The following is a 71,717-nucleotide window of genomic DNA, read 5'->3' on the forward strand; positions in this document are numbered from 1 at the left end:
AACGCCTCAGTCCTATTGCAGTAGCCTGGTCCATCCCCCAGGAGTTGGAGATCTCAGTGGGGCTGCCCCTCTAAGTGAATGGACTGGGTTAGATCAGCCTGTTAGAACAGCCAGGGCTTGGGCCGACCCCTCTCACCATGGGTCTCAGAGTAAGTTCCAATGTCATACAATGGGAAGATGGAATCAAAAGACCTAAGACTGAATCTCAAAACATTTTCTGAGTTTTAGTTCCTTATGGTAAAAAGAAAATGCCATCTGCATCCAGAGAGAAAAAACTATGGAGACTGAATATAAATCAACACAGGCTATGTTCACTTTTTTTTCTTTTCCTTAGTTTTTTTTTTTTCCTTCATGATTTTTCCCTTTTGTTCTGATTCCCAAGAAATATGCATTAAAAAATTAATGTACATGTATAACCAGAAAAAAAAAAAAGGAGAATTGAATTATATAGCCTCTGAGATCCAGCTCTGAATCTGTGATCCAACAATTCAAAAATGGAGATGTTCCTACCCTCTTCCATATTTCATTCTGGGACACTCCCTGGCTGGGTATAAAAGGAGAAGGCATATGGTTAAACCACCCTATATCCATCTTCCCCTAAAAATGTAAATAGCAATTGTGTGTGTGTGTGTGTGTGTGTGTGTGTGTGTGTGTGTGTGTGTGTGTGTATTAGGTAAAAGTAGCCATTCTTTGTCTCATTTTTTCCTAGCCCTAATCACTGAATGAGCATTGCCTCAGTCAAACTGAGACCTAGGAAACAACTTTAAAGGGCCAAGATCTCCCACTATGTCCAAGGCTATCTCCAGGAATATTAATCTACATCTTGCTACTGGACCCAGATGGCTCTGAAGGAGAAAATGAGGTTGGTGACTTTGGGTGACTTTGCAAGTCCTCTCTCACTTATGAAGGATATTACCTTCATGCTGTCATGGTCCTCTTCAAGGAAAACAACAACACATTCCATAGGACTTTGAAGTTGGAATATTTAACCACTCACATGTACAGAGTGCTTTGTACTTTCCAAAATGTTCTCATGTCTGAGCTTCCAAACACTCTGGGGCTTCTTTCCTTCTCTATATAAAATGGAAGCATTAGGTTTAGATGATCTTTAAAGATTCCTAGCTGGAATATACTAAAGAGATACCCACATTCAAGTCTACAAATTCTTAAGTACCGAAATATGCAACTCAATTCTGCCACTTGGTGGTTGTGTTCTGTAATCAACCACAGATGGAACAGATTGAAAAGGGCCCTGAGAGTTGGAAGGAAAGAAGGGAGGAAGGGAGGAAGGGAGGGAGGGAAAGAAGAAAGGAAGGAAAAAAGGGAGGGAGGGAGGAAGGAAGGGAGGGAGGAAGGAAGGGAGGGAGGGAAAGAAGAAAGGAAGGAAAAAAGGGAGGGAGGGAGGAAGGAAGGAGGGAGGAAGGGAGGGAGGGAGGGAGGGAGGGAGGGAGGGAGAGAGGGAGGGAGGGAGGGAAAGAAGAAAGGAAGGAAAAAAGGGAGGGAGGGAGGAAGGAAGGAAGGAAGGAAGGAAGGAAGGAAGGAAGGAAGGGAGGGAGGAAGGGAGGAAGGGAGGAAGGGAGGAAGGGAGGAAGGGAGGAAGGGAGGAAGGGAGGGAGGAAGGGAGGAAGGGAGGAAGGGAGGAAGGGAGGAAGGAAGGAAGGAAGGAAGGAAGGAAGGAAGGAAGGAAGGAAGGAAGGAAGGAAGGAAGGAAGGAAGGAAGGAAGGAAGGAAGGAAGGAAGGAAGGAAGGAAGGAAGGAAGGAAGGAAGGAAGGAAGGAAGGGAGGAAGGAAGGAAGGGAGGAAGGGAGGAAGGGAGGGAGGGAAGGAGGGAGATGTAATATCCTTGGTGGGTTTCTGGGAGCAGCTTTTGTTTCAGTTCAGTAATCACCACAAGGACAGTCAGGTGTTAAAATCCCAAAGTCTTTATTGTCTCCTTGCCTGATGCTGGGCAGCTTTCTGGAGAGCCTTTCAGACAGGCCTTGATCTTAGTGGGGGAAGTGCAGAAGGACAGGCCAGCCACCAGGAGCCTGATTGAAGATCAAATGAATTTCTGTCTCCTTGTCCTCTGTGGCCCTCAGTCCCTGCTTATATGTTCCATACTGAGTATAAACAATCATTATATCACTAGGAAATCATTATTTTTGTAAGATTAAATCAATCATGCTGAACCATTATCTCATCAATTCCACTTAGTACCTTGTAAGCATCCTTGTTTCAAGTTCAGAGTTCTGGCCCATAACAGGGAGAGAAGGAGGAAAAGATCTGAGGAGGGATGGATATCCCACCAGCAAATCCTAGTTTCAGGACTTAACTCAAGGTGAGTCAAACTGAAAAGGTAGGACTTCCGTGAGCTCATCCAAAGTCACCCCTCCAATATCATCAACAACTCCCCAGTTCAGCCACCCTGATTTCCTCAGTTTCCTGAATATCACTATGTATAAAGCACTTAATACTTCTGTGATCTTGGACAAGCAACAATCTCACGGGGTCTATTTCTTCATCCATAGAATAAGGACATTTGTCCCTTCCATATATCTCTATGATTCCCTCTAGGACCATGCCTTTGATCACACACCAGGACCAAATCTAAAAACCATCCAAGGTCAGCCAGCGTTCTACCCTCCTCTGTGAAACCTTTGACCACTCAGCCCAGTAATCTTTCCTCTCTCTCGTGGGATTTCTCATAGAAAATGAATCTCTAAAGCAAGTTGGCCCTCTTCATAAATCACCCTGTAAATTGTTGTATATGAATGTTATGGAATATTATTGCTCTGTAAGAAATGACCAGCAGGATGAATACAAAGAGGCTTGGAGAGACTTACATCAACTGATGCTGAGTGAAATGAGCAGAACCAGGAGATCACTATACACTTCAACAACAATACTATATGAGGATGTATTCTGATGGAAGTGGATATCTTTCAGTCCATATTCTAATTCTATTAGGAGTAATAGTAGCTAACATTTATACAATACTTTGAGGTTTAAAACTATATTGGGTACTATATGATGATCAATTCTGATGGACGAGGCCCTCTTCAACAATGAGATGAACCAAACCAGTTCCAATAGAGCAGTAATGAACTGAACCAGCTACATCCAGCAAAAGAACTCTGGGAGTTGACTATGAACTACTACATAGAATTCCCAATCCCTCCATTTTTGTCCGCCTGCATTTTTTATTTCCTTCACAGGCTAATTGTACACTATTTCAAAGTCCGATTCTTTTAGTACAACAAAATAACTGTATGGACATGTTTACATATATTGTATTTAACTTATACTTTAACATATTTAACATAAATTGGTCAATCTGCCATCTTAGGGGAAGGAGGGGACAAAAGGTTTTGCAATTGTCAATGCTGAAAAATTACCTATGCATAAAATTTTTGTAAAAATTAATTTAATTAATTAAAATTAAAAAAAAAAAAAAAGATAGTCATTGCTGTCCAGGATATTTTAGTCTAATTGGGTTTCCAGTAATTGAACTATTAAATATTTATAGCAGTATTTTTTGTGTTGTCAAAGAATTGAAAATTAAAAAGATGTCCATCACTTAGGGAATGGCTTAATAGGTTGTGGTAGATGATTGGGTGGAATACTATTGTACTGTTAAAAATACTACTACTAATGAAGGGGATGGTTTCAGAAAAACCTGGGAAGACTTATATGAATAGATGCAAAGTAAAGTTCTGCTGAACCAGGAGACCATTGTATACAGTAACAGTAATATGTTAATAGTCAACTGTGAAAGACTTAGCTATTTTGATAAATACACAATTCCAAAAGACTCCTGATGAAAAATGCTATTCCACCTCTAAAGAGTTGATGAATTGAGAATATAGAGAATCATATTCACTTTTTTTAAAACAGCTAATATTTTAATGTTTTCTATATAACTTCACATGATATGTATCATATTGCTTCCCTTCTCAATGGGAAGGGAAAGAGTTTAAGAGAATTTGGAACTCAAAATTTTTTTTAAAAATGAATATTAATACACATAATTTTAAAAACAAACCTGCCTAGCCTTAAGGACTGGGCTTTTTCCCTACACCGTGAATGAATCAGAATATAGCTGTCCAAGAAATATAAAAGTTTTATTTCCTTTCACTTTGTGGCATATTGTTGCATATGCGTGTGCATTACAGGCACTCCGGAACATGCATATACAATAGCTTTGGCCAGGGCACACTACACAGTCCCAGGTTTCATATATCTGTGGGCGTAATAGCACAGGAAGAGAGAAGACATTGTCTTAATCACACAAGGGCCATGCACCAAGATAAGGGAAGATGATTGTGGAGGATCCTCCCCTAGAACCAGATCCCTTACCCTCCAGGAAGCTTTAGACACCATGAGCCCTCTAGTCTCCTCCAAGCAGAATATAAGCTCCTTGAGAGCAAGAATGGATTCATTTTTGTCTTTATGTCCCCAGCATCTAGGAGAATGCCTTACATATACTAAATCCCTTAATAGTTTGAATGACTGATAGGAGGTACTTTCACCTTCATTATTGTGATTTTTGCCCCAATTTCTTCAAGCTCCATGACCATTCAAGAGATCCAGAGAGGAAAAGGGAAGTGCTTACTCATCTTTCTCCACTGAACAGACCTTTCCATATTTCAGAACTTCAAAAAGTTCTATATATGTAAATATGAAGAAAGGATAATTTCACTAGGAGAAGTCAAGAATAAGAAGATACCAGCCCTGATTTCAGTTCAAATCTGGTCTCACACTTAACACCTAGCTGTATGACCCTGGGCAAGTCACTTAGCCCCAGCCTCAGGAAAAAAAAAAAGAATAAGAAGAAACTCCTATAGAGATCATTTCAACAATTGGGGAAAACCTATTCCTAATTCCAGTATCCTAAAAGTGTGCCTAACAATTCTCTAGATTAAGAGAAGACTTAACAGGTATTTTTTACTTCTTGTCAATTTGTTTTTACAGATTTCCAAACTTACAGAATTAAGTTGGGCACTAATTCATTTTACAAAACCTACAACCTCAAACTCAGATTTTTTCAGGCCAGTATATATAAATTATTAGTAGACAGCATCTGATGGACAAGTATGGTATTCTCTAGTAATTACATAACCCTAAATTACTCAACTCAAAAGAACAGAACTAAATTATAAGAACTAAGACCAGGATTGGGACCCCCAGGCACGGAAGAAATCATCACTTGATAAAAAGGCTGGAAGAAGTGATGCTAGAATTAGAAGCCACCATGATGTCATAAATCTTGACCATCATTTCATTACTCATGAAAAAGTATTTGATTCAGTCTATTATAGGAATATACCTCCAGTTCTATAATGAAAACCCATAGGAAAACTGAATTCTCTTCACAACCAGCTCTTGGTGTTCCATCAAGAGAAACCTGTATTAGGTGACCTACTCCTGTTGATTCAACAAATATTTTGACATGATCCATAAAGATTGCCTAGTGCTGACTGACCTGAGGTGTTACAGGTTCAGCAAGTTAACCCTGAAGGACTTTCTACATTATTTAGACCTGTTTCATATGAAAAATGAAAAAGTTGGCCTAAATGACCCCTTAGGTTCCTCTAGCTCTATATTCAGGATCCCATGAACAACTCATGCTCTTTAAAAACATCCTTTCCTTTCCCCTATGGACATGTAACTTTTCTGGACCTGTTTTTGAATCTATAAAATAAGGACAGAACACTCGGGCCTGAACCACATTAAAATGTCATTGGGAAATATTTAACAAAATAAAAATACAATGGAATGTAGATGTTAATATTTGTTTTCTAAGTCAATGTACATCCCTATGAGATCCTCATTTATGGTTTATTGACCCCATTTTTATTTAAATTTGATCCCAATGGATTAAATGACTCCTGATTTTAATCCTTTTTTAATATGACCCACAGAATTGAAAGTTCCATAAGGGCAGGAACTACAGAATTTGTTTCTTTCTCTCTCAGCACTTAGTAGCTACAGGGCTCTACATATAGTAGAGTTGGGTTGAATTTGCTGAATCCTACAATTCTTCCAAGGAGCTCAAGAAAGTGGAAAGTCTCCAAACTAAAAGAAAGCTTGACTCAGCATTCAAAAAAGAAGTCAACAATCATAATAAGGTACTAAGTACTAGGTGCTGTAGAGAAAAGCAAGATAATAGCAACTCATACTGCTATGGCACCCTAAAGTTTGCAAAGCACTTTTCCCCCCAACAATTCTGAGGTAAGTAGTACAAGTATGATTACAGATGGAGAACACCAATCCTGAAAAATAAAACACTGTCCTTGCCCTCAAGGAGTTTACCTGGGTACAACCAAAAATGGCCTCAATTTTAAAGAAATCTGGCTTCAAAAAATACAGGGTGTCCCAAAAGCCTTAGCCCAGTGTTCAGCCCAGATTAAAACTGCACTATGACTTTTGGGACACATTGTACAGTAGAACTGCTAGCAATGAGAGGGAAAAGAAGTAAGAATGGGCAGGCTAGGCCTGGAAAATGAAAATAAGGAACTAGCCCAGCTCATCTCTAAACATTCTGGGTGATAGAGTCTGAAATACTGTCACAGATGGCACTGGGTTTTGCTGCAACTATGGCAATAAACCAAAAAAACTGGGTATATAGACGGACTACTGGGCTAACTTTTCACCCACAGAGAGGATAACAAGTGGCCCTGGCTAATAGGGTAATGGCCATGAGGTATTGAGAGTAAGGAAGATGTCAGGACAGTCACTGGGCTTGAGCTACCATTCTATGCTGGGACAAAGTTTGAATGGCCTGTGTTTAAATATGTGTCACTTTACACACATTACACAGGACAAAGATTTTCTCTCAGTGCATTTACACAGAAAAGACTAGAAGAACATTTGTTAAATTTTCTAAAAATACATATATATTTCAATTATATCTAACTTTGGGAGAATATACTATTTTATTCTCATGTAGTTTCATGTTTTTATTAGGACCTACAGATACAAGTAGTCTGCAAGTCTCAGTTAATAGTGTGATTTTTTTTTTTTCAAATAAGGGCAGTTCAAGATATGAGGGCCTTGTTCAGAATTTCTTTAAGTGCATATAACAGACACTGTTAATTCAGAGGCTAAACCAGAGCAAGACTCCTCTAGAAGACAATCAGCAATCTGTCCAGTGGTATAAGTGATATTTGTACTTCTGTTTTAGCAGGTGAAGGAGCGGTGGTGATAACAGCACTCTTAGTCTAGAGTGTCCCTCAGTTGTATGAATTATGGTAAACTTCTTCAGTTCCAAGTCAGAATAAAGAAAGTTGGTATTTTCCAAATTCATCCAGTCCAAACTGTGATTAAGAAAGGTTAAGCAGCAACGTTGCAGAAATCGATATTGCTCAGTACAGAAATTCTTATTTCATTCCAACATTCCATTTTAGTCAATCCTAGCCTCCTCTCCCTGATTCAGAAATAAATCAGAACCTCTCAGGGAAAGTAAATAAGAGGAATGTCAGCATTGTGGCGTTTTGCTAGAAGATCCTTAGAGAGGTAGAGATTCTGGAGAGCCGCCAATCCCAGATCCTCTCTCTTCATCCAAGTTTATCAACCACAGTCTCTCTCCACTTCAAAGGGCTGTAGCATAAGAAGTCTAACTCCCCTCTCGTGGTACTCCAGCCCAAAGAAATACTAACGCACACTGCAGTCCCCGTCCTGCAGTTTCTCTTGCTCCATGTCAAGAACCAGGTCCTGAACAAACCTCATCTCTGACGCCACGAGTTTCGCCAGGGTCTCAAAGCGGTTCTCCAGGCGGCTGAAGCGGCGCTTCAGGCCATTTGCCCCCAGCAGGGCACCTTTCGCCTCTTCCTGGGCCTGCCGCTTCAGGGCCTCAGTCTTATGCAGCTCCTGGCGGAGCAGCCTCAGGTCTTGGCCAATGCTCTCGTTCTCCTCCTTGTACCAGGCCTCCTTCTCCTCATAGATGGAAGTCAGGACCTCGATGTCCTCACGGAAAAGCTTCTTGCTCCGCTCCAGCTCCCGCAGGCCCTCCTCAGCCGCCGCCACCTCCTCCAGCACTTTGGAAAAGCGCTCAAAATTGATGTAGGTGTTGTTGGGGGGCATGCTTGAGTGGGACTTGATGGTGTACTCCTTGAGGCGGGTTGTCTTCAGCCGCCGACGCTCGGGTTTCTTGCCGCTGTCCTCGTTCCGCACATTCCTCCTCTTAATCACCTGCATAGGGTAAAAGGGGAGGTAGGGAGGCGAGGACTTTAGAGCTAGGTAACCTGCTGGGGGGGCTGGGGAGGTGTTGTACTAATGAGAAGATCAGGCAGGGAGGGGAAAATGTGAGGGGGAAACTATTGGGGGGAAAAACTTCCAGCAAGTCTACCAGGGCTGTGTAGGGAAGCAGCAGGACTGCAGGACTTCCCCAAGTCACTCTGCAAGAAACTATGAGACAAACAATACTATTCCTGGACATGGTCAGTCTGTTATCTACTGACCCTGCCCAATGGTTATCCCTCAACAGCCTGCAGAGTGAAAAGTCCCTAAAACATTCTGAAATGGGAGGAGACCATTCTAATCCCACGAACAAAGCTTGAGTGGGACAACTCAAAAAGTCATGCTCAGTTCAAACTGAGACCACTGAATCAGTTAGGAAAATGTTCTAGCCCAGTGCTCTATGAACCCAAGGGCAGAATGGCCTAAAATCTACTCACCTTAATCCATGAATGCTCCAGGCTCTGCTCAATGGTCATTCGTTTCCTGGAATTAAAATATTATCTTATATTTATACCGTACTTTATGCTTTCAAAACACTTTTCAAACACAATCTGATTTCCAGCTCAAACTATGTTATGTAAGTATGATATGTATTATCCCCATGTGATAAGCCAAATAACTGAGTCACAAAAAGGTTAACTGAAGCAACAGGCCAGGGGGATGTGGGAATGGGAAGGAGAGTCTCCTATTTCAAGTTAACAGTTAAAAGAAAAGAGAACTTTGTCAATATCAGATTTAAACATCAAAATGTAATACAGAAAGATGACTGAATAGCTAAATCTGCTTTTTGAGAGAAACATTTGATTTTGATGTCCATTATCAAGTTGTGGGTTTTTTGGGTTGTTTTTTTTAATTGTACTTAGAATTCTTATTGGCTTGAAAATAATAAATAACATCCATTATACCCTTAGGCCAATAAATGGTTATATAAAGAATAAAATGGTTGATGGGACAAAATAGCACCTAAAAATGACAAAAGTAAAGTTGGGGGGAGAGGAATAGCACCTCTGTGTATACATTTAAAATTGAATTACCTCATTCTCCCTCATATTAAGTTCTCAGATTTGTAAGTTTTTATCATTTCATTTAATAAATATTTAATTAAATAAAAAAGGAATGAGAATTTAGACTTATCATGACTCTGCACTTGGAGAGAGGTAGAATGGATAGCCAAAGTCCTATTTAACTGATAAGCAGAAGATAAATGTCTTTGCCAAGGTAACACATTAGTGAACAGCAATGCTGGGTTCCACCAACCCTTCTTACTACCCAAACAAGGTATTCTCATTATGCCACAGGTACCACTTCCTCCCTCCCAAGTCCTTCCCCCCTCCCAAAGCCCCAGAACTTCATACTTGGGGTCTTTGACAAGCAGTCGACGGATAAAGTCCTTGGCCAGCTCACTGGTGTTACTAAAATACTCTTCATCAAAGTCATAGTTCACAGCTGAAATATTGGTGAGAGTCTCTTGCTTGGTTTCACCCAAAAATGGTGATGCTCCACTCAAACTGGAGAGAACATACACACATCTCATCAAAGAGGGCTCCCCAAACCCAAGGTCAAAGGTATCCCAATACCTGTATCATATAAACAAAGTCTAAAAGCCACAGGGACCAAAAATACAAGGAGGACAAAGTCCTCGTTCTTTCACCTGGCAGTATAGATAATAGGTCTGGATTTCAATCTTTCCCCCAAATACCATCCTGTACTGCCAAGTCTAGGAAGCACAAAGTATAGCCCAAGAATTATCTCTTCAATTCCCCAATATTTAACAACCACTTAGTTTCTCCCATTTTATAAGTGAGGGAAGTTATACTCACAGAATGTATGTGATCACTCCAATGCTCCTGAAAGAAGGGAAAGAGAAGAAATCTGATCACTATGGAACATTATTCTATAATTCCAGTGAATTACTAGCAAGAGATAAGGAAGTCTATAGATGGAGCAAAACCCATGCTTTTTCTTCAGCACATTGTACCCAGAGACTCTCTGGCAAGCACACTCTGGATTTGCCAATATCAAGGCAAAAGTTTAAAAGCAGAGCAGATTACAGAAAGGAGGCTTTTGAAAGTCACAAAGCTATAAGGTATATAAGACTCTCTAGAACTCCTAAGATTTCAGAAAGGTAATTGGGTATTAGGAGACATAGGCAAGTATGGCTCTGTACCATTTGGCCAAAAACCTTCCCTTTCATGGACCTCACTTTTCCCTCCTCGTAAAATTAGATAATTGGTCTATATCATCTCTATGATGCCTCTTTATTGCTAATACTGTAGATTGGTCCATATGCCAAGTTGCCTAAAAATCATCTTCACACACTGAGAACCAAAGCAGAGCTCAGGAGGCCAGGCAATGCCATGAAGCATCCACTAGTCACTAGCCACAGACAGTAATGGCCAAAAGACAGCTTCCCTTATAGTGGAATGAATGCAAGTTCCTTTTCTGAAACATAATGCAATCTAAGGCATCTTTAAATCAGAGAGACTAGCTAGGGAAAGGAAGGAGGAGGGAATAAAGGATAAAAGGCCACTGGCAAAGCCAAATCCCATCCTTACCACCAGGTTTTAATGTCTCAAGTCATAGGAATGAGTCAGTCTCAGTTTGCCTACTTTGGCCTTGAGCCTGCTAAGGCTGTTTAGAGGTAGGGATTGATCTGATCATCCCCATTCCTTTAAAAGATGTGCATCATGAGGAATGAGAGACACTGAATAAAAAAAAAAAAGTTGCCCTCACCTCTCTATATAAAGGGAAAATATAATTCCACATATATTTCCATTGGGAAACTGAATCCTGAAGCCAAACTGCTAAAGAAATGAAAGTTATCAAGGAAGCACAATACATCACTTCCTCTCCCTTACCACATATCTGCCTCCAGACCTAGTGGTTCATAGTTCACAATCTCAGGAGCTTTAGGAGAGATAAAAAAAGAAGTTGTATCAGTTCTACTTTGTAAAATATCAATTCTAGTATAAACTCCCTGACATACAACATTAGGTCAATTTGGGCACTAGCCTAACAAGACTCAACTTTGGCACTTGAGTTTCTATATGCCCAAAGGAGGGGATAATGTGAAAAAACAGGGAAATAGGTGGTTGCAATATTTGTAGTGAGGAAAGCCAAGCATCCCTGGGCTTTACAAGATGCTATAGCAGCCAGCACTCTTTGTCTCTCCCTCTGCCAGAAAAAGTAACTTAAATCATTTGGAAGTGCTTAAATGGTTCAACCTACCCTATTACCTCCACTACATAATATGGCCACTTACCTACAAACTCGGGGGTTCCAAAAATATTCTTGAACTCATTCCCTGCCTCAATTTTGTGGGCAATGCCAAAATCAATGAGCTTGATTCGAGGATTGGGCACATTCTTATCCAGAAGCATGATGTTCTCTGGCTGTAAGAAAGGGAATCTTCCTCAAATCAGGCTTCATAGGGTTTAAGAAATTTAGTGCAACAATTATTGTCAAATATGCTCTAAACTAGAAAGAAATATGAGCTTATGTTAGAATGCCATCTTATCCTCTCAGACTTAGACCAAGTACTGACGGTCTCTAAAAAGAAGAAACTGAATTTAAACATTCCTACAAAAACTAACAAATGAAAGAGGCCCAAAATCCAAGATGAAAGAAAAGTAGAATAACAGAACAACAAATAGGGTATTTAAACCCAAGCCCAAAAACCAAATTCCTTTCCATAAAAGTACATAAGGACGGGCCTGAAGAAACAACACTATCAAGCAAAGCATCCTTTCTATAACTGGCCAGAATTCTCAGGACCAGAAACAAGAGGATCATATGATTAGAGAATTAAGAATTTAGACATTAAAAGCAATCAAGTTCAACCCATTCCTTTTAAAAATGAGGAAACTAAGAATAAGAAAAGTTAAAGTGACTTGCCTAGGATCAATAGCTGGAAAGTTCAGAGGCTGTATTCAAGCCAAGGTCTTCCTTACACCAATTTTAAGAAAGAACAGACTAGCCAGAGGACATTGTTTTCTATCTCTTTAAAGGCTCAGGGAAAACTAAGGAGAGGAAACAGGGCTCACCTTTAAGTCAAAGTGGGCAATCCGTTTGGAGTGCAGATAATGGACGCCATCTAGGATCTGCTTAAGGAACTGGGTTGCTTCCTCTTCAGTTAGGGACTCCTTTTCAGCCAAGAAATCAAAGAGCTCACCTCCAGAAACCAATTCCAAGATGAGCACTACATCAGTCTTGTTCTCAAAGATGTCGTGGAGGGTAATGATGTTGGGGTGCTGGATCTCCCGGAGAATGTCCACCTCCCTCTCTATCTCCTCTCGGCTTACCCCCCGACGACTAGATGACAATCGACGCTTCTTGATAAACTTGGCTGCATATTCCATCCCATTGCTCTTCTGCCGGCATTTCCGAACAATTGCAAACTGACCACTGTACAGAGTTCAAGGAAGAGGCAAGATAAGGGGAAAAATGAAAGGAAAAAAGAGGGGAAAAAAGCTTTTACAAAAGTAAAGCCCCCTCTTCTTCATTCCTTCCATATGACCAGTGGGTTGGAAGCTTGTGTTCAAATTCCATAAATGTTTCTCCCAGAACTTGGGATGAAGCACTCAAGACACCTGCAGAGAGCTGGCATTCTTCCAGACATACACTCTCCACAATAAGGTGTGGAAGGCTACTCTACTCTAGGAAAGAGGAGGGCGGCAGCTGTCAGAACTAAGAATATAGTCCAACTCAGCTACGGAAAAAGGACTTGAGTAATAGCTCTGAAAATAGTGATCCTCTAGGATTAGGTCTAGATGTCCACATATTCATACACTGCCACAAGATTTCTTTGGGGTAATTTACATAAGGATGTTTTCCTTTTAACCTCTCCATGGGTGACTGTGAGACAATATGTCCAGAAAGTAGGAAGACTGGCAACTTGATGATTTTCAAGCCAAGAAAAGGTAATAAAACTCTATAAACATAGTTCAAAAGTCATACAAGGGTAGGAGGGCAAAGTACTCCTTATCAAACCTCTCCCTGCCTATCCACTCATTTCATTTCCCTGAAAAACCACCTCCCCAGCTTTACTGCTCTCCCACAGCAACTCCATACTCAGTTACGCTACCCTGAGAACGCTGCGATCATTCCAAACTCCAAGCCTCTCCTCAACCCCCACGTGGAATGGCCGCCCATTCTTCTACCTCTCCAAAGCCTACCCATTCTTTAAGGTCTCCATCAAATCCCACCTCCTCTAGTCTCTCCTAATCACTCTATTATTTTCCTTCTCTTCTCCAAACTTTTATTTTCCTGAGAGTTGGCACCACATAAATTCTCATTAATTTCTGTAACTTCATTTAGATTTTATCTTCCCAGCTACACTGTAAAAACAAATCGCACTTAGTCTGCCAGCAAGCTATATCAAGTATCAAGCTCCAGGACCAGAACCAGACCTTACAATTCTACTATATCCTCAACCAAAAAAGCATAAGACTGCATTCCCAGCAGGAGCTCAGTACATTAAATGGTTTCTCAGTTAGGTGAGAAATTCAAAACATCAGGTACTATGATATTAAGTATTAAGAATGGGGAACTCGGTCATGAAATTTGGGTTTAAATTCCACTTCTAAAAAAAATGTAACCACGTGCAAGTCACTTTATTTTTCTAAGCTTTAGTCTTCTCTACAAAATACAGACTGCACACTTCCTACTTTCCAAGGCTGTGGTAAGGAAGGTGTTTTGTAAACCTTGAGCCCCACTTAAATCTGTTATAAGTATCTTATTATATTCATCCTACATATTTTTTCCCTAACCTACAAGCCTCAACTTGCGGGAATTCCAAAACCCGGGTATGCTTTAATGGAACAAAGAGGCCCCTGTGCTCAGAAGAAACCTTTCAGCAGAAGCCATACACAAAACTCGGTTATTTACATTTTTATCCAGTGACATCATCCCGCTGGCCTATAGGCGGCACTAAGAGAAATGCCTGAACAAAACTCACCATATAAGGTTCGAGGCTCCGTGGGAGAGTGGAGCCCTAGGGACTAACGAGTCCACAGACTTACAGGAAATCAACTACACTGCGGGACCATGGGGTTTAAACTTTTCTGACAAAAAAAGTCAAAGCAGCAGGCCTGGGTGAGACCGGAGCAAGAACTCAAGTCCTTTTTTTTAAACTTTTCTAGAGGCTTCAGTGGAGCCCTTCCGGATCGCTTTCCTTCCATCTTTCTAAGCAAACGGATAAAAGGTAGCATTAGCCCGTTGGCGGAGTACCGCGCCACGGCTGTCCCCGCCCCCACCCCTGCCCCACCGCGGCTCTCACCTGCCCAGCTCCTCTCCCATCTCATAGTGGTCCTCCACGTCCTCCTGCCTGAAGGTGGACATGACTGCGGGCCGGCCCTGTCACGGGGTTCTCAGCCGCTGCTGGGGGACAGCGAGGTGCCAGGGAAGCCCTCCAACGCAGGCCTGGAAGAGACGGGCTGGTCAAGAGAAAGCGGCGGGGCTGCGGCACCGCACGTCTCCAGCGGAGAGGCTTTAGGGCCCCCCGTCGCCCACCTCCCTCCCCCGACCCGTCCAGACGCCCACGGCGATGCAAGCTCGACCTCTCTCTCTCTCTCTCACACACACACACACACACACACACACACAATCACACGCAGCCCTCTCCAAGATCAACCCCTCACCCCGTGTGGGCCCAAAGTGGGCTCCGTAACTCTCCACATCACCCCGAGGCCAAGGGTATCCTTCCCACCCTCCGGCCTTCCTTCCCGCCCCCCGCTCCGCTCCCAGGCCCACGCCGGCGCCCTCCCCTGCGCCCCGCCAGGGCCCCCGCAGGAACCTCCCCCACGCTGCACAACCGGTGCGCGGCCCGCGAGCTTTCCGCAGTCTCCTACCTCAGATCCGCGCCGCCGGCGTCCCAACGAGGGTCCAAGCAGGGGAAGAGCAGGCAGCCGGCCCCGCGCTTACCTCAGCACCGGGTCAGCGCCGCTGCAACATTCCGACATACTCTGTCGTCACCGCGTCGGGCCCCGAGTCAGCGCTCATTGGCCTATCTCTCGTAGACGTCATCACGCTCGAGCGTTTCCCCGCCCACACCCTGCTGTCATTCTCTACCCTTCCCTCCCCCTGCGGACCAAGTCAGAGAAACTTCTCCGGGAAAGCCCCGCCCCCGAGCACTGGGTTGAAGTTAGAGGGCTCCCTGTTGGTCCGAGTTGCCAGCCACTAGAGGGCGCAGGGGGAGGGCGGGGCAAGGACAGACAGGAAGAGAAGCTGACTGGCTGTTTTAGATGTATGTTAGCGTGGCGCGGAGGACTAGTTTCCGGTCCCTTACTCTCCCTTGGAGCGGGGTCCCAGGGATTTGGCTCAGGGCGCTGGGAAGAAGTCCAGAACCCCTCGTTCGTTCAGCGTTTGCACGCCTGCTCCGTACAGGCCCGCCGTGGTGGTTCCCAGGTATCCTGAGCCCCGAAATCTCCGGTCGTGGGATCCGGAGACGAGGACTTGCTCTGGCTTTGGGGGAGGAGGGGATCTCCAGGGCCGGAAAGTCCGCGGGGATTCGGCCTCGGTGAGACTACCAGACGAGAACTGGAAAGGACGCGAGGCCTTGGAACCAGCGCCCTCCGCAGGGAGCTCCTCGGCAGGATTGAAGCAGTCCTGGCGCCGTCAGAGCCGCGGGCAGTAATCCGGCACGATGGCCAGGGCGCTGGGCCCGAGTCGGGAGGGTCCGAGTTCAATTTGAACGGTCACTTCCTAGCTTTGTACCAGTTTGCCTCCGTTTCCTCATCCGAAAAATGAAGCAGTCAGACGGCTGCACACTGCAAGGAGCTAGCTCCCCTCCGTGGAGGAATAAGCTTCATGCTGCTGTAATAACAAAATCTACTCCTGGGAAGGCGCGTGCAGGGTGCTTAAGTGCTCAAGGCTTAAAATGGCCCCAGCCCGGGAGTCAGGTAGGGTCCCTAGCAGCTTCCAGGGGTCCCTTATGGCTTTGCGCACTTGATCTAAAGGGAGGCCGTTACTGGTGGTGTCCGGCCCGATGAGCAATGTATGGAGTTGGAAAGGTTGGTTGGGCACAGAGCTACGCGTCACAGTGACACGGTCTGAAGGAAGTCAGGCTATGATGCAGATAGGGTAGCGAGCAAGTGTCACGTAATGGTATTAAATTATCACGGAGATACCACAAGGCATCACTTACTCCCCTAATCTCAAGCACGGATTTCAGGTTGTTAATTACAGGCAAGTCTTCTAACTCTAAAAGCCACACCCACCTCCTCACCTCCGCCCCCATCCCCTCAGTAGATTGAAAGCACATACCAGACTCTCACAGCTAAACTATGGCCAGGATTAGAGATTGAGAGACAAAAATCCAGTACTTAGATTATTATTCCATAGTAGATGCTAACAATTAAATGTGATATTTAGGGCTTTTTGTTATCAAGTTAAAACAGATCTTGTTAGGTTCTTACTAGGTGCTAAGTAGTACTTAACAATTCTCTAGCTCAGGGTTCACACCCTTAGTTCACACCTTTAGACTTCTGAAAAGGAGTTTACACCTTTAAAAGGAGCAAGTTCATTGATTGTAGGAGTTCCCACAAGCCCCTGGGAGTACCCACAAGCACATTCTCTGGGAGGATAAAGGGAAGAAGGCAGTCTGGATTGGGTTAAGGACAAGACTTCCCAGAACTTCAGGGAAGCTGGAGTCAAGATTCAGGAAGAAGAGAATTAGAGATTCTACCTTCGCTCTGGCTGGAGGCTCCAGAAGCTTCCCAAGAAACCAGCTCACAGAGAAAAGGATTTACAGAAAACTGCCAGAGAAGGATTACAATTGAGAGACAACAGGACACTACAAGACCTGAAGCAAATCTAGAGTACAATGGTTATTTTAGCAAACCTTGCTATGAAAATTTGTTACAAAGTCATTCAGAAAAACAATGCCCAAAGTCTAAACTAGCTTCTTGAGGCTATCCCAGCTTTTCTTTTTCTTTTGCAACCAGGCCAATTTTTTTTTGCTACATACACTCCTTTTATAAGTACTATTCTACATCCAAATCATCCACACAAGTTCAGGAATGGCATGACTTATTTTAATTCCCCCTCCCAAAAAGACAAAAACAAACTTTAAAATCCATAATCACAAGCAGCATTGTGATATTTCTGCAACTTAGTAGGTCCTCAAAAAGCTCACTAACCAATTGAGCTTATATGGATGGATCAAGATCATTGCCCATGTACTGAAATCCAAAAGTTGCAAGAAAACAATTTTGGTCCCAAGTTAGTGTGCTTTAATAACTACATGAAGAATGACACCCCAAAAAATACAAATTTTTTTTAAATGGCACCCAGAAGTTTAAAAAAAGACCACACTTAGAATACACTTGGAATAAATCACTTCAACACTTATTGATATTCATCACCATATCAAATTTATTATTCCAATGGCACTAATACATCTGTAGATGTTCATGATGACAATTACACTGCACAAAATTTTCTTGCCTTCTAGTTTCTGGCCAACTAGAAAATATCTCCTTAACTTTCCCCTCACCATTCCTGAAGATCCACTACAGGCCATTTACCCGAGCAAAACCTCTTAATGCACTCATTTCCAATTTGGGGGGCACTATGTTTCCCTTTGAAAAATGAAGAAAAAATGTTTTTAGGTACCCATCCCAGCCCACCCCCCTGGCCAAATATACCCTACAAAGAGGATACTTTTTCTACCTCTTTGAAGACTTGAATAAATATGGAAACAGGCAACTCAAGTCGCATCAAGTGGAAATGTTTCAAGTTATGGCACCGAGTGGGCCCCAAATGTGTCATGTGCAACACAGAAACCTATAAGGCTGAATATCAATGTGTTTTGAAAGTCTCAAGTTGCTATGAACTGATTAAGTATATGCAAAGAGATGTCACTGCAGTTTTAACAATTTGCTGCATTGGTGTTATGCTAAGAGTCCAACAGGAGATTGAACTGATGTTGGAGAGCTTTTACAACTTGTCCAGGAAGTTGTCCAGGGCCGGGATACCCTCCTTCAGCCCTTTGCGTTTGCGGGTCTCTGCCACAACCTGGCAAGGGCGGCTAGTGTTGTCAAAGGGGTCTCCAGGCAGGATCTGCCAGTGGTCAAATACACACTGAGGAAAGGCTTGGCCACCTGTATTAGACCTCAAGTCAGCTGTGAAGCCTAAAAGAGAAGAGTAAGGATGAAAGGCAAAAGTTTAGAAACAAAACAGAAAAATAACCAATCTACAATATAGAAATGTCTCCCCCACCAAAAAAAGTTCTCAAAGTGAATTTTCATTACAATGACTATAAAATTTGTAAATTACTATATACTTCCTACAATCATCTTTGCCATCACCAAGTAGGAAGGGCTTATCTTTCACTTTCAGAGATGGAGGAAAATGTATCCAGGCTTTCAGTAGTGACAGAACTAAGGCCCCTAACACAAATTTCCCAAATAAGTTGTCATTACCACTAGTATGCCCACTTTATTTAAAGGTCATTTACAACAGAACTTAGTACTTACCAAAAGATTCATTGACAGGCAGATAGGCTTTCACAACAAACATGGGGGTGCCAGCAACCTGGGACTCCTCAAACACATGCCCTCGCTTCCTGTTCAGGACACCATAAATGCCCCCAACCACTTGTTCTGGACACTAAATAAAATTTTTAAAAAGTTAACTTAGAGACAGTGTGGGAAAGATGGGAATCAGACTTATATTAGCTTTTTTTGTTTCTTAAGGTCTCACATAGATTAGTACATGTCTTACCTGAATCTCCACAAGATAGATGGGTTCCATAAGACGGGGCTGAGCAGTCAACACACAGGCATACAGGCAGCGCCTGGCTGTGGGGATGATTTGGCCGCCACCACGGTGAATGGCATCAGCATGCAAAGTCACATCATGCACATCAAAACGGACTGCCCGCATGTTCTCTTCACATAGTGCTCCCTGCAGGGGGAAAAAAAAAACCATGGACCTTCCATATTTCTTCCTAATTTTATCACTTTAGAAACTCAGCTGCCCCAAATGAGTGCTTTTCCATTGAACCTTGAACTATAAAGGTAAATAACCAGCTTTTTATTTTTTAAGTCTACTTACCTCCTTGGTAGCCCACTGGAATCCAGCTACCACACTATCCTTGATTTCATTAAGGTACTGTACTCCCTTGGTGATATCTGTGAGAACATTGGGTCCAGTTCCATCAGGGCCAAAGCACCAGATCTTCCGGGCCTCGGTTACATCCCATTCATACTTCTCAGCCAGGTAACGAGCCCTTTGCTTGAGCTCCTGCCGGGCAGAAACTTCGCCTTTGTCAATATCTTCAGCCAGGCCATCAGGGAAGGGTCGAGCCTTCATGTACAGCCTGTTGTGCTTATTGGGGGATTTGGAAAGGCAGAGAACATTTGATTCCTCACTGACTGTCTCACGGTAGGAGACAACAGGGTCCGATTTCTGCACAGGAAAAAAAATATGGGTTAATTAAGTTAAAAGCAGACAAATGTATCTAACATTTTAAAAAAGTACAAGGCACTGAAAAATGTAACAAATATTTTCATACACAAGAGTTTAAAGAGACTGGAGAGCTGTGACCAAGTCTTAATATTCCTTTTATCTAACAGTGTTTGAGCATAAGCAACTATGGTTCCCATTATGCTCAAATTCTTTTGGGCCACTATAAACATAAGTTGCACTTTACACACCTTGCTTTCCTACTTTATGACTAAATAAAACTTGGGGTTTACCTTGATGGGAATGCATGCATGATCTTCTTCAAGATCTTTCAGGCAGATCTCCAGATGCAACTCTCCTGCACCAGCAATAATGTGCTCTCCAGATTCTTCAATGATACACTAAAAGAAAGATCCAATATATAACAAGAAATGTTATTTAGCATAAACGTCTTATTATCTTAAAATAAGACAAAAAATGCAGCATATCCCCCTTAACCTTGTATTCAGCAGGTAATTCAGATAAGCTACAAGATCTCAATCAAGCAGAGAAAACCAGTTGGAATTTCCCTTTGATTCCAAAGCAACTTACTTGGACCATAGGATCAGATTTGGCCAGACGCTTCAGTCCTTCCACTAGTTTGGGCAGGTCAGCTGGGTTCTTGGCTTCAACAGCTACTCTCACCACAGGGCTTACACTAAACTTCATTACTCTCATGTTGTGGGCATGCTCAAAGGTAGTAATGGTGCCTGTCTTCACAAGGAACTGATCCACACCAACCAGACCAACAATGTTACCACAAGGCACATCTTCAATGGGTTCAACGTAACGGCCCATCATCAGAATTGTCCTGAAGAAAAATTGTCAAGAACTAGTAAAATATAACAAGATCATCTACTAACATAAGCAAGGTCATTTCTAGTGGTAAATTTTAATTTACTCTAAAAAGGGGTTGGCTTGGCTGGTTTAAGAAGAATGGGTTTTCACATTTTAAATTTTGTTTTTTTTTTTTTAATATAAAAGCAAAAGGCAAGATTTCGCCAACCCCTATCCAGAGTTTTCAACTACTATGGCAAATAAAATTGTGGAAATTCTCATCTAAGGAACAGGGAAGGGAAACATCTACAGCTCATAGATCCACCTTGCTTAACTAGATATCTGAGTAGTTCATGAAAGGAAGGCGATTATCCTGTTTTATGCTGGTCCCTGGCAGCCAATATTTGGCTACAAATCTAAAGTGAATTTAGTAGAAGTCACAAGGATGGTTCCGCATCTAACAGTTTTAAGATCAAGTCAAAGCAGAATTTAACAAATGTGTTCTTCATGGGGAAAAAACATGCTCCAGGTGTATAAAGCAATACAGCTCTAAGGTGGGCAAACTGGCTCCAAGCCTAGCTTGTTTCACCACTAACCAGGTAAAACTTCACTAACACAATAAAGACATGGAACCAGCATAACCAATGTATGACACGTCAAAAAAAATCTTGATTTAAGTTACTAGAACTATTTCAAACACTTCGATTTCTTATTCCTCAGAGTAAAGAAGGGATAAATTTCTAACCTCTGAATTGGCTTCAGGTAGAGATCTTCCTTCTTTCCAGGGGTATAATTGGGTCCCATGATTCTGACCTTTAAGCCAGTGGAAACCAAACCAGAAAATACACGGCCAAAAGCATAAAATCTGCCTTTGTCGGAGGTTGGCACCATTTTAGAGATGTACATCATCAAAGGACCTTTGGGGTCACAGCTTTTAATACCTAAGAAGAAAAGTAACGAAAATAAGAAACTTAATTGGTTTCACACAAAGTTGGTGATGAATTTGTAATTTTGGCTGCTAGTCAGCAGTTGATCTTGCTTAGTCAGCATTTTTTAAAAGCTACATGCCAAGTCATTTAAAGTAATAGTACAGGTTGATACTTAGCTGGTCCAACAAAATGAAACAAGTCACTCAGCCAAGTTAATAGAATGACCAATCTAGTTGGGTTGACCTTTGTTGGAACAAGAACTGTTGTCTTGGGGTATCCAAGATTTCTATACCTGTGCCTAGATTTAAAAAAAAAACATACCCATAGCAGCCTCATCATCAGGGGGACCCTCATATAACAGTTCACATCGGTATTTCTGAGCAGTTACAGGTGAAGGCAGGTGGATGGTTATCATTTGGAGAAGTGCATCTCCAGCAGGCAGCCAACGTCTCATCACAGCCTTAACAGGACCAAAAAAACAAGTTGCAATTTCAACCAGAGAAACCTCTAAATTGTGGGTTCAAAGTTGTCATAAAATTCATCCCATTCACCTTCAAAAGTGGTTTTCCCTCTTTGTCTTTGTCCTCACTGTCCAATTTGATGTCAAGTTTTTCAATCAGTTTTGCAGTCTCCTCCTTCTTAAAGGTCATAATTGCATCAAATACCTAAGGCAAAGGAAACAATTCACTTAAGTAAAAGCAAGAAAACTTACTAGTTCAAAATTTAGTTTCAAGCTCCAGAGACATTCTAGGAGATATGTAAGTAATACATTTGGACAAAAATGTAGATTATAAAGCAGCAAAGTCACTACTTCCAGACATGCAAAGATAATTATTCCCTTAAATTTCTCAGGAAAATTTTTTATTTTCCCCAGAAAAAAATTCAAAGACTAACTGTACTACAGAAATAATTGACAAGTTATGATTACAATGAGTCTCAGAGGTTAGATTTCTTCATTAGACATCAGGTCAAAGTGAAGAAATATTCCATCATCATGAACACCTGAGTCAAGCTAAAAAAATGAAAATAAATCAGTATGCATTGTCATTTACCTTGAAGATTGGATCTAAAATGAGTTGGCAAAAGGTTCTAGGCAACTTCTTTCCATCAGGGCTGGTAGCAGACTTGCTGAATTTCCCATTGGCAGGATCAAAATACCTAGATGAAAAGAATAAAACAAAATATTTACCCTCCTGACGAAGGGACACTAAATACGAAAAAGTTTTCCTGTGCTTAAAAATAGCAATAGATCTGCAAAACAGATCAACTGCAGGCTATTTCTAAATTACTGACAGAAACTTTAATATTTCTAAGCCCACTCACCGGTCACCCCATAACTTTTTCATCATGTCTTCTACTTTCTTGGCCCGTTCGGCTGGTCCCAGCTGACCTTCACCCTTGGCAGCAAATTTTGCCACATACATCTCTGCAAACTGCTTTAGAGTAAAGGCCCAACCGTGAAGCCCAGAGCCAAACCCAACAGTACCAAGGACTGGATCAATCTGAAAGGTTAAAGAAAAGCAAATCAGACAGTTATATTAAGGTTTTGTGGTCCAAAGAACTCATACATACAATTTATCAATCTGAACTCAAATCGCAGTATGTGCACACTCCCTTAAAAGCACTATTCAAAAATGTCTCAAATGACAATCTTAAGGCAAGATTTATTCACAATTTAGGTGGCCAGCCTCGTGTAACTTTAATCTTAACAGCTTATCTCTAATCAATGTGATATATGCGTTATAAACACTCCAATATAATCAATGCAGCAAACTTGCAAAATTATTTAAGCTTCATAATCCCCAAATTAGTAGACTAATTAATGACAATCAAAAAATCTTTCCAAAAGTGAATTCATAGTCAAAAAAGGCCTATTTGACTATAGTATTTAAACATATATATGCCCAAAGAACATATCTTGTAAATCATTCATGTTAAGTATTTATTAAAGGCAAATCATACTGAGGGCAAAGGGCACAGTCCATACTTCCAAAGATACAAAAGATAAGTGTTAGTTTGAAAAAGAATCTTTCTAATACCTAGCACTTCTCTACAAAGAGTATGCTCACTTCCCTTATGTTCCTCCACTCCCCATATGCTGCCACAGGTGAAATGGTATTTTAGTGACAATTCTGTTCCACAGAAAACTCAATTTATCTTGTAGTCCCTTAAATATTCATACCATATCCCTCAAATAATGAATTTCACGATTAATCCTAATAATTGGTTATTAAATAACTAAATAAATTGGACAAACTACTCCCAAGCTATACAGTTGAAACGGTTGCCTTAAAAAATTTAGCAACTAAATTTTCAGATGTTATATGTTGGGACAAGATGACAAGAATAGTGATCTATTTTCAAGTCTTTTTAACAAATTCTAGAGTACTAGGGTCACCTAGAAATGGGTCAATCCCAATGAGAATTTATCTTTCAGGTTAACCTCCCTCAAATGACTGGTCTGACCATCTGAGAAATCTGTTCCTCAGACTCACCATGATGTTTCCCATTGGGCCACTCTCACCCTCTCCATAGGTGGAAATGATAACGTTCACGTTCTCTACAATTCGCTGAAATGTCTGATACAGTTCCTCTGGCTCCAGTTGCAGCTCAAGTAGGGCTCGGTCCATCTTGTTCATCATCAGGACAGGCTTGATTCTTTCAGCAATAGCCTGGCGAAGTACAGTCTCAGTCTGGACACACACACCTGAAGAAAGAAGTGCTATTGAGTAACCCAGCCTGACAGGCACTTTCCCAAGGCCAAGCGATCTTCAATGGAAAAGCACCCTTTTTCTACTCAGCTGCTGCTACTGAGTTGAAAGGCGAGCTTACCAGATACACAGTCAACTACAACCAAGGCACCATCAGTAACCCGGAGTGCAGCTGTTACTTCTGATGAGAAGTCAACGTGCCCAGGTGAGTCAATGAGGTTGATGAGGAAACCAGAACCGTCTTTGCTCTGCTTGATGAAGTTCAAATCATTTTCTGACAGCTCGTAGAAGAGAGAGATGGCACTGGAGAAAACACAAATTGAGAAATTCAGTTTTATGCATTCACAAACTTAAATTCAATAATATTTTACAGTTTAAGCAAACACATTTATCCCTTTTAGTGGAATGTAAGTTTCAGATGTTATCATTTATCTCTAAGGTTCTTCACATTCACAAGTCAAAATTCTGACATGGAACGATATTAAACTTCCAGGTCACTGGCCAAATGAATATTTTAGTACTTAATTTTTTTTGTCAAATACATATTTAATACTTTAGTATAAAAAAAACTGCCACTAAGCCCTAGTTTTTTTTCAGAAATCTGAATGATGCCTTTCCCTTTTCTCCTCCCCCTTCTGATGACAAATGAGTTAGTCACCTATGTGTTTTACTCTCTATTAGGTTAAGTATTATCCTTTTGTGGAGCAAAAGTTTTCCAACTTCTTGGTCTCAGAATTGTTTTATACTATTAAAAAAAAAAAAAATCGAGAATCTCTGAAGAGCTTTTGCTTGAGGATTACATTTAGTGTTTAGCCCCTTAACAAGGTCCCCCCCCTTTGGTTAAGGTCTCAACCAAGACAAAGTTTTGAAGTCTTATCTAATAAACTCAAAACCCCAATACCAAAGTCATACTTGACTTAGAGGAGAGCTGATAGTAAAGGGGGAATAGTGATGGAAGACGTCACATCAAAAGGTGGCGCAAAGGCAGCCCACGGATGCCCAGGTCTCACTTCCCGGCCCCTCTGGACCACAGGAGCCTTACGTTGACTTAATAGTGATGCACCGTTCCTGTTCATCTTTTCTCGTGTCGGTGAACCGGGTCTCACCAGCACGGGCTGAAGCGATGATGCCCGCCTTGCAAACCAGGGAATCCGTCAGGGTTGACTTGCCGTGATCCACGTGCGCTATTACGGACATGTTTCGGATGTTGGCCTTTTTGTCCATGATGGCCCGGATCTGGTCTACTGTGAAGTTCACCTAGAAGCCGAGCAAAGGCAGGTCAAGAGAGGGAGGGCTCGGCTCACTCCAGTCCACGCCGGGAGCACGGACACGTCATCGGCTGCGGGCCCCAGCGGACGCGGGCCTGACGCTCCCTCCCGGCCGCGCCAGGCGCCGCCAGCGGCCCCTTCTCCCTCGCCCACACACCGGGGCTGCCCCCGCTTTCTCGCAAAAGGACACATCTTCCTCTTTACCGACGTCCAAGGTCATCGGAAGGCCCGGGCGGAGGCTGCTGCCCCGCACCCAGCCCCGGGGGGTTAGTGAGTCCTCCCCTCCAGGGCTCTGCACCCCGCGGGGCGCGGCCCCAATGCAGTACCACCCGCGACCAGAGCGGACCCGGGGACCCGGGACCGAGGCCGGGCCCGATGCCTCCCTTTCTTACCCCCCCCCCCGTGACTTCCTCTCTCTCCCCCCTCCCCCGCTCTCGCTCTCGCTGCCACATCACCCGGCTCCAATCCAACCGCACTCCCCTTGGAAGCGCCCGCCCAAGCCGAGGAGACTGAGCCCCAGGTGCGGGTTAAGGAGTGGGGAGGGGACCGCGGGATAGGGGCTCCGCGCGCCCCCGCGCAAGGCCCAGGAGAGGAGGCTGGGCGGGGGCGCGCGCCCGGAACCGCCGGCTGCCGCATCTCCCCGAAATGGCGGCAGCGGAGGCAGCAGTGGCGGCCTCCCCTTTTTCTCCCCCATCTCCCTTCCTCTGGCTCCCCCAGCCCGCTTCGCCATTTCTTTCGGCCCAGGAGCGGGTCCCCTCGCCCCGCACGGATCCCAGCGCAGCCTCGATCCCAGAAGCGGGCGGCGGCCCTCACCATGGTGGCGGATGGCGGTGGATTCTCCGGCTCGCGATCCGACTGGGGTGAGTCGCGCCGAGAATGGCGGCGGCGACGACGGAAGAGGACGCTGACGTCAACGCTCCGTACTTTTATAGCCCGACGCCGGTTGCAAGGTCAGGTGACTCTTGCGAGGGAGGCGGGAAGAAACGACGTAATGCACATGCGCCAGAGGTCCCTTTAACCCTTGAGGTGCTAGCTCTGTTGCAATAGCATCTATTTAAATAGAGCAGTCTAGTTAATAAGCTTGGAGGGACAAATACCTGGTTCCTTATCACGCAGTAATATAAAAGATTAAGGTTTACACAGATCTTTCCCCTTTCAGCTTCACTGAGAGGAAAGTACTATCCCATCTCACAGATGAGATAACTGAACATCACTCCCAACAAGGCCTCTTGTATATTGCAAGCTGTCAATGTCAAAGAATTTTGATACATAAAGCAAAACTTTGCACCAAAGTCTTCGGTGTGCTACAGGGTGACCCTAGAGCTGTGCCAGAGGGGAGGGAGGAAGGGAAATGAGTAATTATAAACTGCCAAGCACTGTGTTATGTACTTTACAAAATATTATCTCATTAGGTAACATAGCAACCAAATAAGTTGAGAGGGCAGGAATATGTCCCTTTTGCATTTCAGAGGTTCTCAAAGTAACTGGAAACTCATCCGGGAAAGAAGGGGAAGTAAGGGTTGGTTCTCCATGCATCTTTAGGAGGAGTCTGACTATAAGGACCATAAATCATTATGAGGGTGGGAGAGGGAAGGGATGACTAGAATAGCAAAGGATCAGGAATCAGGACACAAGAATCAGAAAGAACGGACCTTTCTCCCACCAACTACCTAGTCCCCTCCTTGTCGGTGATGGGATCCCTTGGGTGGAAAGGTAAAAAAAGAATAATTTGATATTCAAAAGGCTCCTAGAAGGTCCTGTCCTAATTTAATACTGTTTCCCCTGTATGGAAAAGGAAATCACCTCCAGCTGACTAGGTTTTTTTCAGCCACATCAATTCTAGAAGACCTATACAAAGACACAGAGGGTTTGTGAATAATATATAAAATACTAAGAGGATAAAATGAAAAAAGAATTATTAGCTAATCTATTCTCCCATTTTAGAGAATGGGGAAACAGAGGGAGGTAAATTTGTGAAGGCCACAAGCACAGTAGAAGAATCAAGCCTATAGCCAGTTTGTAACCGTCTTCTCTATACAGGCAGCACAGTACAGTGGATAGACAGCTGACCTCAGAGCCAGTAAGGAGGATTCAAATGCCACCTGCAAGTCACTTAATCTGTCTAAATAGAGCAGCACCTAGAGACTGGACTAAAAGTTGCTTCTAGGATATTTACTTGGTAGGGAAAGCCCCTTCCCTAGGATTTTCCTATTCCAATGAAATCACGGGTATAGTCCTTACCTTTTTCTATATAGGGCTTAATCTATTCTGTTGCCAGAGTAGTGAAAAATACAATAATGAACATCCAGCAAAACATTTTGCTCAAAAGGAGCTCAGTCCTTATCACTGTGGACATCAAGAGGCAGACTAAATCATTCATGCCTTCCATCTTATGCCTAAAATAGTAGAGGTAGTTTCACATGATTTTTACTTGTATAACCTATATGTCAGATTGCTCGCTGTCTTGGGGATAGAAAAGGAATTCAAAATCTTATAAAAATGAATATTGAAAATTATTTTTACATGGAATAGGAAAACATTAAATACTATTAAGGAAAAAATGAATTAGTGGTAATTGTAGGAGTTATTCCTAAGAATTGATTGTATCATGAATCAGATGAGCTTTATATACTACATATCTCTATATCTAGATGGATGTGGGAGTGCTGATCTCTGAAACTATCTTAATAAGCCTGCTCAGCTCAGCTGCTATGACCATATAAACATTATGGGATTTCAAAGGTGGAAGAGACCAGAGAAGGCCAGGCACTATCTATATGACAAGGAATCTCCTCTATAAATTCCCTAACAAGTGGTCTTTATAAGGAAGAACTTCCTCATAACTAGCCTACATCCGCTCTACAGCTTTTAATCTGAGTATCACAGAAAAAAAACCTCTCCACTAAAATTCCCCATTAAAGAAACTTCGAAGTTTCCCAAAATGAGGTGGTGCCTCTCAGGCTACGGAAAGTGGATTCCCCAACCCAGAAGGCATCAGGAATATATGGATCTGTATGTAAAATTCAACATACTCATATTATTTAGTGCGGTGCACCAGACTACACTAGGCACAGAGAGAACTGCAAGGCTTAGATAAGATATAGTGTCCCCACAGGGCTTGTCCCTCCATTCAATGGTTAATAAACATTTATTAAGCACCTACTATGTTCCAGGCACTGTACTAAGCTAAGTGCTAGAGATACAAATTTTTTAAAAAGATAATAGCTGGATACAAACACGATGACTATAAAATACTATAGGCTATATTCCTTAGAGCCAAATTTTATGGAAGGTCCAAGGTGAGTACTTACTCTCTTGCCCTCCAATCCCTGTTTGTTGTTGTGTTATTTCAGTGGTGTCCAACTTTTTAAGACTCTTACAGAAATAATGATATAAGCTTAAAGCAAACCATACATCATACTCTTCACCCTGTCTTTGGGAGATGCTGTTCCCATTATTTCAGAGGAAAACCAGACTTCCTGCCTAAGATTTAAAAAAACAAAGTACAGAGACTGAGAATGTTTAGGAGGGAAAACTATAAATAAGGGAAACTATTTCAGGACCCTATCAATCAATCTCTAAACATTCATTAAGAGACTGCTATGCCCCTACCACTGTCGGGCATCTGGATATAAAAATGCAAAAATGAGAACATTCTGATCCTAAAGGAGCTGACGTTCTGCTACAAAGAAAAAGATGACTGTCCCCAAAGGGTAGAATCGGGAAGCAGATTTTAGTTCTATATTAAAAAAACAAACTATCAATGAAATGCTTCAGGGAAAGCAACAGTATTAGGTTCATACTATGTGCCAGGCCTAGTGTTAAACACTGGGAGCACAAAAACAGGCCAAAGATAAGCTCCTTGAGGAGCTCATAATCTAGTCAAAGAGATAACAAGTAGAATATAAAAAGCAAGATACATAGAGAATAGAAAACAAAAGGAGGCGCTGGAATTCAGGAAGGTTTGGAAAGGCTACTTAGAGGATACTGTGGCCAGGAATGGAAGGAAGTAGAGCTGGACATGAGGAGTAAGAAAACTCTGAAAATGGGAGAGAGCCGAAGAAAGCGCCCAAGGTGCAATGACTTGTTTAAGGAAAGGTGGGAAGGGCTTCGAATGCCAAGCACAGGATGTGTCCTAGGAATGATTGAGAGCCCTGGAGTTAGGGGGAAGAGGAGGTTAAAAAGAAAAGAACTTTAGGAAAAGCATTTTTATGTATGAATGAAAGATGGATTAGAGTGCAAAGAAACGAGGCAAGCAGACCTCCCAGCGGCGATGTGAAAGTTGGGCCATGGGGTGGAGGGCCTTCGGTAAAGGGAGGAGAGTGTCAGAGGAGAGACGCCAGGGAGACGCGGCGGAGGTGAAGTCGAGAAGCAAAACCGGGACTCTTGATGTGGATTCGGAGTCCCGGCCGGATCCATTAACTAAGTCTACCAGTTGATTGACTACTGAGAAGGTGAGGCAGCTTCCCACGGGGTGAAACGGTTAGAGCCCTGGGCTGCGTCTTCCTGAGCTCACACCTGGCTCAGCACCACCTGAGAGGCCCTCCCTGTGCAAGCCACTTAACTCCGTCGGCCTCAGTTTCAACATCTGTAAAGTGGGCTGGAGGAGGCCACCACCTTAGCCAGGAAACCCCCGAATGGGGCGCGGGGAGCAGCACGCTGCCGGCCCCGCAAACCGCGCAGGGCCCCCGACAGAGCTGTTCCCTCTCTGAAATGGAGAGGGCCAAGGCCAGGCGGGATGGGGCCCGGCAGGCTTCTCCCCGGGCTCTCCAGGTAGGGAGTTCCAGCTGCACGCCCAGCGGCGACCAGAGGTCTATCTGTCCAGAAATAATCAGAATCCAGATCGCCCCACCCCCGCCCCCGGGCTCTCAGCCTAGCCTCGGCTTTTCCGCCTCTATTCGGAGAAGGGACCTTAGGTCGGGGAATTAGCCGACCTTGACCAGGAAAAGAGAAGGGGGGAGGGGGCGGCCTGCCAGAAGAGAAGCGCAAAGCCTCTGCAGGGAGCCTCAGGTGCGCGTGCGCCCGATGCTGCGGAGCGGGAGGGCGCCCCGGGACGACCCCTATCGACGAGCCCGGTGCACTTCACTCGCCCGCTTGACACTCGGATGAGTCCTTTCCCTGCGCCCTCCCAGGTCCCGGACCGAGGCCGGGGGTGGGGGGCTCCTGGTGCTGCAAAGGGGAAACCCTGGCAGTAAAAACAGCTGACACTTTTCTCTCCGGAGACCCCGCCCTGGGAGGGAGCACCGTAGGAGCCACAGAGCCTGCTCTATGAGGCCGGCCCGAGTCCGAGTCCTAACGGACAGCGAGCTGAGGGCCGGTGTCCTCCACCTGTTAGTCAGCGGCCTTGAACTGTCGAAGCCTCGCCACCAGAAGCCCCTTTCCCAGTTGGGGAAACTGAGGCACAGTGGCCTGTCCACAGACCCACGGACAAAAGGTCCGCTGCGGTTCACCAGTGGTGCCGCGCCGAGCCCGGCTGCTGGCCCGCCCCGACCTCATTTAAAATACATAAATATAGAAAAGCCATGGGGAGGCAGGGAAGGCTCTCTGAAGTGGCCGCGCACAGCCCGTATCCGAAGCAGCTCCCCAAGCGCAGTCTCGCCGGCAGTATCCTCTGGTGCACTGCAGAGCTTGGAAGCGCGTTCTTAAAGGGATCGTGCTGTAGCTCTCTTTGGAGACTTGCGTTTGAGTGCGGCGGACCTCTGCCCTGGGGTCCGAGCTTCGGGCACTTTCCTTCTTTATCTCTGTAGTGAACAAATCATAGCCTAATACTTTACACATAGCAGTGCTTAACCATTTATTGTATTCAAGAAACAGATTATTTTTTTAAATATTAATATTAAAATATAATTAGTGTTTTTATCAACTTGAAATTACACACACACACATACACATATCTATTCCTTACACAAAGCCACCACCTATAGTACAAAATAAAGGGGGGGAGGGGCGACTTTTAAAAACTAACCACACCATAACCAATATGTAATATCCCATACCCCTCTCTTCAAAGAAAGAACTGTTTTCTCTCTTGTCTTTGGAGGTCGTTTCATTATTAAAATTATAGTTTTGTTGTTACCATTTACGTTTGTCCTCATTGTGAGTATTGTTCATTTAACATCGGTTCCTATGTCCTCCTGTTTCTCAGTACGCATTTGATAAGCTCTGTATACATTCCAATTTCACATTTGCTAAACAAATCATGTTTGTCCACAAAGAAGCGTCTCATTTTGTGCCAGGCCCCGTGCTGAGGGGGAACTCGGAAAACCTCAAAACAGCCCCTGCGCATAAGAGGCCCACATTCTAGTGACAACCTGTGCGTCTAGAGGTCTAGGTCCCCACGGTGAATGTCCACGAGAGGAGGGGGCCCAGAAAGCCCCCCTCCAGAAGGTGGCGCTTGAGCTGAATCTTGAAGAAAGCCAAGAATTCTTCCGGGCCAGGGGGAGAAGAGAATGTTCTAGGCACAGGGAACAGGCAGTGGAAAGGGCTGGAGACAGGAGATGGAGCCACCAGCAAGCACACCAATACGGTTAGTTGGAGCGTCCAATGTGTGGAGGGAAAGGATGAGCAAGAGGACAGGTGAAAAGGCAAAGTCCAGGCTATGCAAGAGAGGTGTTCGTTCTGGACATCACAGGGAGCCACCCGAGTGTGTTGAGTAGCAAAGGGACGGTCAGATCTGCAGTTTAGGAAAACCGGATACTCATCTGGGTGAAGGATGAATTGAGGTAAGGACAGCCGGGGAGACTGCGATAATCCAGTGAGAGTGATAAAGGCCTCTACGAAGGGGGCAGCTATGTGTGAGCCAGAACAAGAGCCCAAGGCAATCCCAACCAACTGAACAGAAAATGCCTTCCGCACCTCGGAAATAAACTACCGACATGTAGGGACGTCAGGAATGTATGAATGTAAATCAGCACGTGCTATATTTACTTTTTTTTCTGGTTTCTTTTTTTTTAACTCCTATGGTTTTTCCTTTTTGTTCTGATTTTTCTCTCCCAACATGATTCATAAAGAAATGTGTATTAAAAATGGTTTTTAAAAGAGAAATATATTCAAAAGATTTTGTAAGAATAAAAATGAACTCTCCAAATATGAAAAAAAAAATTTAAAAGAAAGAACGAGAGAAATGATGGACACAGATGACGAGACCTGGTGATGGATTGTCTATATGGGGCGAGAGTGAGGAATCAAAAGATGGCACCAAAGTCGGGAACCTGAGTGAATGGATGATGATGCTCTCTGCAGTAATGGGGAAGCTCGAAGAAGGGAGAGTTTGGAATAAAATATGAATTCTACTTTGGGGTATGACAAGTTTGGGGTGCCTGGAAGGCACATGATTCAAAATGTCCAATAAGCAGTTTGGGATATGGGACTGAAGCTGGGAGAGAGACTATGGATGGATTGTGAGGCATCAGATTAGAGATAACAATTGAACTAGTGGGAGCTGATGAAATCTTTGAGCAAGATAACATAATGAGAAAAGGGAAGAGGGCCCAGGAGACAGCTCTGGGAAATAATCTCAATTAATGGGGTTGACATGGATGAAGATCCAGCAAAGTAGACTAAAGAGGCAGCTTGAGACTTGGGTGCAAGTTAGTCCAGTAAACCACCTTTCAGGATTTTATTATTGCAGTTATTAAATTAACAAATAACAAACACAACCATTTCAATATATAAAGAATAAAGATGATTGTATATAAAACTAAACTAATATAAACCATATTAGATTTAATATAGTAACCAAACTGCCATGCTTGTCTATATCCATTTCTGAACTTCCTTCTGTTTTTTTGTGTGTATTTTTCATTATTTTTCTTTTTGTATCTCTGTCACTACTCAGCAACTCTTCCCCACAAATCCTCACTCTTAAATGGAAGGAAGTCCAGTCAAATGAAATAAATCCACTCATTGGCCATGTCTAAAACATCCTTTTAATCTGTGCCTCTGACAGTCTTTATCTCTTTAATGAGAGATGGGGAGAGTCTTCTGGAATAGTGAAATTAATCAAGGCATTAATCAATTCTTAATTTTTTTCCTTTACATCATTAATTTCCTCAAGCAGCCATTTCTTCAGGCTTTGATAAATAAACCCTATGAGGAAGACTTGCTCCTAGCGCTGCTGTTGTCTTCTAACTTTATCTTGGGTACTTGTAGTTTAATTTATACCACATTTATAAGTAATAATTGATTGAAAATGAAAAACTATTAAAATTATGATTATATTATAATTATATATTTATTAATTAAATAAGTAGATATTAAAGTAAATAAAATTGTCTTAAAATTAAATAATGAATAGCAGATTTTTTATATTTATTAATTTTATTATTATATTATTAAAGTATTTTGCATCAATATTCATAGGAGATTGGTCTATAATAATCTTTTTCTGATTTGGCCTTTCCTATTACCATATTTGTGTCAAAAAGAATTAAGTACGACTCCTTTGCCTATTTTTTCAAAAATCTTATGTAGCATTGAAATTAATTGTTCTTCAAATGTATGGTAGGATTCACTTGTCAATCTATCTGGCCTTGGAGAGTTTTCTTAGGAAGTTCATTGATGACTTGTTCAATTTCTTTTTCTAAAATGGGATTATTTAAGTATTTTATTTTGTCTTCTGTTAATCTGAGCAATTTATATTTTTATAAATATTCATTTCACTTACATTGTCAGACTTATTGGCACACAGTTGGGCAAAATGGGTTCTAATTATTCTTTTAGTTTCCTCTTCATTTACCTTTTTATTTTGATACTGATAATTTGGGGGGTTTTTTCATCAAATTAATCAAAAGATTTATCTATTTTATTGTTTCTTTTTATAAAATCAGCTCTTGTTTTATTTATTAGACCAACAGATTTCTTACTTTCAATTAGTCTCCTTTGATTTTCAGAATTTCTATTGTATTTAATTGGGAATTTTTAATTTGTTCTTTTTCTCATTTTTTTAGTTATATACCCAATTCATTGATCTCTTCTTTCTCTATTTTGAGCAAGTAAGCATTCAGAAATAAAATTTCCCCTAAGAATTACTTTGACTGTATCCTATAAGTTTTAGTATATTGTATCATTATTGCCATTTTCTTGGATGAAATTGCTGGTTTTCCTATGGTTTGTTGTTTTTGCATTAGACTAAATTGAATCCATTCTTTTGGATTAGACTAAAAACTAATTTGAAATTTAACAGTCTGTCATTCTGCAGCCCTTTATTGCATGTAATTTTTCTTAGCTTTTCTCAGGACTTCATGATGAAAAATGCTATGCACATCTAGAGAAAACTAAATGCAGATCGAAGCATACTATTTTCACTTTTTTTGTTGTTTTTTCTTTCTTCAGGTTTTTCTTTTTTGTTCTAATTATTCTTTCACAATGTGAAATGTCTAATATAATTGTGTGTATATATATATATATCAGATTGCTTGCTGTCTGGGAAGAGAGGCCAGGAAGAAGGAAGAAAAAAAATCTAAATAAAGTAAATGTTTAAAGCTATATTAATATATAATTAGAATAAAATTTTTAAATGGAAAGGAAACAAAAGACAGGTAAGAGGATGGGGGTGCAATGCATTTAATTTAATTCACTACAATAAATATTAAGTACTACAATGAAACAGAAATATTTAGTGACTCATAGACTTATAATTGTAAAGAGCTGGACTTCAATCCAACACTGAATGGCTATGTGACCCTGGACAGACCCTGCACTTCTGCACTTCAAGCACATTTTTAGTATTCTTGGGCGTCAGTGACAAACCTTTTTGCACATCCCCAGACCTTATGATATAAGTACATGTTCCTGCATAAAACCAAAATATTTTGAGGAAGGAGAGAATTAGAAAAGGTTTCCTATAGAAGGCAACACTTGGAGCTAAGTCTTGAAGGAAGTTAAAAGATTCTCAAAGGTAGATGAAGATGGACATTTAAGGCATGGAAGAGGGATCAGGAACAAAAGCTAAATAAGTGATCTAGTTTAGCTACTAGAGTAGGCAATGCAGAGTGCATGAAGGAAAGCAGTATGAAATTCTCATGGAGTCAGATTGTGGAGGTCTTGACATTTTTGTATTCTATCCTAATGACAATGAGAGCTAATGGAACAAGTGAGAGAAGAAAGGAAGCAATTGGAAAGGTCAGAGCCAAGGACACTCTCAGATGGAGATGATATCTTAGGACCTTAGTATGGAGAGAATAATACTTTCCAGAAAATCTGCATTCAAATCCTGGCTCCACCACTTCCTGCTTGGGGGAACTTGGTGAGACATTTGGCTTCTCTAGGACTCAGAGGATGTTTCCAAGATCCTTTCAGTTAATAAGCCTTTATTAAGTACCTACCAGGTACTAAGCATTAAGGATACAGAAAGACAAAAATCAGTTTCACCTTTGAAGAAGCTCAAGCCTAACATGCAAACAAATATGTATAAAATTCTATAGGCCCAATAAACTGTAGATAATGTCCGAGGAAAGGCAATAGAGTTGAGGAGTTGGGAAAGCTGGTTGTAGAGGCTGATGCCTGAAGTAATCCAGAAAAGCCAGGAAATGGAGGTGAGAAGGGAAAGCAGGAGGAACAGGTAGAGAAAATGCCAAGAGTAGAGACATGGGATGTATTGTTTGAGGAACCATCAGGAGTCACTGGATCAAAGAATACAGGAGTGAGACTGGGAAGATGGAGAGAAAGGGTTATAAGGGTTTTGAATATTTTAGAGTTGATCTTAAAGGCAATAAGGAGCTATAACCCCATGATTAGGTTGATACTGACCTATTAATTATCACTCTTTGGATCCAATTTATTCAATTCAGCATATCTGCCATGGGAATTTGGAAAATTTAGGAAGATAATGAAATTGGGCTACCTGATTGGTTACCCCCTTAAGGAATTCTTTAGTAACTCTTGCCAGGTATATTAGAAAGTATGTTTTTTTTCAGATATGGACTAGATTAGAATGGAGTCTAAAGTGCTTCCAACTTTGAGATTATTTGACTTCTGTTTTAAATTTGAGATGTCTACTGAGTATTCTGGGAAAAGCATCCCAACAAGTAATTGGCAACAAAATTTAGGAAAACACTTAGTACTACATATATTAATTTGAAAGTAATGTGCATAGAAGTGATAATTGACCCCATGGGAGTATAGGAAAGTCAATTAAATACACATTTTAAGCACTCACACACAAAAGAGTGCCTGCCTTGAAAAAGCTTATATTTTCCTAAGGGTATATGGCTTTATGAACTCTTAAGGTTTCTATTGATTCTACGAACATTTATACAAATAATGTAACAGAAGGAAAATTTAGGAGAGACTGAGCTTTAATAACACTAGGGGAAAAGAAAGGGCTTCCTATAGGAAATAGCATCTGAGCTGAACTGAATCTTGAAGAAAAATAAGTTTTTAAGAGTCAAAGTAAGGAGACAGTTTATTCTGAGATGAAATCTGAGAGATGAAATAGTATGTTACGTTCAGGGAACATCTAATAGGTTAATTTGTCTGGCTATCTGACCCTGGACACATAGCCAGACAACTGTCTATGACAGTTCTGGGCAGCCAGGGAGATAGTAGTCAGAGTGCTGGACATAAGGTCAGGAAGAAGTGAACTTGAATCCTGCCTTGGATATTTACTTAGCCATTTGACCTCAGTCAAGTTATTTAACCTCTCAATCTCAGTTTCTTCACCTGTATATATAAAATGTATACAAATTATGTTTCCATATGTGTAGCATCGATATATTATTATAATAAGGCACCTCCTTCACAAAATTGTTGTAAAGACCAAATCAGAATACTATATACATGCTAGCTTTTGTTTTTTAATTATAATTTAAGATTTATAAATATTAAATTATAAATATAAATATATTTATATATTATGTTATATTATATTATATATGCTATATAATATAATATTACATATTATAAATATTTATAATGTATAACATAATTAATATAATATATATTATATTAATATTATATATTATAATATAATATTGTATGTTATATTATATTATATTATAAATATAATATAAATATAATTTATTTTATTTTATTTTATTTTCAGATTCACATTCTCTTCCTCCAGTCCTTATCCATCCCCCCCACACACTGAATAATAAAGGAAACAAAACCTGTTACAAATATATATAGTCAAGCAAAACAAATTCCTATATTGGCCATTTCCTTGAGAAAAAAAACAAAAAACTTAAATCTGTATTCTGAGTCCATTACCTCTCTATCAAGAGAGGTTGGTAGCAAATTTTATCTTGAGTTTCTGGGATTGTGATTGGTCACTGAGTTAATCCTAGCTCAAAAACTATCTTTACAATAATGAGTTTAGTATATACATTGTTCTGCTCACTTTACTCTGCATCAATTCATACAAGTCTGTCCATGTTACTTTGAAATCATGTTGAAATGCTTACTGTTTATAATAATAGCTATCATTTAGGCAACCTTTTAAGGTTTTCAAAGCACATTACAAAAAAACTTTTTTTAACTAATCCTCACAACAATCCTATGAGAGTAAATGCTATTATTATCCCCATTTTATAGATGAAGAAACTGAAGCTGAGAGGTTAAGTGAGCTGCCCAAGGCCACATGGCTAATAAATGACTAAGGTTCTATTTGAATTTAGGTCTTCTTAACTCCAAGTCCAGGGCACTCTCCATTGTGCCAGGCTGAAGAAAATATCCTACTATGACCCTTGTATCTTTCAGCAACCCAAGGTCTAGAAAATAACATCTATACTCCTCTCCTCCAAGTCTCTCCTCCTACTCACTTCTCCACCTCACCCCCACCTTGCAATCTTGTTTCTGACTCTTTGGTTGAACCTTTCTCCAATTTCTAGTTATTATTCTGTCTGGCCATCTCTGCAGAACACTAACACTCATCTATACTGACTCTTTCCTAGATTTTCATGACACTGCTCTCCCTTCATTCTCCCCCTGGCTCTCTTTTTCATCATTCTTTCTCAGTATCCTTCTCTGCCTCATCATCCATATCTCACTCCCTAACTGTGAGTATCCACAAGGCTCTATCCTAGGCCTTCCTTTGCTCTGTACTCATTCATGATCACATGAACGGCTCCCATGGTGGGTCAGTGGTTTTAATGATCACATCTTTACATTCTCCTGAGGGAGAGATATAGACATGGATATATAGAGAGATAAAGATAAATATAGATTTATTTCCTCGAGGAAGGAGAGACCATTGCTACTAGCTAGAGAGCTCAGAAAAGGTTTCTTGTAGGAAATAGCACAAGCTGAACATTGAAAGCAGCTAGAAATTATAAAAGGGAGAGGTAAGGGGAGCATGCACTCCAAGGATGAGCGATAGACTAGGTAAGGGCAAGAAAGCAGGAAAATGGAACAGCAAGTGGACCTGCTTGGATGGAACAGAGTACATGAAAGAGGGTTATATAAGTCTGGAAAGGTAGGTTGGAGTCACACTGTGAAGGGCCACCCTAAGGATTTGGTGTTTTATCTGAGAGATAAAAGAGGGCTTGGTCTTGAGCATAGGACATGGTCCGACTTGTGCTTTAGAAAGATTATTTTGGCAGCTGCGTGGTCAATAGATAGAAGAGAGGAAACAAGCAGGGAGGCCAATTAGGAGGCTTTTGAATGGTAGCAATGTGAGCGGAAGTAGACTCACCAGGATTTGACAACTAAGCAAGAACAAGAGATAAGGGGGAGGACAGAGTTGAGAATTGAGAACGGGGGCAACCAGAAGGATGATGGCACCCTTAATAGAAGTAAAGAGGTTTTGGGGCAGCTAGGTGATGCAGTGGATAGAGCACCAGCCCTGAAGTCAGGAGGACCTGAGTTCAAATGTGGCCTCAGACACCTCCTAGCTGTGTGACCCAATTGCCTCAAGAAATAAATAAATAAAAATAAAGAAATTTGAAGGAAAGGTGGATTTATTGGGGAAAATAATGAGTTCCATTTTGGACATGGCCAGTTTAAGATGCCTGTGAGAAATCTAGGCAGAGGGTGAAGCAAGATTGAACCATAGACATCAGTCATTCAACAAACATTGATAAAGTGCTTACTATGTGCCAGGATGGGCAGCCAGGTGACAGTGACTAGAGTGCTGCACCTAAAATCAAGAAGAAATCATCCTGAGTTCAAATCTGGGGTCAGACACTGTGTGCCCTTGAGTGAGTCACTTAATCCTATTTGCCTCTGTTAACTCATCAACAGAATGAGCCGGAGAAGGAAATGACAACAAACCACTGCCAAGAAAATCCCAAATGGGGTCACAACGGGTCAGACGTGGCTAAAGCAGCTGAACAGCAGGGAGCATGCTAAGCGATGAGCACACAACCCAAGGCAAAAACAGTCCCTGCTCTCCAGAAGCACCCGTTCTAATGGAGAGGGCAACATGTAAATACCTAAATAAGTACAATGTAGTAGGGACTATACAAACATACAATACAAAATATAGACAAAGACAGAAGGTCATCTGAGAGGGGCAGGCCCGGTCCACTGTCAGAAGTGGGGCCTTGAAGAAAGGCCCAGGAAACCAAGAGGCGGGTGATCTGGTCACCGCTGTCATCTGTGTATTGAGCGAGGATGCATTGGTCAGGAGAGGGTTGAAGGAGAAGAAGGCAGTTGTGATAATCTCCATGAAATGTGATGAAGGCCCCAACTTGGGTTTTAGTTGTGTGGGTGGAGAGAAAGGGACACATGCCAGATATATTGTGAAGCTAGAAGCAGCAAGGCCATCTCCATAGAAATGATCATGGAACCCAGGGAAGCTGATCATGGAGAGAAAACTCAGGGAAGCTCTGAGAAGCGAAGGGGACAGAAGAAAAGGAACAAGCATTTGCCAGATGCCTCTGGTGTGCCATGTACTATGCCAAGGATGTTGTAAGTATTGTGTTCTTCTACCTGCCAGGTAGGGGAGGGGGTGGGGGGAAGGGAAAATTTGGAACAAAAGGTTTTGCAAGGATCAATACTGGAAAAATTACCCGTGCATATGCTTTGCAAATAAAAAGCTTTAATTAAAAAAAAAAGTATTGCGTTCTTCATTCCTCATAAGGGTAGGAGGAATAGGTGCAATCATTATCCCCCTTTTATAGTTAGAAAATCAAAGTTACATGATTAACACAACTGGTAAATGTCAAAAATGTCAAAAAGTCAAACAGCTGGTAAATTTTAGATTTAGATTTAGACTCAGTGGTATGGTAACTCCAGGCCCTGCTCTTTAATCCACTGTGACATTCACTTTTCCATTTCCTAGCTGCCTCTTTTTTTAAAGACAATCAGAGCTTTTATAGTGGAGGGAAACAGGAGTAGGAGAGGGTGAGTGAGTGAACCTAACATATCAGAATTGACTCAAATAATGCTTTGCTGCTGACCACTCCCTCCCCCAATATGCCCTCTCTTTTTTCATCCTCCCTCTCTTTGCTATATCCCATTCCCCTCCTATTTTCCTGCTGGATAAGGTAGATTTTTCCTTTTGTCACTTTTGCTAATCTGAATTGCCAAAGAAAATATCTTAAGAAGAACTCCACTGATGAATGCAGGAAAGATTTATTTTACATTCTTGCAAGAATGGATGCCTATATGAATAGACATACCTTTGAAAACTCCAAAAAAAGCATTTTCTTTCCTATACTAAAGCACAAATTCCTGTCCTGGTTCTTGGATCTTACAGAATTTACCCTAGTCCCTGCTCCCAAGGAGTTTCCATTCTAGAAGGGGGAAGATAACAGTGGAGGTTAGAGACAAAGAATAAAAGATTCTTTTCAAATCTCAGGCCAGCACCAGATAACAAGTCAGTCCCTGCCCCCAAGGAGCTTAACTTCTTTGGGGGGGGAAAACAATCTCCACCCTTGATTATGCCTTGATGTTCTTGTGGGTTTCAGTTTTCTATGTTTAACTTCTCCAGTTTTCATAACTGGAAAACAAATGCCCATCTTTTTCTAGATTCTTAACCCCCCCCGCCCCCCCCCCTCGCACCCCCCCCTCCCGTCTCCCCACCCCACCCCTGCTTATGAAGAATTAGCAGAGAATTCAGGGATTAATTATCCATCCTGTGTCTGGAGATCTTTTAAAAATTCTGCTAATTCTTCTGATTTTCCTCCTCTTCCTGCTGATGTGAGAACCCTTAAACTGAAGGGGGGACCCAGAAACTCTGAAACTCCTTCAAGAAGATAGTCTCCTAGAATTCTTGCCTCCATAAAAGACCCATCCGAGATAAACTGGATAAGTAGCTTCATTCTGTTATTTTGGGAGACCTGCACCACCCCCATTGATAACACTCATTATTGATTATGCTCTCTATTGAGTTGAAAATTAGGCTAGGACTTCTCATTCAATTCCAAGATTCTCTATTTGGATTTCAAGAACTGCCCAAATAACAAGCTTGCTCCAGCCCAACTCCTTGTAGAAGATCTCAAAGCAGGACTCATGCCAGACCAAGGGGCCTCCCTTGGCATAGCTACCTGGGAGGGACTCTTCCCACTGAAGACATTCTCCTTCAGCCCTACTCCCTCTTTATCTCTCTCCATTTCCCTTACAAGATCTTATTCACTTTCTCTGCTAGAGGATTTCTCTGCTAGAAACTCTCTCTCTGCCAGGACTTCTCTGCGAAATCTTTACTTTTCTGTCGGGACCTGCCACTAAGGAAGTCTGATAATAAACTTCTTTTGCCAGTTTAACTTTTCGGGCTCGCAAATTCATTTATGAAGGGCCTGCACTGCCAGAAGGGGGTTCTCACAACTCCCTGCCCGAACCTCATCACTGCCACTAACCTTTCTAGAGTCATTCTGTTTTCCCATGCCATTCTGCCATTCCCTTCACTGCTTCTCTGGTGTAACTTACCCAATAATATTGACTTAACAGAGTAGGAATGACTAGATTTCTGGCCTTGAATTCATCAGTTACTATCCTTGACTTAATTTTTCCTGATTCAGTCTTTCTTACTCCATCAAATGCCAGGGTGAAAGGAATAGCCAACTGGGTGGGTGCACAATTCCCAGACAAAGCAGGTTTGAGAGCACTGCTTCCACGTACCACCCAAGGCTTGCGTGGGGTATGCTTGATAAAATATAGCTTTTAGGGAAGAAAGCAATAATTTTAAGGTCTCTTGACCTTAGGGGGCTTGTATTCTAACAATGTCAGTGATTCTAAAGTCCTCTGTGACCCTGAGATGCCTGACCCCCAACCTAAGACTACTTCTATGAACAAACATTACTGTCTGTGGTCACTGAGAACCAAATTCCAGAGATCACCCCTTGGTGGGCTCTGTGCCATAAAATTAAAACAGATAAATGTGTCACCTTCTGTTTCTTTGCTAAATTCTCTTGGAATTTAGATCACTTCAATTGGTGTTATAATTATAATAAACTTTGCCCCTTGCTTTGGAAATGGGTTCAAGTCTGCAAATTCTTTTGAGACCCCAACCCTTCCAGGTCCCTTTCCCAACTTCAACATGTACATCTCTAAGAAAGGGCAAGAACACTTCCTAGCTATGTGACCCTGGGCAAGTCACTTAACCCTAATTGCCTCAGGAAAAAAAATGGCCAGAGCTACCCTCAGTTACCTTGCAGATTCAGGTACATGCCCACTACAGTCCCTGGATTTGGGAATCGTTCGCCCTGCCATGAGAGACAAGCTGATTGATCTCCAAAGCTAAGGGGCTCATATAGCCTGGTTTATTCTCTCACAGAAGGGAAAAGTAAAACAAAGCAATTCTGTCCAGGAATGTTATTTTGGAAACATGCTTTTCCATACCCAAAGGGAATGGTACTATCTGGCATGGGGCAATCCGTTGCATTGACATAGAAATTGCTTTTTGTTCAGATTCTTTACAGAGTATTTTACCGTTCTACCCAGGCATTAGTGCCTATCATTTGCCTTAGTCCTTAACATGATCTTTCTAAGAGATCTATAGTTATTACATGTATAACCAATTTACTCTTTTATCTGCATTTTCTAATGTCTAACCCTTGTAGCAAACCAAACATTATTCCAAAATTGGACAGACAGTTCCATAAACTCCTTTCTCTGCTAGAACACAATTGTACCTACTCGCCAAGGTTTATCAAGTCTCTACAATCCTATAATTTGACACTGCATCAAACTAAATTGTTTATGGGATATCCTTTTTCAGTAATATTAACCCAAATCTTAACCTGATGTCCCCATTTTAAGCCACTAATACTATTGAAGCAGGGGAGTAGCATTGAAAACCTCCCCCCTTCACAGAATTGAGGGACTCCTTACTGGGAACCCACTCAGACACCAACCAGTTCCAGTTCATTCCCAAACAAAGCGGGCCCAAAGTTGACATAATAGAACTGTGTCCCCTGATCTTTGTGGAAGGCGGGCCACTTGGCCTGGGTAAATTCCTAAAAATGATCCCCTGAATCTCTCTTGGGAAAGCTACCTGGTTTCCCACAGAAATCTCCCACCTCCAATTAATCTGTGAACCACTGGCCTGGAAAACAATCACCACTCTTATTGATTTAAAAATTTGCCCCAAACCATAGAAGGCTAATTAAAAAAAGACTATGTACCTCAAACTTTCCTATCTGGAACTGGCCCTCTGGGAAGTTGTTTCTTAGTGTAATAAACCTTTTTTTCCCCCCAAAAAAAAAACCTTGCCTGCAGATTGGGACTGCGACACTGACCTGGAGACCCCATCCCTGTTAGGGTATCTTTCACCCCTCAACAGTCTGAGCTATGGGACAATGATTTCATCTTCCTACAGGCTCCCATTTGAAGGGGCATGAGCTGACTGAAGATCTAGTGATCAATACAACTGTCTAGGGCTGGTCATTTGAAGGTGAATTACTTAGTGAAAAACAAACCAAAGAGAACTAGAGGGAAAGCAAGTACCAAGAGCAAAACCCTCATTCTTGGGAGGTGTGCTTATACCTTCCCTGAAGATTCTGTATATAGCTACTTAAGCATCATCTCTTTACAGAGCCTACATTTACCCCAAAAGCAATTTTCAGAAAGGGGAATTCCATCAGAATAATAGAGTTCTTTCATGAACAGGTCTCATTTACCTGTCAAAAGCAGGATGGTGATAGAGATTAACCCAGACTTCTGCATGAGGCATATGTGTAAGCCCTCTACAAATATATGTATATATTTTTTTAAGATATCCCCCCTCTTTTGCCTGTATAGAATGGATTGGCAAAAACCAACAGATTGACCAACAGCTTTTCAATTCAAATTATTCAAAAGAAAACAGTATACATACTATATAAACAAATGTTATTCCCACATTAGTAAATAAAATATTCCCTAAATTACATACCTCTAAGAAAACTTGAGTACACTAAAATACTCTTCTTACAAAACATATTTCAGCTTTAATTTCAATAATCAATAGGTCCCACAGACAGTTGCATCAATTTTTTTTACATTCACATAAAGCCCATTTACTATCATATTCATTAACCACGAGACCATGATGCACTCAATAAATTAGATAATTTGATGAATGGATTTTGAAACCATTTTCAGAGAATTTGCAGTTAACAAGAAACCTAATGAACTTCTAAGAGAAGTTCTAAGAAGAACTACAGCTTAGTTATAAAACCTTATGTAACATAGCAAATGACCACTTTAAAACAAGCACAGACTTGAAAAATAAAAAACCATTCAGTTATCAACATCATGTAAATGTAAGCTATTCTGTTAAACAACAGAAGCTAGTAATATTAAAGTAATTCCATTTAACTGAGGGGTGAATCTTCAGTGAGTGGGTTTGTTTTTTTACTTCTGAGAGCAGCTATTCATTCAGTGAGGGAAGGGTGGACTAAGCCTTCATCTTTCCAAGCTAACAGATCGTGCAAATAACTGGTATACAGTTATTTGGTAAATTTCAGATTTACTACAATCAAAAACTTTCAGAAACTTAATGGTGAAGAGACTGGAATTCTATACCCAGAACCAAGCTTTTTCCAAACCCCTGATTGTCTTGACTTGTAAGTCAACTTTCCAGTTTAAACAAACACACCAATAGGAAAAAAAGTTATTTTAAAAATAATATTTAAAAACTTTTAAATCAATATTTTAGCTTGTAAGATGTTCCATTCAAACTGTCAATTGCTTTTGCAGATCAGTCTTTCCTGTCCTTTATTTTTAAAACCATCTTTTTTATATTTTAAGATTTACAGTACAAGTAATAGCTAAATAACTTTTGGACCAAATTTCAAAACTTATACATAGGTCCAGCAGAGCTGACAAAATTTTAAAGCACAGATCATATCTTTTTAATTTTTTTTTAGCTTTTTATTTACCAGATATATGCATGGGTAATTTTTTTTAAGCATTAACAATTGCCAAATCTTTTATTCCAATTTTTCCCCTCCTTCCCTCTACCCCCTCCCCCAGATGGCAGGTAGACCAATACATGTTAAATATGTTAAAGTATATATTAAGTACAATATATGTATACATATCTATATAGTTATTTTGCTGTATAAGAAGAATCAGACTTTGAAATAGTGTACAATTAGCCTGTGAAGAAAACCAAAAATGCAAGTGGACAAAAACAGAGGGATTGGAATTCTATGTAGTGGGTCATAGTCATCTCCCAGAGTTCTTTCGCTGGGTGTAGCTGGTTCAGTTCATTACTGCTCTATTGAAACTGATTTGATTCATCTCATTGTTGAAGAGGGCCACGTCCATCAGAATTGATCATCATATAATCTTGTTGTTGAAGTATATAATGATCTCCTGGTCCTGCTCATTTTGATGGGGGTTGAGGTCCCTTTAAGATTCCTTTCTGATTTCTCAACCCCCATGGCTGACCTTTGATTCACAAATCTTGGTCCAAAAGCACCCTTTTGAATATCCGGGCCCAACCCCCACCAGATCTGAGCTGGCTTGGGCTTTCTCAGCCTCCACTATCTGCTCAGGTTTCCCCAATCCCTCACAAACAGTTTCTTCCTTATCTGAAAAGCCCGCCAAGAACTTGGAGCACCGCCCACAAGACCCTTTTAGGTATAAAAGAGCCAAGCTGGAGCTCTCTCTTTGCAGGAGCCCTTCCCCCCAAAACATAGTGTCCTTCTGGCCACGCCTTTGGCCTGGGCGTCTTTCTACCTTCAACTTTACTTTCAAATTTCTACAATAAATCTTTTATCAATCTAGGTTTTCAGGCCTGTAAATTCATTTACAGGAGACACTGTGCCATAATGGGACTATCTTTGCGCCGACCAAAACAGGGTTCCCCCTTTCCTATCTCTCATCAATTTCACTCAGCATCAGTTCCTGTAAGTCTCTCCAGGCCTTTCTGAAATCTTCCTGCTGGTCATTTCTTACAGAGCAATAATATTCCATAACATTCACAACTTATTCAGCCACTCTCCACCTGATGGCCATCCATTCAGTTTCCAGTTTCTGGCCACTACAAAAAGGGCTGCCACAAACATTTTTTGCATATGTGGGTCCCTTTCCCTCCTTTAGGATCTCTTTAGGAGCCCAGGTGAAACACTGCTGGATCAAAGAGTATGCACAGTTTGATAACTTTTTGGGCATAGTTCCAAATCAAATTACCCAATATACAATTTAGAAAGCAACATATTTCATCTGATTAGGAGACATAAACATGTGACTTCTTTTAGGTAAGTTACCAGACTACTTTGTTTTAATAACTTTTTTTGAAACTCAAATACAGATTTAAATTTCTGCTCACAATACTACAACATTAAAATGTACACATATTTTTCAATTGTTATTCACAAAGGGATCTTTATAATTCTATATAGGAAGTAATTCCATCATATACCATTCAAATTTAAGCACAGTCATTTAGGTTACATTTTGGCGAGAAAATTTCTCTTCCCTTCTCAAAAACTTCACTCTTCTAAACTGCCCGAAATCTTCGAAATGGCAGTAAACTACTTGAGACCTGAGAATAAAATGGCTATGGCTCCTATCTCCCCTCCTCAATCTTGTAATCTTCCCTATGTGGACTGTTATAATTGGGAAGGGGGAAAGATTTTAAAGCATAAAGTGAATTTCCCTAGATTTCCCCAAGCCACGGAGATAGACACCACAGAATCCCCAGAGAAGCCTTTTGTGACTCCAGGGGGTTAGGAAAGACAGGAGCACATCTAGAGAAAGACTGAGGGTGACTCTAAAGCATGGGGTTTGGGGAAGCCTACCTTTTTTTGGAGAGGCTGGACTGGACATACGTCCACCTGTTGCCGTCCAGGTCATTCTCAGTGCGCTCTAGGGAGAGAAGTTAAAAACTTAAGAAAAATTCAGGTTAATTTGCATCAAGATGCCTTAAAAGTGCTTTTAAATCCCAAAATGGCCACATTTTTTTACTTTGTAACTCAGCTGACTGAACATAAAAGACAAAATACACACACAATCAGCTTTTAAATTCCTTTTCTTTTTGTCTAGTACAATTGTTCCTTTCTTACTTCCTAGAGAGCCTCTTCTCTTCTGGAATCTCACTTTTTTAAATAGAGTTCTTTCTTTTCCAGCATCTTGGTTTTTTTGTTTGTTTGTTTTTTAGCTGAGGCAATTGGGACTAAATAACTTGTCCAGGGTCACACAGCCAGGAAGTGTTAAGTGTGAGACTAGATTTGAACTCAGGTCTTTCTGAATTCAGGGCTGGTGCTCTATCCACTGCGCCACCTAGCTGCCCCTTTACTAGAGTTTCTTATAAATTTCTCTTGTGCAGATCCTTACTGTATTCCAGTGTGATCTCCACACTCCAGTGATCCCAGATCACCAATTTTTACTCAACTACAGATTTCCTGACATCCCCTCTCTTCCAGTCCCCTGGTATGCCCCAGGAGTTCCCACTTCTTGGAGCCATTACATTCCCCATTTCACTAATCTGCCTGACACCTCAGACCCCATAAAGTGGGCCCAGCCACCAAAGGCAGATGGTCCACATTCTTACCTTTGGTCTGTGCACAGAGTTGCCTGGTTGCTGCAGAACTTACTCTAGTTCCCTTCATGATTCCTGGATTTGTTGAGATTGGGAAGGGGGACCCCCCCAAATTTGGGGTCACACACCAATGTTGCAAGGTGTCTCAAAAGGACTTGCAGACTTGAACCCATTTCCTAGTCAAGGGGCAAAGTTTTAATTATAACACCATTGCAGCAGGCTAAATTCCAAAAGACAAGCTCTTTTCAACCTGACAAGGAAAGGGAGCTAATTTATAGGGCAAAATTGGTCAGAGCTTCATGTAACTTATTTGCTAAATGGCTTTCAGGTAGGTTTGAGGGGTGGTCTTATTCACCATTGTCTCAGGAGTTTGGTTATGACTGACAGTAATGTTTGTAGGACTATTCTAAGGCTAGAAACATCGACATATTGTTACAACAAGAGCACTCTTACCAGGTCAGAGGGCTTCAGGATCACTAATATATCTTCCCTAAAATCTGAGGGAAGAAATATTATTATATTTGTAGGCCAGAGGACTTTTACATTCATTGACAGATTGTCAGAACAATAACATTAAGTCAGAGGGCCTTAGGATTACTAATACATCTTCCCTAAAATCCAAGGGAAGAAATATCATTATATTCCTCTACAATTATTGACAGATTGTTAGGACAAGAGCATTCCTAGATCAGAGAGCCTCAAAATCACTGTTGTCTCCCCTGGAAGCTATGCCCCATCAGATGTATCAGTGTCCTTACTTACCAAGGTCTCCCACAGTCTATAAAGGGGGGAAGCCCGAGGCAAGCCTCGAGGCCTTGAAATCAAGGGGATGTGTCCCCTTGTGCTTCAACAGGATCACCCGAACTCATAAAGTCTGGATACCAGACGAGCCCCCATTTGTAGTAAACAAAATAACTTACCAAGAACTGCACTGGCTCACTGATGAATGTAAGAAAGATTTATTTTACTTCCTTGCAAGAAGGAGTGCCCAGGTGAGTAGAGACACCTTTGAAACTCCAAAGGCAGCTTTTTATTTCCTATCCTGAAGCACAAGCCCCTCCCCTGATTCCTTATTAATTGGATATTCTAGAGATTACAGGACATGAATCTCCACCCCTCATTACATAGCCAGTCCCTGCCCCTAAGGAACTTACATTCTAGTGGGGGGGAGGGGAAAGGTAACAGAGGAAGGTTAGGGACAAAGAACAAAAGATTCTTTTCAAATCTCAGGCCTCCCTGCCAGAATACAAAAGCCAGTCCCTGCCCTCAAGGTGTTTATATTCTAGTGGGAAGAGATAAACCCCACCCTTGATTATTCCTTGATGTCCTTCTGAACTTCAATTTCTCCAATTTAATTTTCACAACTGTGCAAACCCAAAATGCCCATCCATTTTTCACTGTGTGTGTGTTTGACATAATCTTTCCAAATCAGACTCACAAGTTGGTTCTCCTAGGAGATGATTACCCCAGGTTCAAGATATCCTGTGAATCCACATATATCCACTGTTGAGATTGGGAAGGGGAGCCTCCAAAGTTTTGGGCTTGAATTCAGCAGAGAAACAGAGGCAAGGAGATACATTTCTTTTTCTTTCCCTAGACTTTTAATATTTCAGAGATGCCAATTCTCATGAGCAAATAATCTTTGCTAATAAAATGCATGCAACTTATAACCACCATGGTTCTGTTATCCCTTGGAGTTGCTCATGATTTTATTTCTTCAGACCTTGTGGTGTTCCATCATGCAATACTATACTGCATCATTTGGATATGTTGAAAAGATGAGCTTTCCTGTTAGGGAATAGCATGGAATTTTGAGAAAGTACTATGATATTTCCCAAATACACTCTAGTTCACTATTTTTCTTCCTATTTTCTTCCTTTATTATACTTGTCTCCTCCCTCTCCCCCCTTCCTCCTGTTGGAGATCCAGGCTAATGGTGTGTGAGACAAGGAGAAGGTCTGGTAAAAGAATTTACTCTTAATCGACTCTGAGAAAAAGAAAAAAATTAATTTTAGATCACTAAGAGAACTAATCTCTTAGTGGACAAAAGCTCCAAAATGGGATTAGGAGTTTTGCAAGGTGGAACATCCAGAGTTCTTAGTTTTATGATCAGAGTTCAGGTCTTGGGGGCTTTTGAAACAATAGGGAAGTTTGGGTTTGAATAGGCTTCAGTAAAGTTATAGAAAGTTTAAGTGGTGGTACTTAACATTAATTCAGCTCCTTTGAAAGTTAATTAGTGGTACTTAACTTTAGTTCAGCTCTATTGAAAATGTGGTTAGTGTCAGTTGAATTCTATAGGAAGATTAATTAGTGGTACTTAACAAAAGTGGGGGTTTGATTTCTAGAGCAAGATAGGATTAAAGAATCTGGCTTCAAGGTAACTGACTTTTAGAAGAGAGGGGTTTCCCGTGTCACCCCTGCAAAAACTGTCCATTCATATCTTTTATAAGGCTCAGCTAAGTTAACGCTGGGCACTGAAAAGGCAAATCTTTTCATATCCTCCTTATCTAGAGGGATAGAATAGAAACAATCCTTAATGTCTATAACCCAAAGAGGCCATTCTCTAGGCAACTGAGTAGGAGCTGGAAGTCCAGGTTGAAGAGTTCCCATAGTTTCCATCTGTTCATTTACCTTTCTTAAATCAGTCAACATCCTCCATTTTCCAGATTTCTTTCTTACAACAAATACTGGGGAATTCCAAGGACTTAGAGAAGGTTGTAAGTGTCCTTGGTCAAGTTGTTCCTGTACTATGTCTAGTAAGGCCTGAACTTTATTTCTACCTCAGGGCCACTGTTCCATCCACACTGGTGTATCAGTTTTCCATTGGATAGGAACAGGTGAAAGTGTTGGCAGGCCTTCAACAGCAGCCCTGCCTAAAAAACCGAAGTACTCATTTTTAACCCTAATTGTTATAAAATGTCTCTTCCCCACAGATTGATGGGGATTTTTTCAACTATAAAAGGAGTAAAAGCTCCTGTTTCACCTTCAAATAGCCATCTCAAAGGGTTAGCACTAACTTCAGCTGCTATTGATCCTCCTATCCCAGACATGTAGGTGTCTGCCTTAATCTTTGGTGAGTGACTGGGCCAGTTGGCACTTCTAATGACTGTGATCTGCACCTGTGTCCACCAGTCCTTCTAATGGTATGCCATTTATACAGAAGGTGAGCATAGGTGGGTCAGCAGTCAGTATATTCCTGGGTTTTGCTGCTTGGAGTCAGAACGTGGATGACTATCACCAGGTTGCTTATTAGGAGGCTTTATCACTAAACCCGATGCTACTATTTCCCTGTGTTAGTGACTGGATATTATCGACACATTCCCCAGTTTCCCACATCAGTGTATGGATGAACACTGTTTTGTAAGTATTCTCAGGAGGTGAAATGGTCAAGCTTACTGTGCCTGGAGGCAAGGAATCCATAGGCTGGAGATGAACAGATTTCACCTCTCCAGGGGGTACCTCAGTGGTCCCAGCTGCATACAACTCTATCTTCCCCAGTTGTAATCCCTTCTTCCCATCATGTTGCTTCCTGGCTGACTGATTGTGTAGTCCCTTTCTCCCATCAGAGGGCTTCCTGGCTGATGGGTCATGTCTGGGTATTGGACTTGGAGGCACTCTCTGGGTGTGGCATCGGCTGCCATCATGAAGTATTAATGCCACTTTGACTATTTTGTTGGGCTTGTATCCTACAGAGCTCACTATATTCAGAAAGCCGCCACAAGTTTTGTCCAGGTTCTCAGCCCACCCTTGCAATGGATTTCCAGTCACTACGGGCTAAGACTTCATAAGCCAAATTCTGTAGTAACATCTTAACATAAGCTGATGTAGCCCCATAGAGAGTGCAAGCTTTTTTTAGGTCTTTGAGGATGTCCATATCAAAAGGAATGTATCTTCTACTTTCTTGGCCTGAAGAGTTAAACTGTTGAATCATGGCAAAAATTTGAAGTCTCAGATCACTACCTATCTCCTTCCCTTCTTCTGCTGCTTTGCTTTCTGTAATCTAGTTATAGGAGTTGGTGATTGCTGGGGGGAGTGCTGATGACATCCCACTCCCACTCCTCCTCCTCCCTCAGTCCCTGAAGGTGGAGTTGATGTGGGCCTGTCAGTAATCTGCTCTCTAGGGGAGGTTGAAGCTGCTTCAAGAGAACCAGAATCACCACACCCTGGATCCTCATTGAAGTCCCGCTGCCCCCCGGCCGTTTTAAAAACTTTTCTTTCTCCTACAACTTGGGGATAGTTTAAGTCTAATTGAATTATGTTGTATATATAAAATACCTCTGTGGAAATTGAAAGAGGCCCGTTTTTTGTGTGGAATTCTTTCAGTTGGGGTCCAACTAGCTTCCAATTGTCTACACTTAGTTTTTCTTCCTCTAATAGCCAAGGGGACGTGGTTTTAATGTGCCCAAGAGTTTATCAATCTGTATCCAGGTTATAAGGAAACTCTGCTCCTCAATTACCTTAATTATGCTCTCTATAGCGCCACTCTGGGGTGGGGTTGTTGATGGGGCTGGGGCTGGGGCTGAGTTGGCTGAGGGAACGTCTTTAGCTAACATCCGCCCCATTTCGGCTATAAGAGATTGCTGGTTTAGCCCTTAACAAGGTAAGTTCCTTATTTGTCTATGACAATACTCACCTAATCTCCTGGTCACCGGAGGACTTCAGTGGAGGTAGAGTGCCTGGTCCACACTGGATGCCAAATGTTGGGACCCTGGATCTCTTAGAATCAGTCGGAGTCAGGATAATCAAAGTCTTTATTCTTGGTCTTTTACAGTCCCAGTCAGGGGATTAGATCTAGCAATCTCCACAACTCCTTCCTCTCTCTCCACAGCCAGGAAAATGCCTCAGTTTCCTCCTCCTACTCCACCCACTCATGTCCCTTCCCCTCCTTTGTCCACACCCACCGATCCAGCCAGCACCAATAGTTGGGGAGGGTCATCCTTCAAACATGTTAATAGAGAATTGTCCAATTGGCGATTAGTCTCACGAGCTCCATTATCCAAGCGCATTTGCTCAGTTCTAGCCCTTTACACCTTCCCACTTCAACAGGAGTTTATAAAGTGGAGAAATATGAGTATCTTTTTAATATATTTGTGCATAACTTCTTCTGAAACTCAGTTTCCTCATCTATAAAATGTAAATAATAACTTCTACCTGACAGGATGGCTGTGAGGATCAAATGGGATATTTATATCTTCTGTCTGGCACTACTATGACCACATGTGTATGTATATGTTTATATACACACATATGCCTTAAAAAAAGTATGCGTCATCAACAATAAGATTGTATGATGATCAACTGAGATGGATGTGGTTCTTTTCAAAAATGAGGTGATTCAGGCCAATTCCAATGAACTTGTGATGGAGAGAGCCATCTGCACCCAGAGAGAGGACTATGAGGACTGAATGTGGATCACAACATTGTATTTTCACCTTTTGTGGTTGTTTGCTTGTTCAATTTTTTTTCTCATTTTTTCCCCCTTGGATCTAATTTTTTTGGGGTAACATAATAAATGTGGAAATATGTTTACAAAAATTGCATGTTTAATCTACATTGGCTTGCTTGCTGTCTAGGAGAATGAGGAGGGAGGAGGGAAGAAGAAAAAATTTTAATACAGGGTTTTGCAGGAATAAATGCTAAAAATTATCTTTGCATGTGTTTTGAAAAATAAAAAGCTATTATTATAAAAAAAAGAAAAAGAAAAAAAGTGTGTGTATCTATCCATCCATTTACCTAATAGGTTGATAAATAGATAGATTTCCCATTTCAGTCATGTTTCTAATGTACCTTCAAGATAGATGGATGAACAGATATGTCCCCTTTCAACCCTGTGACTCACCCCAAGGATTCTCAAATATACCAATGAGGTCATGATGAGATTAGATTCAGGGAACCAAAATGATGAGATTAGGCTTCCTGGTGGTCAGGGAGTTAAATGATGAGGTTAGTGGTAGGTATGAGGTTCAGGGAACCAAATGAAGGGGTTTGGCTCCCCTAATTCCCCCTAGGATTCAACGCAAGGGTAGGGAGTTGTGGGAACCCACTTCTGGCGGTGCAGAGGTCCTTCATAAAAGAATTTACGAACCCGAAAAGCTAGACTGATAAATGGAAGATCATAGGAACTGGGAAGCCTTTGCTATGCATGAATAGAAAGTACATATGGCAAGTCAGGACAGGGGGAGTAAAGTAGTGGAGGAGTCCTGGCAGAGAAGTAAAGTTTCTACTAGAGAGATCCTGACAATTCTCATTAGAGAAATAGGTGAGGATAAAGAGAGGGTAATGCTGAAAGAGAATATTATTTCAGCGGGCAGTTTGCTGCTATGCCAGGGATGGCATATTAGCTCCTCTGCAAGGACTGAGCCCCAAATTGCCATTTTAATAAGGAAATCTGAGACAGAAGTTTCAATTGAATGAGATTCCCTCAATGCTGTCTCTGCCCCCAGGCCTAAATGAGACCACTTAATGGGAGTGGTCTTGAGACAACAATAGGGGTCAATAGAAATCTAGCTGTCCAGCTAAATTAAATTATTTCAACTAGTCCCACCAAGATAAACCACTTTATCTTGGTTCCTTGGAGTGGGTCTCACAGAGGCAGGATTCAAGGAGACTTTCTCCTTGAAGGAGTTTTAGAGAGTTTCTAGGCTCCATCATTTTCCTCATTTTCCACAAGTAAGAGGAACATTATAGGTATAGGGAACAGCTTGAGCAAAAGCACAGGGGTAGGAAAGTATATCTACCAAGGATAAGCTTTAAAGCTTTAAAGCCTGGGACTTTCCTTTCAGAAAGTCCTTATCCAACAACTGAAAGAGCATAAAAACTTTTCAAAATGATAAAAGGACTTTTCACAACTCATTTACATTTTGCCTTAGTTGGTTAATTCAACGGGGGTTCTCTAGCTTTCATTTTTTACAATCCTTCCATTAAGAATACCTCCTGGCTACCCTATCCCACCCTTTTCTTCTTCCTTTTTAGGTTTCTTGTAGTCCTCCTGACGTCAGTGCCACCTAGTTGCTCCTTGCTTTGCAAATCTTAAAGTCAGGGCTGTGCTAGAACAGCTCATGTGGGCTCATTAGGACTTAGTGTTAAAATTTCATTGGGAGCAGTTATTCCTCAATAGTGGTATAGGCTACAGATTACAGCTTGATTTATTGTTTTGTTGATTTTCTAGATTTAAAAAATTAATTGGGGTGGCTGGGTGGCCAGTGCATAGAGCACCAGCCGGGAAGTCAGGAGGACCTGAGTTCAAATCTGGCCTCAGACACTTCCTAGCTGTATGACCCTGGGCAAGTCACTTAACTCCAATTGCCTCAGCAAAATAATAATAATAATAATGAAGAAAATGTTAATGATGGAGATTAAATTTTAAAATTTATTCTGAATTTTTTTGGGGGGGCTGATTGTTAAACATTACTGCTTAAAGCAGTAATATGAACTAGGTATACACACAAGGTGGAGACATGAAAAAAGGAAAGCCAGAGTAGGGGTAATGTACTGAGAGAGTAAAGAATGATAGAAGGCAGAGGTCATAGAGAGAACAAAAATTTAGGAGGTATAAGGCAATTTGGGAAGTTGATGGAAAGGAAGCTGTGATCAGAGGGAAATTTCAGAGTTCTGGATGACAGAATTTGAACAATTATGAGTGAGGTCAGGTCAAGGGTATGATTATTTTTATGTGGGTGAGATTGGGGTGAAGATGGAAATCATGGGAGTGTGGGAGATTGCTGAATGGGAGATAAGAGGTTCATCAAGAGGAATATAGAAATATGCTATCCCAAATGACTTAGAGGTTCAGATCTTGCATAATTTTAGAGTCTTCTTTGGAGCATGTAAAAAAGAAAGGAATCAAAGAAGAGAGAGGTCCACAGTGTGTGGGGAAAGAGGAGAAGAGGATGTAGGGAAAATTTTTATAAAGGACAAGAAAAATAACAAGAAAGATAGCTCCTGCCCTCAAGGAGTTTCCAGTCTAATGGGAAAATACAACATACACAAGGAACTGAAAAGGGGAGGAGACACCACCAGCTACTACCCAGCATAGAAGCATTACATTCTATGGAGTTCAAAACAAACAAAGCTGCTGGTTCTAAGTGAGGTCACCTACCTTCAATGGAAAAGCTGATATTGAAGTTTAACATCTTTTTTTTTTGCAAAGTACTTTATATATAATTTATGCATATACTTATAAAATTATACATTTGTACATATATACATGTACATTATTTCAATTTATTAATTCTCTTTTTTTAGTGTTTATTTTTATTGTAGTAAGTTTATTTTTCATACACATTGCTTTATGAATCATGTTGGGAGAGAAAAATTAGAGCAAAAGGGAAAAATCATGGGAGAGATAATTAAAAAAAAAAAAAAAACCAGGAAAAAGAAGTGAATATAGCATGTTTATTTTCGCTCAGTTTCCTTAGTTCTTGTTCTGGATGCAGATGGCATTTTCTGTCCACAGGCTATTGGGATTGCTTTGGATCCCTAAAACACTGAGAAGAAGTGAGCCTTTTATAGTTGATTATTGCACATTTTTGCTATTATTGTATACAATATACTCCTGGTTCTGCTTGTTCTGCTCAGCATCAGTTCATGCAAATCTTTCCAGGCCTTTCTATAATCAGCTTCTTCATCATTTTTTATAGAGCTATAATATTCCATTACCTTCATATACCCCAATTTCTTTACCTTTCCCCAAGTGATTGGCATCTACTCCTGTTCCAATTCTTTGTTCCCACAAAAAGAACTGCTACAAACATTTTTGCACATGTGGGTCCTTTCCCTCCTTTATGACTTCCTTCGGATATAGGCCCAGAAATGGCCCTGCTGGGTCAAAGGGTATGTACAGTTTGATAGCCCTTGGGCATAGTTCCAGATTGCTCTCCAGAATGGCTGGATGTATTCACAATTCCACCAACAATGTATTGATGTCCCAGTTTTCCCACATCCCCTCCAACGCTCATCATTATCTTTTCCTGTCATCTTAGGCAATCTGAGAGGTATGAGGTGATACCTCAGAGTTGTGTTAATTTGTATTTTTCTAATCAAAGGTGTTTTGGGGCATTTTTTCATATGTATAAAAATGGCTTTAATTTTTTCATCTGAAAATTGTTCATATCCTTTGAACACTAATCATTTGGAGAATGGCTTGTATTCTTATAAATTTTACACAGTTATTTATATATTTTAGAAATTAGACCTTTATCAGAAGTACTGACTATAAAAATTTTTTTTTCCCAGCTTTGTACTTCCCTTTTAATCTTGTTTCTGTTGGTTTTGTTTGTGCAAAACCTTTTTAATTTGATGTAATCAAGGTTGTTCATTTTGTCTTTCATAATGTTCTCTAGTTCTTCTTTGGTCATAAATTCTTCCCGTCTCCAAAAATCTGATAGGTAAATTATCCCTTGTTCTCCTAATTTGTTTATGGTATTATCTTTTATGCCCAAATCATATATCCATTTTGACATTATTTTGGTATGGGGTGTGAAATGTAGGTCAATGCTGAGGTGTGAGGTGATCTCAGAGTTGTCTTAATTTGCATTTCTCTGATCAATAGTGATTTGGAGCACCTTTTCATGTAACTAGAAATAATTTCAATTTTTTCATCTGAAAATTGTCTGTTCATATCCTTTAACCATTTAACAATTGGAGAATGGCTTGAATTCTTATAAATTTGAGTCAGTTCTCTATATATTTTAGAAATGAGGCCTTTATCAAAACCTTTGAATATAAAATTTTTTTTTTTCCAAGTTATTGATTCCCTTCTAATCTTATCTGCATTGGTTTTGTTTTTTTGGGGGAAAATACTTTTTAACTTAATATAGTCAAAATTTTTCATTTTGCATTCTATAATTTGAATTCTTTGGCCACAAATTCCTTCCTTCTCCACAGATCTGAGAGGTAGACTATATTTTATTCTTCTAATTTGCTTATAATATTACTTTGTGTCCAAATCATGAACCCATTTTAAACCTTATCTTAGTATAGGGTGTTAGGTGTGGGTCAATGCCTGGTTCCTGCCATACTAATTTCTAATTTTCCCTGCAATTTTTGTCAAATAGCGAGTTCTTATCCCAGAAGCTGAGATTTTGGAGTTTATCAAACACTAGATTACTATAGTCACTGACTGTTGTGTCTTATGAACTTAACCTATTACACTGATCCACCACTGTATTTCTTGGCTAGTACCAAATGATTTTGATTACTGCTACATTATAATATAGTTTTAGGCTTTCCTTTCTTTCTTTCTTTTTTTTTTTTTTCATTAATTCTCTTGATATTCTTGACCTTTTGTTCTTCCAGATGAATTATTATTTTTTCTAGTTCTATAAAATAATGTTTTGGCAATTTGATTAGTATGGCACTGAATAAGCAGACCAATTTAGGCAGAATTGTCATTTTTATTATATTAGCTCAGACTAGCCATGAATAATTGATATTTTTTCTGTAATGTTCTTTTTAAAATGTAATGTTCTCTCTGTTGAGGTTTTCTTGGGGTCTCTGGAAGCAGCTTTCATTTCAGTTCAGTAATCACCACAAGTACAGCCAGGTGTTAGTCCAAATCCTTTATTATCTCTTTCAAAGTCTTGTCTCCTTTCCTGGGGTCTGGTTAGCTTTCTTAAAGGCCTATCACTCTCCTTGGTTCCCTAGGCTTGAGCTCCTGCCTCCTTCTTTGCCCTCAGAATCTCTCAGAATCCAAAGGTTTGTGCTTCAGCCTCCAACCACCACAAAGGTGGACAGTGGAATGAATCTGTCTCAGCCTCCAAGAGCTTCTAGTGAGCTTGTCTTTTTTGGCCCTGAGAGCTTCTTCTTATATGCTCTACAGGAGTTCTCAAACTATGGCCTGCGGGCCAGATGCTGCTGCTGAGGACATATATGTGTCCCACTGGGTTATGGCAAATGGGCTGAGGAGTGGAGACAGTGTGAGTTTTTGTTTTTACTATAGTCCGGCCTCCAACAGTCTGAGGGACAGTGAGCTGGCCCCCTATTTAAAAAGTTTGAGGACCACTGCTCTACACTAAGTTCACACCAATCATTATATCACTAGGAAACCATTATTTATTGTAGGATTAAATCAATGCTAAACTAGATTTAACCATTATCTCCTCAATTCCATTTAGTACCTTGTTTCAAGTTCTGGCCCATAACATCTCCTTGTAGGATCAGATCAATCATACTGAACTATGCTAAATTAGATAACCATTATCTCTATCAATTCCATTGACTTAGTACCTTGTAAGAACCCTTTGTTTCAAGTTCAGAGTTCTGCCCCATAACATTTTCCCAATTATTTTAGATCTGATTTTATTTGTGTGATAAGTGTTTTGTAATTGTGTTCATATAGTTCTTGAGTTTATGTTGGCAGGTAAACCCTCAAGAATTTTTTTTTTTGTCTCCAGTAATTTTAAATAAAATTTCTCTTTCTATTTCTTTCTGATAGGCTTTATAGAAATGCTGATTATTTCTGTAGGTTTATTTTATAAACTGCAACTTTGCTAAAGCTGTGAATTATTTCCAGTAGGTTTTTGGATGATTTTCTAAGATTCTCTAAGTATATCATCATATCATCTGCAAAAAGCAGATGAAAATGAATGAAAAAAATGAAAACTTTCATTGCCTGTTCTAATTCTTTAATTTCTTTTTCTTTTCTTATTGCTGAAGCCAACATTTCTAGTATAATATTGAATAATAGTGGTGATAATGGGCATCCTTGTTTCACCCCTGATCTTATTGGGAATGAGTCCAATTTCTCTCCATTACTAATAATGCTTGTTGAAGGTTTTAAAAAGATGCTGCTTATTATTTTAAGGAAAGTTCCCATTATCCCTATGCTCTCTAGTGTTTGGGGGGGGCTAGTTTTTTTTTTTTGTTTGTTTGTTTGTTTTTTTGCTGAGGCAATTGGGGTTAAGTGACTTGCTCAGGGTCACACAGCTAGGAAGTATTAAATGTCTGAGGTCATATTTGAACTCAGGTCCTCCTGAATTTTAGGGCTGGTGCTCTATCCACTGCACCAATTAGCTGCCCCCCCTCTCTAGTGTTTTTAATAGAAATAGGAGCTATTTTTTGTTAAAAGCTTTTTCTGCATCTATTGAGATTATGACTTGCATTAGTTTTGTTATTGATATAGTCAATTATAGTAATAGTTTTTATGATATTGAACCAGCCCTGCCTTCTTGGCATAAATCCCACTTGGTCATTATGTATTATTCTGCTGATAAGTTGCTGCAATCTCTTTGCTATTATTTTATTTAAAATTTTTGCATCATACATCAAGGAAATTGGTCTACAATTTTCTTTCTCAGTTTGACTCTCACTGGTTTAGGTATCAGTGCCATTTTTGTGTCATTAAAGAAATTTGACAGTACTCCTTCTTTACTCATTTTTCCAAATAGTTTACATAGTATTGGAATTGTTCTTTAAATGTTAAATGTTTGGTAGAATTCACTTGTAAATCCATCTGGCCTTGGAGAATTTTTCTTATGGAATTCATTAATGATTAACAAATCATATTTGTTCAATTTCTTTTTCTAAAATGGGACTATTTAAGTATTTTATTTCCTCTGCTGTTAACCTCTGCAATTTTTTATTTTTGTAATTATTTAGCCTTTTCAGTTAGATTGTCAGACTTGCTTCCATAAAGTTGGGCAAAATAGCTCCTAATTGTTGTTTTAATTTCTTTTTCATTGGTGGTAAGTTCACCCCTTTCATTTTTGATGCTGGTATTTTGGGTTTTTCTTTCCTTTTTCTAATTAAATTAACCAAAGATTTGTCCATTTTGTTAGTTTTTTTTCATAAAATCAACTCTTTATTTTTTTTTATTAGGTCAATAGGTTTCTTAGTTTCTATTTAATTAATCTCTCAGTTTCAAATTTTCTAATTTGGTATTTAATTGGGGGTATTTAATTGTCCTTTTTCTAGCTTTGTTAGTTGCATACCTAATTCACTGATCTCCTTTTTTTCTATTTTATTTATGTAGCTATTTAGAGATATAAAATTTCCCCTAAGAATTGCTTTGGCTGCATCCCATAGGTTCTGGTATAGTGTCTCATTATTATTGTTGTCTTGGATGAAATTATGGATTGTTTCTGTAATTTGTTGCTTGACCAATTTGTATTTAGTCTATCTTTCCCTGATTCTTTTTTTAATTGCATTGTGGTCTGAAAAGGAAGCTTTACTATTTCTGCCTTTTTGCATTTGATTGTGAAGTTTTTATGCCCTAATACATGGTCAATTTTTTTGTGCAAGTGCCATGTCCTGCTGAGAAAAAGGTGTATTCCTTTCTGTCCCTATTCAGTTTTCTCTATTATGTCTATTACTTCTCTTATTTGCCTTTTGAAGTCTTTTGTGAGCATTTCCAAAAAGCTTCTTGAGACCAATTCATATCATTTTTTGAGATTTCTTCTGTGGACATTCTGTCCTCATCTGAGTTTGTGTCTGCCCTTTCACCATTATAGCTTTTTATGGTCAAATTCTTTTCTGTTTCTTACTCATTTTCTTTTCTTTTTTTTTTTCATATTTCCTCTTTTTTTTTTTTTTTTTTTACTTTTAAGGTGGAGTTCTGCTCCTGGGCCATAGGGGGTGCTTTCCCAAACTACCTGTGCAGCTCTGAGCCTTGGTTTGAGCACAGCGCCCCCTTGTGTTTTCAGGGACCAGCTTTGCCTGCTCTTAATAGTTCTGTAATCTGTTGAGCCATAAATTGATCATTTTTCCTGGTTCCCTAAGATGTACTTAGGCCAGGCAGTTTTACAAAAATAAATTAGCTTTTTAGTTTTGAGTCCTTGTTTTTTAAGAGACAGCCTAGAGGTGAATCTTTAGGAATGGATGAAATAAACTGCCCATTCTCACCTTAAGCCTCAAAAAAAAAAAATACTCAAAAGCCTTAAGAGCCGTAAAGCACCCCAGATTTTTCCCAGTAGCTTTTTTTTTGTTCTCCAAGGCGTCCCTTGAGAGAGAGAGAAAGAAATCGCAGAAATCTCTTGTCACAAGCATCCCTACGAAAAAGATTTTGCTTGATCGAGAAAGCTCCAGCAGGCCAAATTAATTCGGATCTTTGGCTGCTCACAGCTATGGGGGTTCAGAGAAAGAGGGGGCTTACCGGCCTCTGTCTATCTCCCCGTACGGGCCACCAAGTTTTGTTGGGGATTCCAGGCTAATGATGTATAGGCCAAGCTGGAGTCTTGTAATCAATTCAGAGAAGAAAAAAGTTTATTTTTAGATCACTAAGAGAACTAGTAGATAAAAGCTCCCAAAAATAATAATAGGAGTTCTGCAAGTTGGCATACCCAGAGTACTTAGTTTTATGATCAGAGTTCAGGTCTTGGGGGCTTTTGAAACAATAGAGAAGTTTGGACTTGAATAGCTTCAGTAAAGTTATAGAAAGTTTGATTGGTGGTAGTTCAAATCTATAGAAGGCTTAAGTGGTGGTACTTAACATTAATTCAGCTCTTTTGAAAGTTAAGTAGTGGTACTTAGCTTTAGATCAGCTCTATAGAAAATTTGGTTAGTGTCAGCTGAACTCTAAGGAAAGATTAATTAGTGGTACTTAACGGAGGTGGGGGTTGGTTTCTAGATAGGGATAGGATTAAGGAATCTGGCTTCAAGGTGACTGACTTTTAGAAGAGAGGGGTTTCCCGTGTCAGGAGGACACCCCAGGTTGGGATGGATGGGACATGTACACAGATAAATAAATACAAAGTATTTGGGGGGGGTGCGTATGAAGGACTAACAATGGGGGGAGATCAGGAGAGGCCTCACACAGGAGGTGATATTTGGGCTAAATCTCAAAGGAAGCTAAAGAGTCTGGAAAATCCCAAGCCTGAGGAATAAGCCTGGGCAAATGTATGAAGACCAGGGAGAGAAGGGCATGGATTGGAGATAACAATAGCCTCACAGCTGGAAGGGAACTACTGGGAAATGTTTGGGCCTGGCGCCAGGGTCCAAAGCCTTTTAGATGCCAGGCCAAATCCACACAAATCTCAGCATTTCTACGCATTACTAACGAAGCTCAGCAGCAAGAGGTAGAAAGAGAAATTCCATTTAAAATCTCTGTAGACAAAATAAAATATTGGGGTGTCCACCTGCCAAGACAAACTCAGGAACTATCTGAACACAATTACAAAACACAAATAAAGTCAGATCTAAACAACTGAAAGAATATCAATTGTTCATGAGTAGGCCAAGCTTATATAATAAACATATAATAAAATAAATACATAAATTATATATATGATAAGCCTATAACAATAATATAATGAAAATAGTATATACAAATATAATATATATATAAGATATAATAATATAACAAATATGACAATTCTACTTAAATTGGTCTATTTGTTCAGTGCTATATCAAACTGCCAAAAAAAAATTTTTATAGAGCTAGGAAAAATAATAATAAAAATTAATCTGGAAGAACAAAAGGGCAAGAGTATTAAAGGAATTAATGGGAAAAAAATTAAAGTATGGTGGCCTAGCAATACCAGCCCTAAAACTCTATTATAAAACAGCAGCCACCAAAACCATATGGTACTAGCTAAGAAATAGAGGAGTGGATTAGTGGAAGAGGTTAGATGCATAAGACACAAATAGTCAATGACTACACTAATGTAATATTTGATAAACGCAAGACTCCAGCTTCTATAAGAAGAACTCCTTATTTGACAAAAATTGCTTGGAAAACTGGAAAATAGTAAAGCAGAAATTAGGCATAGACCCAACATCTCAAACCTTATACCAAGAGAGGGTTGAAATGGATTCATGATTTGTACAAAAAAGGTGATAACCAAAATGATGAGGTTAAGGTTCCTGGTGATCAGGGAGTTAAATTATGAGGTTAGAGGTAGGTTGGGTTCAGGGAACCAAAGAGATTTGGGTCCCCTAAATCCCCTTAGCATTTGAGGCAGAGTAGGGAGTTATGGGAATCCCCTTTCGGCTGTGCAGAGGTCCTTCATAAAGAAATTGAAAAACCCGAAAATTGAGACTGATAAAAGAAACTTATTATTAGCATTGGGAAGTCACCTTTGCTATGGATGAATAGAAAGACTGAATTCCTTAGTGGCAAAGTCCTGACAGGGGAGTAAAGTTTCTAGTAAAGAAATCTCAAGAGTGAGGTTTAAAGTCTTCTTAGGGAAATAGGTGAGAAAGAGATAAAAGAGGGTAAAGTTGAAAGAGAACATCATTTCAGTGGGCAGAGGATTCCTTAGCATGGCATGGCATGATATGTTAGGTCCTCTGCAAGGACTGAGCTCCAAGTTGGCTAATTTTATAAGCCTTGGCTACAAGCTGGGGGTTGCTCTTGATGGGGGTTGGTCAGCATAGCTTGAGCTGAAATTCTTGGAATTGAATCATTCTTTGAGCTAATCTTTTAATTCAATAGAGTTGGAATTCTCCAGCCCAGGGCTCAACTAGTCCCAAGTAGATAACAGAATTAAACTGTTTATCTTGTTTCCATAGGACAGGGTCTTTTACAAAGCAGGATTCAAGGAGACAATATTCTCTCCTGTCAGATCTTTGGAAAAAGGAGGAATTTTTAATGAAAGAAAAACTAGAGATTTTGAAAGGCAAAATGGATTATTTTGATTGCATTAGCCAAGATTAGTAGAAAAGCAGGAAGTTGGGAAACATTTACATCCAAGGGTTCTGATAAAGGCCTCATTTCTAAAATTATATAGAGAGAATTGACTCAAATTTAAAAGAATAGAAGTCACTCACCAATTTCTATATGGTCAAAGTGTTGAGGGGTGAGATACTCTAACAGTGATGGGTTTCTCCAGGCCGGAGTCACAGGTTTTGAGAAATTCGCAGTCCCAGTCTGTAAGCGATTTGGCAAAATGGGTTTATTTTCACTGAGCAGCTCTCTCAGTGGGCTGCTTCCTGATTAGGAAGATAGCAAAGTTTGGGATACAGCGTCTTGAATTTTTATTTAGCTTTCTATGGTTTGGGGATAGGGAGCAATTAAGGACTAATTTCCAAATCAATAAAGGTGATGATTGTTTCTCAGACCAAAGTGATTCCCAGATCAATTGGAGGTGGGAGAGTGGGGAAGGGTTGAGATTCAGGTGGGGATCATGTTTAGGAATTTACCCAGGCCAAATGGCCCATCCTCCACAAAAATCAGAGGGACAGAGTCCTATTATTACATCAAAAGGATATGAAAAAATAATTTTCAGATAAAAAAATGAAGACCATTTATAGTCATGAAAAAATCTTCTAAGTAACTATTAATTAGAGAAATGCAAATTAAAACAATTCTGAGGTCCCAATACATACCTATTACATTGATGATAGGAAAAAATAATGATAAATGTTGGGGGAAGATGTAGAAAAACTGGGACACTACTACATTGTTGGTAGAACTGTGAACTGATCCAACCATTCTCAAGAGCAAGTTGGAAGTATGCCAAAAGAGCTATAAAACTGTGCATATTCTTTGATCCAGCAGTAGCACTGCTAGGTCTGTATCCCAAAGAGATCATAAAAGGGAAAATAACCCATATGTGCAAAAATGTTTGTAGTAGCTTTTTTTGTAGTGGCAAGGAATTTGACACAATTGCTTGCTGTCTTGGGGAGGAGGAAAGAAAGGAGGGGAAAAAATTCTGGAATGCAAAATCTTGCAAAAAATTAACGTTGAAAATTATCTTTACATCTAATTGAAAAATAGCATTCTATTGAGAGAAATTAATTCATTTTCGTGTGGAAAAAAAAATAGTGCCTTGAGAGAAATACAGAAGTGAGAAGGAGCAAGATTAGAGGGAAAGAAGATTTCTATTTTGGAAATGTTGACTTTGAGACACCTCTAAGACATTCAAGTGGATAGATCCAATAGGCAATTGGTGATACAAACCTAGAGTTTAGAAGTCATGAAGATCAAATATGTGCATTTGAGAGTATCTGTGTAGAACTGATAATTACATCCAAAGGAACTGATTAGATCATTAAGAAGAGGGTGAAATTAAAGTCCCGGCAAACACTGAGGTTTAGGGCATGGAATGATGATCCAATGAAGGAGACTGAAATGGAGCACTGGTGAACCATGAAAGGAACTGGGTCAACAAAACTGAGGGAAAAGAATATATTTTAGTGGAAGGAGTGGATAAGAGTCAAAAGTTCTCAAAGGTCAAGAAGAATGAGGATAAAATGAATAAATGAAAACATATTTATTTAGTGTTGATGAGAGATAGGAAAGAGGGAACCCCATTGGTCAGCACAAAGATAGTAAGATAGTCTTATGAGGTGCAGTGTCCCCATAAATGAATTTACAGGCCCCAAAACCTAGATTGATTAAAAAAAAAAAAAAAAAAAAGGTTTATTATAGGAATTTGGAAGTAAAGTTGAAGGTAGAAAGATGCCAGGGCCGAAGGTGGTCACTGAGCAGGCAGGAACCCTTACATGCCAGGAAGGACACCATGTTTTGGGGGAAGGGCTCCTGCAAAAAGAGTTCCAGCTGGGCTCTTTTATACCTAAAAAGGGCTTGTGGGTGTTGCCCCAAGTTCTTGGCAGGCTTTTCAGATAAGGAAGAAACTGTTTGTGGGGTGTTGGGGAAAGCTGAGCAGATGGGGGGGGCTGAAAAACCCAAGCCAGCTCAGATCCGGTGGAGGCTGGGCCAGGATATTCAAAAGGATGCTTTTTGACCAGTATTTGTGAATCAAAGGTCAGCCATGGGGTTGGGAAATCAGAATGTGTTAGGATTACTAAGTGAGAACTGAGGTTGTCTGGACAGTGAGAAGGTGAGAATTCAGGTTTTCTGGACAATTACAAGGTGAGAACTCAGGTTGACTTGATAGAGGGGGCAAGCTCATTGGCTGGGGTGGTTCTTCCCAGAAGCCCTTGCATTATCCCACGCCCATTCTCTGGGAGAATAAAAGAGAGCTCTCAGAGAAAGAAGAAGACTTTCTGCATTACATCAGGCCTGACGGGGCTCTCTGCAGGAAGGGAAGTCACTTCTAAGGACAAGAGTTAACAGCAACTGCCTGGAGACAACGGTTCATTACAGGAAGAAGAATCTGTCTGAAAGATTTGAGTAGACACAGCAGATCTCTTACCAGAGAGCGATCCGGCAGCTTCTGGAGACCACAGCTCGCTGCATTTGGCGCCCAACGTGGGGCAAGGACTTTTGCTTATCCTGACAAGAGGAGCTAGACCAGACCTTCGCAATTTGGCGCCCGAACAGGGACAGACACAGTCCTGATTCCAGTGGAAAAGCTTCTGATCTAGATCTCAGTCTCTCTGACCCAGAACCGTGAGTAACGAGGAAACTTTGTTAAAGATTAAGTGAGCGTGCTAATAGATAAATAAGGAACTTAAATTGTTAAGGGCTAAACCAGGAATCTCTTAATAGCTGAAATGGGGCAGATGTTAGCTATATTCAATCCCTGGACCTCAGCCGACTCATCCCCAGCCCCAGAAGCAACCTCAGCTCCACCCCCATTCAGGAGTGGTACTATAGAGAGTATAATCAACATAATTGAGGAGCAGAGTTTACTTGTAACCTGGGTACAGATTGCTAAACTCTTGGCTGCATTAAGACGCACATCCCCTTGGTTCTTAGAGGAAGAAAAGATAGATGTAGATAAATGGAAGCTAGTGGGATATGAAATGAAAGAATTTCAAGCAAAAAATGGGCCTCGTTCAATTTCTGCAGAAGTATTTTATATCTACAACATAGTTCAATTAGCCTTAAACTACCAAGCAAGTTGTAGGAGAAAGAAAAGTTCTAAAAATGAACAGAGGAGGAAGTGTGAGGAAAAAAGGAAAGATCAAGATCTTTCCCTAGAGCAAGAGGATTTAAATGAGGAATTATGGTATGATTCTCTTGAAGAAGCTTCAACCCTGCCTAGAGAACAGATTATTGACAGGCCCACATCAACCCCACCTTCAGAGATGGAGGAAGAAAGAGGGGAAGAGGCAGAAACACAAACAGAATTGCCTGTGAAGAAGCCTAAGCCTATGACAAGATTAGAAAAAGCATTGGTTAAAGCTAAGAGAGAAGGACAGGATATAAGTGATTTTATACATGCATATCCTGTGATTGAAAATACTGACTCTGTAGGTAAAAAAAGGAGAAGATATGCACCTTTAGATTTGAATAAAATTAAGGATTTGAAAAAAGGTTGTACCCTTTATGGGGCTACATCAGCTTATGTCAAAATGTTACTAGATGGTTTGTCTTATGAAGTCCTAACCCCGAATGATTGGAAATCCATAGCAAGGACATGTCTGGAACCTGGAGAAAATTTATTATGGCTTGCGGAATTTCATGAGTTATGTAAAATTCAAGTCAGATGCAATTTGGAAATAGGAGTTAACACACAATTCACTTTTGAGCACTTAGCTGGTGAAGGTCAATATGGAGAGAATTCGGAACAGATTAATTATACCATGACAATATATGAACAAATTGCTAAGGCTGCAATAAAAGCTTGGGGTGTCCTTCCTGGACAGAAAGATCGTGGAGAGGCTTTCACTAAAATACAGCAAGGTCCCAATGAACCTTTTGCAGATTTTGTGGGACGTTTGCAAACTGCTGTCAAAAGAACTATTGGAGAAAATTCAGCTACAGAAATAATGACCAGACATCTGGCTAAGGAAAATGCCAATGAGATTTGCAAAAGAATTATATGGGGATTAGACAAAGATGCTCCTTTAGAGGAGATCATAAGACGCTGTGCTACAGTGGGAACAAATGCTTTTTACACCCGGACAATGATGAATGTGGAAAGACAGGGTCCCTCATGGCAAGGGCCTTCTAGAGAAACTCGGCGATGTTTTCAATGTGGAAAAATTGGGCATCTAAGAGCTCAGTGTAGATATGGAGATACAGAGAGAAGACCTAAAACTCCATGTCCAAAATGTCACAAGGGCCTCCACTGGGCCTCCGAATGTAGATTGACACAGGGAAATGACAGGTGGGGCCCAGCTTCAGCCCCCCAAGTGGGGCATGATGGCAGCCGAGGTTACATCCAGAGAATATTAAGACACGATCAATCAGCCAAAAGGCAATCAGATGGAAGAAAGGGATTGAAATTAGGAAAAATAGAGTTGTGTGCAGTAGAGACTACCGAGATACTCCCTGGAGAAGTGAAATCTGTTCCTGTTGAGCCTATGGATCCTTTGCCTCCAGGCACAGTAGGCTTGACCATTTCACCTTCTGAGAGTGCCTACAAAACAGTGTCCATCCATACACTGATGTGGGAGACTGGAGAACGTGTATCTAATATCCCAGTCACTAACACAGGCAGACAACGTGTGATTTATCAACCAGGAGAAGTAGTAGCATCAGGCTTATTGTTACGGACCCCTAATAAGCAACCTAGTGATAGTCGCCTAGATTTTGACTCCAATGAACAAAATCCAGGAATATATTGGACAGCAGCTGTGACAGCTGACCGACCTATGCTTACTATTTATATAAATGGAATACCATTTGAAGGATTGGTAGACACGGGTGCAGATCGTACAGTTATTAGAGGTGCCAATTGGCCCGGTCACTGGCCAAAGATTAAAGCAGACACCTATATGTCTGGGGTGGGAGGATCAATAGCAGCAGAAGTTAGTGCTAGGCCTTTGAGATGGGTATTTGAAGGAGAAACAGGAGCTTTTACTCCTTTTGTGGTTGAAAAAATCCCCATCAATCTGTGGGGAAGAGACATTTTACAGCAGATAGGATTACAAATAAGCACTTCGGCTTTTTAGGCAGGGCTGCTGTTGAAGGCCTACCTGCACTTTCACCAGTTCCTATTCAGTGGAAGACTGATTCACCAGTGTGGGTAGAACAGTGGCCCTTAAGAAGTGATAAAATTCAGGCCTTATTAGACATAGTGCAAGAACAACTTGACCAAGGACACTTGCGGCCTTCTCTAAGTCCTTGGAATTCCCCAGTATTTGTGGTGAAAAAGAAATCTGGAAAATGGAGGATGATAACTGATCTAAGAAGAGTAAATGAACAGATGGAAACTATGGGAACTCTTCAGCCTGGACTTCCATCTCCTACTCAGTTGCCAAGAGAATGGCCTCTATGGGTTATAGGCATTAAGGATTGTTTCTATTCTATTCCTCTAGATAAGGAGGATATGAAAAGATTTGCTTTTTCAGTGCCTAGTGTTAATTTGGCTGAGCCTTATAAAAGATATGAATGGACAGTTTTGCCACAGGGAATGAAAAACAGCCCTACTATGTGCCAAATGTATGTTGCAGCTGCTCTTGCTCCAGTAAGAAAAGCCTTTCCAAAAGTAATATTGTTACATTATATGGATGATATTTTGGGATGTGCACCTGAGGAACAAATGTTAGAGGCATGTCTACAAAGGACCATGGAAACATTAAAGTACTACAAACTGCATATAGCTACAGAAAAAATTCAAAGACATGCTCCTTTTCAATATTTAGGATATGAAGTATATCCTAAGGTGCTTACAGTACAAAAACTCTCCTTAAGAACAGAGAAGCTAAACACCTTAAATGACTTCCAGAAATTGATAGGAGATATCCAATGGATGCGTCCCGTGCTAGGCTTGACTACCTGTCAATTGCAACCACTATATGACATTTTAAGGGGAGACAGTGCTTTAAATTCACCACGCCAGCTTACAAAAGAAGCACAAAAGGCTTTGAGAGAAGTTGAACTGGCTTTATCCAATGTGGTTGAAAGAGTCACTCAAAAACCCTTGGAAATATCAGTTTTTGCTACAAAAGAGGCACCCACAGCAGTCCTTCATCAAGGAGACAGAGTGATTGAGTGGGTGAACCTCCCAGCACAACCAGAACAAAGCCTTACACCTTACCCAGTGCTTGTGGCTAGGATTTTATTAAAGGCTATTAAGAGAGTAACACAATTATCTGGGATAAGTCCTGAAAAAATATACACATTCTATACTAACGCACAGATTAATGTATGCTGTGAGAACATCCCAGAATGGCAAATTTTATTGGCCACCGCTCCAAATTTTGCACATGGATCTCCATTAAAGATTACCCGGCTACTACATAATTGGCGATGGATTTTTGAAGAAAAGGTTTCTAAGGTTCCTCTTAAAGGACCAACAATCTTTACAGATGCCTCCAAAGAAAATATTTGTGCCATATACTCTCATGATTTAACCATAAAGAGAGTAATCAGGACTCCTTTTCAATCCACTCAACAGAATGAATTATTTGCTATCATGCTAGCTCTCACTTATTACCCAGGAGACGTAAATATAATTACTGATTCAGCCTATTCAGTAGGTGTAGTACAAAGAATTGCCACAGCCCAAATAAAATTTGCAGCCTCTAATATTTATCAGCTCTTTAAGGAACTTCAAGAGCAAGTGAGAAAACATCCAGGCAAGATTTATATCTTGCATGTCCACTCACATAGTGGACTTCCAGGTCCCATTTTTGATGGAAATTCAAAGGCAGATAGCCTTCTAACCATGTTAGCCAGTAGTCCTTTATTTCAGGAAGCACAAGAATCTCATTCTAAATATCATCAGGCTGCTCGAGCTTTACGTTTACAATTTGGAATCACAAGAGAGGAAGCTAGGAGCAT

The 71,717-nt window shown here is 40.7% G+C and overlaps 2 protein-coding genes and 1 non-coding gene across 7 annotated transcripts; all 3 read right to left on the bottom strand.

Annotated features, from left to right (window-relative positions):
* Positions 1-6,848: 6,848 nt before the first annotated feature.
* DAPK3 (death associated protein kinase 3) lies at positions 6,849-16,195 on the bottom strand. Of its 4 annotated transcripts, none has more exons than XM_074307889.1 (9): positions 15,066-16,195; positions 14,495-14,637; positions 12,261-12,621; positions 11,480-11,609; positions 11,076-11,124; positions 10,038-10,064; positions 9,573-9,725; positions 8,655-8,700; positions 6,849-8,169 (listed from the first exon to the last, which is right to left on the bottom strand). In XM_074307889.1, the coding sequence occupies exons 2-9, from the start codon at positions 14,554-14,556 to the stop codon at positions 7,633-7,635; spliced, it is 1,365 nt and encodes a 454-aa protein (XP_074163990.1). In that variant the 5' UTR covers positions 14,557-14,637; positions 15,066-16,195; the 3' UTR covers positions 6,849-7,632. The 4 variants fall into 4 exon arrangements, with proteins under 4 accessions (XP_074163990.1, XP_074164006.1, XP_074163999.1 ...); XM_074307905.1 differs by having other exon boundaries at positions 14,495-14,674; positions 15,027-15,158; XM_074307898.1 differs by lacking the exon at positions 15,066-16,195 and adding an exon at positions 14,856-14,919.
* A 1,370-nt stretch (positions 16,196-17,565) lies between these two features.
* Positions 17,566-26,285, bottom strand: EEF2 (eukaryotic translation elongation factor 2). 2 transcript variants are annotated; one of them, XM_074307877.1, is made up of 15 exons: positions 26,161-26,285; positions 25,122-25,336; positions 24,201-24,382; positions 23,864-24,075; positions 22,692-22,870; positions 22,421-22,526; positions 21,920-22,033; positions 21,690-21,828; positions 21,185-21,380; positions 20,215-20,473; positions 19,917-20,024; positions 19,273-19,626; positions 18,940-19,122; positions 18,693-18,825; positions 17,566-18,347 (listed from the first exon to the last, which is right to left on the bottom strand). In XM_074307877.1, the coding sequence occupies exons 1-15, from the start codon at positions 26,161-26,163 to the stop codon at positions 18,154-18,156; spliced, it is 2,577 nt and encodes an 858-aa protein (XP_074163978.1). In that variant the 5' UTR covers positions 26,164-26,285; the 3' UTR covers positions 17,566-18,153. The 2 variants fall into 2 exon arrangements, with proteins under 2 accessions (XP_074163978.1, XP_074163967.1); XM_074307866.1 differs by having other exon boundaries at positions 24,201-24,473; positions 25,090-25,336; positions 26,161-26,247.
* LOC141552380 (small nucleolar RNA SNORD37) lies at positions 22,303-22,368 on the bottom strand. Its single transcript, XR_012485175.1, has one exon. It is a non-coding gene; the product is annotated as a small nucleolar RNA SNORD37 (small nucleolar RNA).
* Positions 26,286-71,717: the final 45,432 nt, after the last annotated feature.

This window comes from Sminthopsis crassicaudata, chromosome 1, assembly GCF_048593235.1.
Source record: "Sminthopsis crassicaudata isolate SCR6 chromosome 1, ASM4859323v1, whole genome shotgun sequence".
Lineage (NCBI taxonomy): Eukaryota > Metazoa > Chordata > Mammalia > Dasyuromorphia > Dasyuridae > Sminthopsis > Sminthopsis crassicaudata.

Coding starts and splice junctions, on each gene's coding strand:
- EEF2 (XM_074307877.1), bottom strand. Junction 21,381..21,689: donor TGATGATGAGGCTGCTATGG/GTATGTTTTTTT, acceptor TTTTCTTCTTAG/GTATTAAAAGCTGTGACCCC. Junction 18,348..18,692: donor GCCTGTCAATGAATCTTTTG/GTAAGTACTAAG, acceptor CTTCTCTTTTAG/GCTTCACAGCTGACTTGAGG.
- DAPK3 (XM_074307889.1), bottom strand. CDS start 14,556: ATGTCCACCTTCAGGCAGGAGGACGTGGAGGACCACTATGAGATGGGA. Junction 11,610..12,260: donor TTGCCCACTTTGACTTAAAG/GTGAGCCCTGTT, acceptor CCTTTCTTACAG/CCAGAGAACATCATGCTTCT. Junction 10,065..11,075: donor GGTCTGGAGGCAGATATGTG/GTAAGGGAGAGG, acceptor CCCTTCTTTCAG/GAGCATTGGAGTGATCACAT.